The following is a 50766-nucleotide window of genomic DNA, read 5'->3' on the forward strand; positions in this document are numbered from 1 at the left end:
ACGGGTGATCGATGATACTTTCTGTAGAAAAATAAGTATTGGACGCCTCGGCCCGGACCCGGACCATCCTAGCGTAAGTCATTCTTTAACTTTTCCTATGGGACCAAATTGAAAGTAGCTACGTAGTAACTAAGTAGTTGTTAAAGTCTTATTTAAATTCAAATTTACTTAAACGCCGCTTTCATAGTGTCTATTATTTCTATAAATATATAAGTCATGAAAGAGAAATCCCGCAACTTATATTAAACGTCTAAAGTCATCTTATTGCTTTTCGAGATTGAAAAGCCCCCAATAAATAACAAAATATAATTTTCCACTTCTCTGATATTTAATAGTGGAAGCAGAAATATATTTTATCACGATTCAAGTGGAAATTCGTTTCTCATTCAGCGTCTGTAATTCGAACTCGCATTGTTGTATTTTCAATATTTATTGGTATTACAATTGACTGCTCAATAAAGTGAAGTGTTGCTAATGAATTATTTTTTATTTTGTGTGGTAAATGCTTAAATTTATTTTAATTTATATTCAACAGAACCTGTTGGTTACACGGATACTCGATTAATTTATAAATTGCCTTAACAATGTTTTATGAAATACAGGTTATTTTTGTTTGTATTTTTATACCAAATTCAAAAACAAATACATTATCCTATGAGACTGAAGCATTTTATATTGTACCTAATGAACATCTCCATCAATAACTAGTTTCTTTATAAATTAGAAGTCCAAAGTCACAATTATGTGTTTATAAGCAGAGTTAATGAGTTTCTGCATAATTTGTGCACCAGTGCACAGTGAAGATTTTTAATAATTTTAGTAATGATTGCTTTTCACACAGCAGTTGTCTTATATATTTTTTGAAATATTCAGCATGTAGGTATACTTTTCCCTCGCCGTAATATTCACCTAACCTTTCAAGACCACTTACCGTTAAAATAACTTACCGTTTTCTTTGTTCAAGCATCCAGATCAGGAAAGTTTCCATCCCAAGCCGAACTAATTTTGAAGTCAATACCGCGAATTAAACGACCATCGGTCGCCAATGAATAATTCACAGGATCACTTTGATGATGTGTTTGTGTTGTGTTTTAGTTTCCCAATGACAGTATAATATTATAAAGCCATTAAATGTGAAATAATTTTAACTTTTAGGCGGGTTTTACTGTGTTTGTATTTTTATAATCTACGAGCATGAAATTGAGTATAAGTAAATTCAACCTGCAATAAAATATATTTCCCTACTTTTATAATCATAATATTGAATCAGAAATACTCGCGTATTCATTATAAATTAGAAATTATAAAATATTATAAACAAAAAAAAGCACAATTTCAAGAGGTATTTCACTATGTCTGATATGACATGTTTTTTAGTTGTAAGTTTTATTTTCTGGCTTAATTAGGTCTAAATAACATGTATGGAGACCAATTTATGAAAGGGAAATACTCTCATTTAAGAGCAAAATGTAACAGTACACCAAATCATTGATGAAACTCGAAAATTCAACAATCCATAGATATTTGCGTTGACTTTCCCTAAGCATTAGACTTTATTAAATGGCCTACGATATTGTCAATGGTAGAAAACAATGGCAATCTCAAACACTTAATTGACAATTTAAAAATTCTATTTAATAACAAAGCTGTTTTGGTACCGATTAACGATATGTTGTCGGCTAATTTTTAATTAATTGCAAGCATTCTCAAGGGTGCAATCTATAACCGCTCATGTTTAATGTGAATATAATTATGATGTAGAAATTATAACTAAAATTCGGAGCGAAATTGTTGTAAGCAGCGGATATTGGACCATACAATTATAATTAGGACATAATTATAGGTACCATTGACCGGGATGACTTTCAATTGCATTGGGGGCGACTTTAAAATTCTAGTTTTTAAGCCATAATATATATTTATGCGAGATTTTTTACAGTACGTGAATATGAATATATAGTAGGTAATCTAACTAGTTACTGGAACATTTTCAGTAAATAATGAATAATGGTAATTCTATGGCCGTTTTAAATCTATCAAAGTAACCCCAAATTTTCCAAAGTCACCCCGGTCTACGGTACTATATATTTTGTATTAATAGAGGTAATATGAAAATACTTGGTATAGAGATTATAAATTTATAATTAACGTTGTACCGATGACAAGGTAATAATTGAAACTAAAAAAAAAGGATTTCAATGTGGAAGAAAGGTCCGTTAGGCAAAAAACAAACACATTAAATTTTATTATACCTTTTATTTGCTGCTTTACAACGTTAAAATACTACATTATTTACCTGTTATAGCTAGGTTTTCGGTTAAATAACCATCGATTATAAAACGACCACTTACAAATATGTAATTATTACTACCAATATGTACGGTTGTGAATAACCTTGTAATAAAGTCTTAGAGGAATTTAATTTGTGCCAGGTTGATATAACATTGAATCCAGACTTGTCTTCTGCGTGCCATTTTTTTATCTTCATTTTGTATAAAAATAAGATAAAGAAAACAATATTATTCAATAATAAAGTACTTATTGAAATACTGTATTAGCTGTCTACTGCTGAAAAATTTGTCAATTGGTTTTTCAAAAATGTACGTAATGAAAAATAATAATGGAATATTAATAACGTTTTCTCTGAACAAAATTCATGATTATTTTACTGCGCAGTACCTATACTCGTTCATTTGTTGTGTCACAAGATGCATTTTTGCTTTAAAATTTATAACAAGCAGATACACAACTCAGGTATAGGCATAAAATTCTCTAGAAGTGAAATATGAAACACTTTATCAAGTACCAGAAAAAGGAATAGTTAATACTTAATAGACCCTTATTCTATTAAATTCAGTAAGATTGTAAGCGATCCTACGAACATTAAATCTAACACAGCCATATTATGGAATAAATACGCTTATTTTATAACCGATGTAACGAAAACATATGAAAAAGATTTCATAGTACATAGATACTATTCATTAACACAATTAAGCCACTCCACAGAGTCTGAATTTCAAGTTAAAAACAAAAGTAAATTATTCGAACTATTCGTAATTAACGTCCCAAATAGGTAAAGTTATAGACAAGTAAGACGTCATCATCAACCTTAATACATCGATAATATTAAATAACAGAATCATTGAGAAGACAGTTCAGTAAGAGTAATCTATCTTATTTGTTAATAAAAATCTACTTAGTCAGCTGTTGTTCTGCCTACTTAGGCAGGCAGTGCGTATTTATTTTGTGTTTACAGCACAGATTTCAGAAAATTTGATCAAAATTGCCCTTAATATATCTCAATAACGATTGAAATCCAACTTAAAATACTTACATTGATAAATGCGTGTTATACCTACGTACTAAAAACTATCTTCCTAAGTCTAGCCGTCTATGCGTTGAGCTACAACTTTACCAACCTCCACAATTTCAAACGGAGTATATTATCCTAGCATTTGCTTCTGTAATTTCTTTATCAACATGAATTGTATTTAGCAACATATTCCATCCAAAGAACCATTTCAAAACGCTTAAAAGTCTTAAAACTTATATTGACTTGAACATGTTAGCTACATTTTAAATAACAAGTCACAGCCTGGAGAACTTTGGCTTTAATTAACACTAACACTACACATGCACATTATCCTAACATTATTTGTCGAACATTTGAATACATAAGTAATTCATTTTTGACACAAAGTTATCCTTTGAGCTAATAAACATCATGAGCCTTATCAAAATCATTATTTATTAATGCAAATTAGCTTTACACCTCCTCACATGTTGTTTTAATACAGTGTTCATACAATAGATACTTTGCTACTGTATATAATTTGCTAGCAAAATATCCTGTTCTAATTGCCTTGTATTTTTTTGATGCGATGCAATATATTTTTCACGCCACTGTTCGGAAATGTGGCAATAGATGGTCTAAAACTAAGCTGGAAAGTAGGCATTAGCTGTAGCACCTGACCACCACTACTACAATGTTTTATTGTTATCATCATCTGTCATTGGTGATGGTTCGCTACAGCAATGAGTATCATTTAAAACATAAAAATCAATAAAAGGTCTTTTTTGGCGCAACTTTTTCCTTCAAAAATAAAATTAGATTATTGATTATAGGACCAATTTCTTGTTTAAAAAAAAAGAAATGTCAAAACCATTCTGTTTATTTTTTTTAAACAATTAATCCATTCAGTTCATTTTTTTTACAGTTATGGCCTGGATGCGAGTCCTCTAAGCCGTCATTCAGTTCACGCTTAAGGCGTTTTTTACTTTTGTAGCTGTTTGTGGTTTTTTAGCAAAAACGCTTCTAAGTTTAGAGTCGGTTTGAAGCAAATAACAGAAAAACGCCTCTTAAAAGTGATAAAAAAAGTAAAAAAGGCGGGATCGGAAAATAAGTACTTACTGAATTGGATAAGAAGAAATCGCGGGTTAGTACTTATATTTATGCAAATGTTTTCTTATTTCCTCGCAGTAGTCGTGAAAAGCACTATGTAATGCCTCGGCCGGAAACGCTAAAGATGGACTCGTATTATTTGAGGGCCTCCACTAACGTGTCGGCCCTCAAACTCACTCGTCCATCTTTTAGCGGTTTTCCGTCCTCTCCTACAATGTACTATTATTTGGTTTCTAAACAATTGAAAGCTACTGTTTGCTTGTATAGGGTGCTCAATTACTCACGGTCCGTACGCGTACGGAAATGTATAATAAAAATTGAAATAACATTTTCACTATGAAAAAATTGGATAATTACTTGGCCAGAGCGAAGATTTGAAACCACGGCGTTTTTATTGGGGCCAATCTTTCTCATTGTCTGAGATTTTGGGCTTCATTGATTTGCCAATGAATCTTTCAACAAGAAAATAAGTATATTCTCACTGTAATAATTTTATGGTTTTACTCAAGTAATTTTAATCGCTATGAATGATATATTATGTTTCTAAAAGCTTAGGTTCTAATTTTCAATCGCTTAATGTGCTGAGACACATGAGCACACACAAGACTACAGCCGGGCTCGCTCGCGACGAGATAGACTACCCGTCCCTCTTTTGTTAAATAGTTAGAAAAAGACGGTTACTCTATCTCGCCGCGAGATACTGTCGCGCCAATCATGTGCTTGGCCTACAGCATTGACAATAGAGACCTAGGCTCTCCGAAAATCTGTAACAAACTAACGTGAGTAAAACTGTGTTATTATTAGATTGAGTCACAGAAGGATTTACTTATGATGTCATCTGAAATATCGTGTTTAAGAATCACCACTATCCACCGGCAAGAACTGCTGCTGAGCGACCGACGAAAGAATCATGTCGATGGGTTTGGTGTCGTCGTAGAGCGACGGGGCCTCGCAGAGGATGGCGAAGGTGCCGACGATGGAGGCGATGGTGAAGATCCAGAGGAACAGACGGTCGAGGACCATGGCCACGAAGCCCCAGTCCTGGTCTTCCTGTAGGCGAAAGATTACATGAACAATGTTGAACTAAGATACCTATAAGATACTTTAATACTATACAAATACAAATACAAATACAAATGCGTTTTTTGTATTTTGTAGCTTGCGTATTTTGTATTTGTATTTTTTTTGTATTTTAATACTATTTTAGAAATTCACTGTTCAATTCCTTCCACGTTTGATCTTCGTGTTGTCTAGACTTGATGCACATTTGGAACATGCATGAAAATAAAAGCAGTATATACATTTTCTACCAATCAACAAAAATGTCAGATATACTAAAGAGAATACAGATAGAAAATACTGCAAATATATTAGAACTAAACTAAATTATACTAAAGAACCTCAGCAGCTTGAATATTCTCAGAAATTATTGGTAGTCGAACAACACAGAACCTTGAAAAAAGTTTAAGTTTAGATTATTAAAAAAACCTTGTTATGTGAAGATCTTTTCTTAGTAAAAACAGTTGACGGAGGGGAGGGGCGTTGAACACCTTAGAATTTGGTCCTCGTAATGCATAGGGTTTAGTAAACTACAATAAACTAACCGCATTGAACTCATCCTGCCGCTGCATGTGGTGCTGAATGAACATGACGTTGTGTATGGCCTTCTCGAGTTCGAACGGGTACTTCTTGCGCGGGGCCACGTCGCTCAGCGAGTCGTCGAGGCCAGACATCACGGAGGGGAGGCCGTTGTAGCCGGCGCCGAGGCTGCCGAGAGCACCGACGAGGCCGCTGAATCTAAAGAAGTAGTAATGTTTAGTGGGCTGGTTTGGTTAACTTTGGTTAACTTTACTAAGGTCGCTGAACCTAATCTTAGTGATGCAGATCGGCATTTTGCCATAGACTGACTAGGTAAACCTGGAGTAATAAATAACGGCCACGTGCTTAAATTCAAAGTTTTAGTTTTAGTATTTTAAGTGATTTTTATGGAAAACAATTAAAAGAATTATATTTAACAATTACAAGGTTCGTTGTTCTTATTTGTGACGACCGGTCTGGCCTAGTGTGTAGTGAGTGTAGTGACCCTGCCTGTGAAGCCGATGGTCCTGGGTTCGAATCCCAGTAAGGGCATTTATTTGTGTGATGACACAGATATTTGTTCCTGAGTCATGGTTGTTTTCTATGTATTTAAGTATTTATTTATTATATATATCGTTGTCTGAGTACCCACAACACAAGCCTTCTTGAGCTTACTGTGGGCCTTGGTCAATCTGTGTAAGAATGTCCTATAATATTTATTTATTTATTTGTTGAAATGACAACAATGAAATGGGCTATGAATAAAACTGATAACAAATGAATATCTTATTATTTTATTTACTTGTGATATTTTGTTTTGTTACAATTCTGACTTGTTCCACCAATTACGACAATCACAATTTAGTTACCTTCCTATTACATTAGTTACCTGTTAGTAGCAGTAGTCGAGTGCAGTCCATTACATCCTCCAGGCATATGATGTCTCAACGAATCCGGGCTTGAAGCATTCGAGTTCGTCTGCTCCGCCGCCGCCAACGCATCCTTAAACTTATTCTTCTTCAAGCTCCTTCCTGCTATCTTCTGCGCAGCCAAATCCCTCAACAAATCCTTAGGTACACGCATTAAAAGTAACCTTGGTAACTTCGTTATGAAGAACTTCCGCACCCAAGGCGCCATTTTGTGAGTACTAGGCTTCCGATAATGCACATTCAGTATAACTATAGTTATAACAACTGACAATCCTACCAGCAACATGGTAAACAGCAAGTATTTACCAAGTAAAGGCAAAGCTAAGGATGTCGACGGGATGATTTCAGATATCAGTAAAAAGAACATGGTTTGCGAGAGCAGGATGGAGATGCTGAGAGCTATCTTCTCTCCGGAGTCGGCGGGGAGGTAGAAGACAAGGACGGAGAGATATGAAATGCCGACGCATGGGACGATGAGGTTGACGGTGTAGAATAAGGTCTTGCGGCGGAGCGTGATGTTGAAGAAGATGTCTGGAACAAAATAAGACTTAAATTAAGATTCTTGAGTTACAGCTGTACCTACCTAGGATAAGATATACCTAATGTGTTGGAGCACATAGCACTTGATAATTTTCTTTTACATTATATTACTAAATGGGGATGGTTTTTCTGTTCTAAGATTTATATGCGGATGAATTTGTCGGCAGAGGTTAGTTGTGAGTCATTCTCTGTTTTCAATATTTTTAAATAACTTGACCGATAACGAAATAAATAAATATGTAATTTGACACCTTTATATTTTTATGACTTTAAAAAACAAGCATGCTTACAGCCTACCTGTATGTGGTCACCGTAGCTTAAGGACACATGCGAGTCACCGGTCCCTTAAAACATGTATACCGTATACCTATTCCTTGAAGATCCTCATGCTGTAGCCCCTTGAGATAAATGATCGCAGTCCAAGTTTCGTTGATCGTGATTAAAGACATGCCTTTGCGGACAAATTGTCCTTCGCCGAGGTATTTACGTGTGTACACATGTGTAGTGCCACAGATAACATCATGTAGATTCCACATTATGAAGAACTGACTATTGCTCGCTACTTTGTTGGAATGTTAATCGAACTCCGTTGAGCTACAAGAAAAGCTTACATCTGTGAATAACTTATAGATAGTAAAGTAGGTAACTAGGTAGGTAGTCATTTGAGTCATTATGGTAGTTGGTAGAGGTATATTAATAAACATTGTATGATTTACAACACAAACAGAAATCAGTCGCATATCACTTCTGTTGAAACATGGAAATTACAGGGGTTCCCGCACTAGGCTTGTATTGCGGCGCGCGGGAGACCAGTAATTTGTATTTTATAAACCATCTCTCTGTTTTACAACCTTATTCACAACATTAATGTGTTGTGTTTCTGCCGGCGGTGAGTAAGGTTGCCAGAGCTCAACGAGGGTGCGGTGTGTTAGGGTCAGCAACGCGCATGTAACACTTCTAGAGTTACAGGCGTCCATAGGCTACGGTGACTACTTACCACCAATGGTAATTATTTTTCATAACCTGTTGTTTTACAAAGGTTTAGCAATCTTATAAAGCTTGGTAAAATGGTGAAAATAATTGCGTCATCTGGCATGAGGCGATCTGGTGGTAGCCGCTATTAGGGCCGCTATCACACGGCGCCGAACGCGCGCGTGTAATTTATGGCGTTCCCTAATCTCGCTTTATATGTTTTGTACTACACGTTTAAGTGCCTGAGGCTACAATTTACGTTAATGTCATTTGAAATTATGCGGCTTGCTTACATTGGTCTTTTTGTAAGTATTTATTTAGTATTTAATGTTCAAGTTTAATACTTTTTAGGGTTCCGTACCCAAAGGGTAAAACGGGACCCTATTACTAAGACTTCGCTGTCCGTCCGTCCGTCCGTCCGTCCATCCGTCCGTCCGTCCGTTTGTCCGTCCGTCCGTCCGTTTGTCCGTCCGTCCGTCCGTTTGTCCGTCCGTCCGTCCGTCCGTCCGTCCGTCTGTCACCAGGCTGTATCTCACGAACCGTGATAGCTAGACAGTTGAAATTTTCACAGATGATGTATTTCTGTTGCCGCTATAACAACAAATACTAAAAACAGAATAAAATAAAGATTAAAATGGGGCTCCCATACAACAAACGTGATTTTTGACCAAAGTTAAGCAACGTCGGGAGTGGTCAGTACTTGGATGGGTGACCGTTTTTTTTTGCTTTTTTTTTTTTATATGGTACGGAACCCTTCGTGCGCGAGTCCGACTCGCACTTGCCCGATTTTTTGTGCTACATATATTGATTCCACCATTTCAGGCTAGCTTGATCCTTAAAGGTACCTTTCAAATTGAGACTGCGTCAGCGTTATTGCTGCACTATCACTGCATTTTGCAGTGCTGCCATAAATATCAAGATTAATATTGATGCCCGGATTTTTGACATTTGGTACATTTTCCAAAAATGTTGTTAGTAATCTTGAGGCCTATATCTGGTAACTATTCTTCATCGAACCCTGAATTCTTGACTTTTGCTAGAAAGAAAAAAAAATCACGAACATAGGTCTAAAACGCAGCATAAAAATTAGTACTTAACAGTTTTTGCACAAAGTAGATAAATGAAAATGGCTTCTAAAAATGCGCAATTTTATTTTTGATCGAACTTATTGTTTTTTTTTTGTCAACTAACAAAAACAAAACCTACAAAAAAAATATAGACTGCTATTGTTATTGGCCAGAAACAAGCCAATTAAAGCATGTTAATTGGCCTGAATATCGCTGCAAGAGTCGCAGAGTGTAAAGTGCCTTACAGTGTGAGACGTCCCTTAAGATTACATAACACCGTGTGACATGCGGCCTCGAGATCACATATAAATCGTGGCTCGAGCTGCCGCTCTCGACTCGAGCGCAATTTGACTTGGAAGCCGATTCTGTACAATTGGGAATGTCATAAAAATATATGTAAAATGTCGCAGCATCGACGCTGCGACGACGCCTGCGACGCCATCGCGCCATCACGAGCACGGACTTCTGGCCGAAGGGTGTGATATTTCGGCGATTCCGTGGGAATCTGCCGAATCCTACACCAGAGCAAGTGACGCCGCAACAGAAATCTGCGTCACGAAAATGATTTATTTAGTATTTAAGTTTTTTTATTATTGTATATATATGTTAGTTTGTAAGGTATGTATCTATGGGCCTTAGTAGCCTGAAAATAAATGCTTTGATTGATTGATTGATTGATTGAAATAACGCGACGCAACGTAACGCACTAGTGGGGCTGGGCCTTACCGTGAGCACTAATAAGCGTTAGCGGCTCACGCTGATTGGTACTAACGAAAATAAAGTAGGACTCGTCTCATACAGGCATTTCGCTCGCACCTACTGGTGCACTGATGATAGCACGACTCAATATCATATCGAAAGGCGATAGAAAAACCATACCAAATTCGTAAAAGAGAATCGGCCTCTGTAGCCTCGCCTAATGCGACGATATGCGTAATTGATACTTAAATGCGAATTACGTTTATCTGCGTATACGTGGCGGAGCGCGGTATGTTCTAAAACGAATTTGGAAACGTTGAAATTGCAATTGTGGTTGATTATGTTTGTCGAAGGAAGATTTATTTCGCACGCTCTATGTGGGTCAATCAATAGGTAATTTATTGAGTTTTTTTTATTTAATTAATGTTGAAATTGGATAAAATTGTTGTTATTTGTTTCTATACTTCGTGTTTTTACCTAGAATATATATCTATTATGATGTACGCTCTTTTCTTGAAGGTTTGCAGGTTGCAGGTCGTATCGGTCCGGAAGTGCCCGTGTGCTGTGTAATAAAGTAAATGCTATCTTGTTCAAGCATTAGCCACGTTTGTACTGACGCTCGCGCCAACTATAGGTACCCTCCTTTTTATCACGCGAAGCACGGAATAAGCAAATGGATGTTTGATCAAGGGCAGGGTTCCCGGGCTAACGTTTGTACGTCAGAGTAAGTTTTCATAGAGTAGTCTATCTTCAAGATTCAGATTAATTAATTTCATAATATAACTTTTTTTTAAATATATCATTCGTGGTGGCTGCGTTACTGCCTTAAATGTTTAAAATCCTTGCATCAACATCGATTTTGACATTTGCGGCTGTAATGCATTCGGAAGCAATACGGCAATACTGCAGCAGTAACGCCAGTGCAGTCTGAATCCAAACGGTACCTTTACGCATAACTAAGCATCGATACTCATTCGGCTCTAAAAGTCAAACACTAATTAGAGGAAGTTGTTGCGGCAAGCAAGAAGTTTACCCAATGTCACGGTAGATGGCGCCAAAAAGAACACATCACGCAAGAGGAGTTTTCCCAGTGACAGCGATAGTATAAGCGGCCGCAGTTGTCAAGCTTTTTATATTTGTAATATCTTTTATCGAGTTAACATAAGGTAAGTAAGTATTAACGAGGGGGTTAAGCAACTTTTACAAAGACAGCCAAAAATGAAGCATAAGTCGGCTCTGTATGAACAAAGACATATTTTTTATGATAGTTTGTACATCGAAATTTATATTTTATTCGTTTTTGGACTTGTTTTGGCCAGTTATATAGAAAATAATAATTATTAAACCTAAAACGTCGAAATCGCCTATTACCGTGGTAATTGATCATTGCTACCCAAATACCGCGGATAAGGGTTCCTTTTTACGAGGGTAGATAAACCCATCGCATTTTTAGTTCCTTCTTTATATACCTACTTATATTTATTTGACAATAGTAGTTAAATAAATAGTAGGTATTATATTTAATCAGATTTCCAATCATAAGATTCTATTCATATTTTTATTAGGTTTTTCTATAAAAACATAATTATGGAAGTGAATACCTTTGAGTCTACTTACACCTACTAACTACACTTAGATAATTAATATATTATGTGGTCGTATCAAAAATACATGTTGTATACAAGTATCTACATAAAACAACATAAAATAAATAAATATAAGGGGACATCTTACACAGATCGACATAGCCCCAAACTATGCAGAGCTTCTACTATGGATACTAGGCGACGATATACATACTTATATAGATAAAATAAAATAATAATTCAGCCTATATACGTCCCACTGCTGGGCATACTTATATATCTACATAGAAAACACCCATGACTTAGGAACAAATATCTGTGTTCATCACACAAATAAATGCCCATCAACATCAAATTGATCCAATACAAAATATGTGAAATCAAACATTAAAATAAATTAATATTGGATGCAATGTACTGCATCTTTTACACAACACATAATCCGGACACAATTTTACATTAATTAAAAACTAAACTTAAATATAAATATAAACTAAATATGTATAAAATAAAAAATCTACTGAAACCCGTCCCGGGCTGCCCCCGACGCAAAGGTGCCCATCACGCTCGCTGCGTTGCCACGTTGGATTACGATTGTATGTTGGTGTATTATATGTTCAAATTATTTTGATTAGAACATATAATACACCAACATATTGTGTATTATATGTTCAAATTATTTTAATTAGAACATAATTATAATACACCAACATAAGTAATACAATAGGTTTTATAATAATTATAATTATTATGAACCTATTTATTTCCTAGGGTCGGTATTGGGTTCCCATACATCTTATTACCGAGTGATGTGTTTTGTAACCATCGGTAAACGGTTTAATTCACATTATTGTAAAACTGATTACGAGTAATAAAAATAAATAAAGATCGCGTACATTTTGAACACAATCAAAATGGAAGATACTAAATATTACGAAACATTGTATAAAACAGACTTGACAGCCATGCTTTTGTTTTTATATCAATATTTAAACAAGATTCTCATAAAATGGTTTCTAAGGAAACCTCCAGTTAAGTGCTTAAAACTGTAGTCAAAATTAAGAGTTCTTGAATAGATTTCACACCACGTTAATAGCTCTTTAGCTTTATAGATGGTTAAATATTTGAATAACATCAAGAGTTAAGGAAATATGTATTTACATATGAATATATAACCCTTCGAACTTAAACTACCGTTTCCGCTATTACCGAGGTATACCTCGAAATTAGGAACCACACCAAAAAATGGAACCCAACACCGAGGTTTTTAATTTCCTGTTTTTTACTATTGGCAAGCAAATATTTACAAATTGGGGATTTGGGAACTCACTAAATAAAATACGCGTTTGCTTACTTGAGGTGTTGCGAGTAGTATGGAGCATTCAAATCCTGCGCCCCCGATGAGTTAGTTTACGCTTTTCGAATTGTTTACTTTGTGTTTCTTTACTAGTGCTATACTTATTCGACAGTCAATAGAGAATTGTGTGTACTTCAATTTTAAAAAAGTCGATAGGCTTTCTTATAAAACGCCTTTTTGTACATACCGCGGTAATCAGTGCCGATTTTAATGGGCTCGTTAATAGGGGTACTTACCTTAATATCATTGAGTACCTACATATGCTGTACCGCCTAGCCAAAGCGAGAGAAAGAAGTTCCCGGGATATGTCTCATATCAAATGTGTGAAAGATGATGCAGGTAAGGTGATTACGAAAGACGAAGCGATAAAAGAACGTTGGAAAGCCTACTTCGAAAGGTTGATGAATGAGGAAATGAATGGAACAGGGTACTACAGCACAGGATGATAAATATGGGTGCAGTGAAAGAAATATGTATGGACGAAGTAAGAACGGCTGTGAGAAGTATGAAAAATGGGAAATCTGTCGGACCAGATGATATACCAGGAGAGGTATGGAAGTTACTGCGTGAGGATGGATGTAAGTGGCTGACTGTTCTTCAATAAGTTGTTGCATGAAGAAACCATTCCCGACGAATGGTGCAACAGTTTGCTGGTGCCCATTTTTAAAAACAAAGGGGATGTTCCTGTACATCAGCAACTAGCAACTATAGAGGAATAAAGCTCATGTCACATAGCATGAAAATATGGGAAAAAGTGATAGAGAGACGCCTGAGAGATGAGAGTGATATAACACAAAACCAGTTCGGGTTTATGCCGGGGAGAGGTACAACAGACGCCATTTTTGCACTTCGCCATCTGTGCAAAAATACAGACATGACAAAAAGAACCTGCATATGGTGTTTGTTGACCTCGAAAAAGCATATGACCGAGTACCCCGAGAGGTTTTTTGGTGGGCTCTGAAAGAGAAATGCGTGCCTGGGAAGTATGTAGAGCTAATCCGGTCAATGTACAACCGATGTTGTACACGCGTCCGGTCAGCTGCTGGCACCACCGACAAGTTCAGTGTCACGGTAGGCTTGCACCAGGGATCGGCTTTAAGCCCTTACCTCTTCCTGCTTGTTATGGACGCTCTGTCGCCGGACATACAGGAGGAGGCACCCTGGTGTATGCTGTTTGCCGATGACATTGTGCTTGTTGGTGAAAACGAACTCGAGGTGCAGAGCAGACTTGAGAAATGGCGGCAAAAAATGGAGAATGTTGGCCTGAAGATCAGCAGATCTAAAACAGAACATACGTTCTGCGATTTTGGCGGTCTCGCCAGTTTTGCTGCCATAGAACTCGACGGCGTTACATTGCCGGTCTGCTCCGGCTTTTTGCTCGGTTCGCTCGTACAGTGCGATGGCGATATTGACCGTGACGTGAAAAACCGGATTAGCACAGGATGAATGAAATAGCGACAGGTCACGGGAACTATTTGCGACGCCCGAATGCCTCTTCGGTTGAAGGGTAAAATCTATAAATCAGTCATAAGACCTGTCGTCATGTATGGATCAGAGTGTTGGGCCCTAAAGGTGACGGATGAAAAAAGATTGCATGTAGCGGAGATGAGAATGTTAAGATGGATGTGTGGCGTGACGAGAATGGATAGGATAAGGAATGAGTATATAAGAGGAAGCCTGAAAGTTGCACCCATAACAGAAAAAGTAAGGGCAAATCGCCTAGCGTGGTACGGGCATGTGATGCGGAGGGATGAAAGTCATGTGACGAGAAAGGTATTACGAATGAATGTGGAGGGAAGTACGAGGAAAGGAAAACCGAGGAAAAGGTGGATGGACTGTGTGAAAGATGATATGAAACGAACGCAAATGAATGATGAAATGACGGGCGACAGAGAGGTGTGGAAGAGAAAGACATGCTGCGCCGACCCCAAGTGAATGGGACAAGGGCAAGAGAATAATGATGACCTACATATGTTGCATTAATTGCGTCATCAGTTTTAATTTCACATAATAGAAGTTAGAAGAGTGTACAGGATAGGAGGTATGCTACTATCATAGTCCCTGTACTGTGCTTTCGCCTTTTATTTGTTTGTCTCATCTCAAGTACGAGCAGAATACACTTTGAGCGCTCGAGCGACATATCGCTGGCCCAATAATACACGGTTCTATGTTACATTTTCAATATAGTTGAAATTCGACCTAACGTCACTATGATAATGTTCAAATTTCAGTTCGATAAAAGTGAAACAGAACTCTGTAATATTGGGCCTGCGATATCTCGATGATAGGAGGTATGCTACTATCATAGTCCCTGTACTGTGCTTTCGCCTTTTATTTGTTTGTCTCATCTCAAGTACGAGCAGAATACACTTTGAGCGCTCGAGCGACATATCGCTAGCCCAATAATACACGGTTCTATGTTACATTTTCAATATAGTTGAAATTCGACCTAACGTTACTATGATAATGTTCAAATTTCAGTTCGATAAAAGTGAAACATAGAACTCTGTAATATTGGGCCTGCGATATCTCCATTATAATTAACCTAACTTCTACCGAACCGTACAGTCGAGGTCACAAACATCTTTACAAGCCAGCGTTCCAAAAGTATATTAAGACGCCTCTAAGACACTGACAATAAGGTCGTGTAAATATATTTGAAACGTAACGTACCCCCATTTCATTACGATATGACTTTAAAACTGACAAACGCTTCCGTCAAATGTGTTTGTCTTGGTCGGGGATGCATGTTCGTGTGTAATTAAACTTATTTTATTAAGATTTGCTTTTGGTTTGTTGGATGAGGTGAGAATTGTGAAATTAAGTTGCTGGAATTGCTTCTGTATGGTTATTTAGGTTGTCGTTTTGGTGATTCAAATAGCAATTAAATGCTACATTTCGATTTCCATTTGTTTCATCCCTTGGTAGTTTTAAAACCGTATTCGAACAATGAGATACGTCAAATACAGCTAAATACGTTTCTTCAAAAAAAAAATCACTTTTTACACTTGTTTGACACTGACATATCCAATCCATATCGTTTCAATATCTAGTATTTGACGTATCTCATTGTTCGAATACGGCTGTTATTCTCTATCTGTCTGTCTTAGAGAAAACAAAATGCAAATTCTATTCGATTCGGAAACCATATTGGAAACTGTCACCACAACCATAGGGAAATAAGCTAGTTTAAGCCGGATTCACATTTTGTCCGATGTGTCGTGTTGTGTTGTGTTGTGACGCGTCCGAACGGTAATCGGTTTCATACATTTAATATGGTTTCGTTCACATTTCTATGACTCACTGTTTGTCTAACTGTAACTTTCCCGACTTAGGGCCGGAACCACAATTAACAGACTGATCAACGTCAAGCAGCAGATAACTATGAATCTTTCCATTTTACAATAAAATTTAGCGAACGCTAAAACGGTGAAAGACGGTTTGGTGCAACCGACCCTAAATGTATGGATTTGACAATGACGTTGACGTCAGTTTTGTGACGAAAGCTAATCGGCCGTCAATGGTACACAGTTAAGTCAAAACGCCCGTAGACGAGTTTAACTTCCAAACTACCCCTTACCTTAGCGTTCGAGTATTCTGAAAGCGACACGAACCCGCCTAATCTAGCCCTAAACCGTTTGTAATTACCCGTGTAATACAATTGAACCTTATTCTCTAACTGAGAGAGACCAAATTGCCTAGTAATTTAACGCTGTGTTGGACGGTAAGCGGAATTAGAATTGTCCTTCGGCGGGAAATGGCGATGTTATTGGGATATGGATCGGTGTTAGTGAAGTTCAGGAATTCGTATTGCGGGTAAATGTACTTCAGGAAGGGGGGCTGAAAGTCATTGTGTGATGGTAAAAGGGTTACAATAGAAATCGGTACGTAATCAAGAGGGTTGTGTTCTATTCAATCTAATGAAAATAATTATATATTAAGGTAGACTCTTAAACTGATACCTACGTATGTATGTCATATTTTCGAATATTTTTTTTAATGATATTATAGTAGAGAAACCAGAGAATCGCCTGATGGTAAGCAATGACCGACGCCCATGGACACCTAAAACACCAGAAGAGGGATTGCAAATGCTTTGCCGGCTCAACTAATTTTCGTTTTTTTTTGTCCATAAAAAAATCTACTACTTGCCTATTAATATAATTTCAACGGCATCTAAACTTAACTGGTATATCAAATAATAATTAATAACGAGTTATATATAAAAGTGAAAAAAAAAACAAAATAATTAAATAACTTACAAGCTGCCTGCCGCCTGGCAACCGTCGTTCTTCCGAAAGCCTAATTTAATAAACAACATAATTTACGCGCACGTTAACACATTTTGCGATCCTAATGACTGTTTTTATTCAGCGCCCATTCACTGTTACGGCCCTCGTGGGCGTTCAACTTTTCGGCGCACCTGGCCGTATTACCATCGCGACCCAACACCAATTCTAAAACGGACCAATAAACGGAAATTGTAAAAAAAAATCTGCCATCTATGACGACCCCGAAAATGATTAATGCTAGACTTCAAGTAATATAGATCTAGTACAAATATATTTTATAAAGATTTGAAATACGCGTGCGCCCGTGAGGGACAGAACATACGCAATGCGACAAAATTATAAACATGTTTTAAGATTCCTGACAACATACCAATCATAATATCTTACATGATTTCGTCGGGTTATTTGTTACCCACTGTAAATCATACTAAATATATGGTGGGGAATAAAAAAATGTGAGACTGTGACAAAGACAAAAAATAATAACGCTTTCTCTGCTGCTCCTACTGAAACATATATGAGACTATCCTGTTCGGTCATTTCCCCCCACCGCTCATGACAGATCCAGTTATACTACACTGTTAAAAATTATGTAATTTTAAATTAAATTATGTAATTTTACATGCAAAAAAATTACATAATCCTGTAAAATTCCCGAAAAATCTGGGAAATTTACGGAAAAATATGACATTTTACGTAATTCTCGTAAATTTTTACGAGAATTACGTAAAATGTCATATTTTTCCGTAAATTTCCCAGATTTTTCGGGAATTTTACAGGATTATGTAATTTTTTTGCATGTAAAATTACATAATTTTTAACAGTGTAGATTCATGCCTCAAGTAGTTCACCTATTTAATGTCTCTCTCGTACAACCTCACTCTGCAATATGGGTTTAGCAACTGTTAAAAGTTTTTATAAATGGCGCCAGCGTAAGTTATTATTTGACTTAAAGGGCATCCGGGTCATAAAATTCCAAAGAATTCGTAGGATTTTCAGGTGAAATCTATGCTGGCGCCAGCTGCAAAACACTTCGTCGAGCCAACCCCATTGGAATGTCACCTTTAACGTCAACACTTCTCACTGTACATCGGTGGACCTTATCACAAAAGGCGTAAGGTCCACCGATGTACAGTTAACAGTGCGGGCGATGGTACATAAACTAAAGCGACGTAACTGATGCACATTTTCCACTCAAACACCCTTTTAATTCAACAGAGCAGAGTTCTGTTAACATTGTCGACACTGTTGACTGACAGTTCGTGGATCTTATTGCGGTCACACAAGGCCTACAATTGGTTAGTGTGTTGCTGATGATTATGACTGTGTTGGGTGTCTGTTGATCAATATTAAATGACTCGGGAGTTTCGTTGCTTTTGCGACACCGACACATGACATGTTGATACTTTAAATATGTGTTTGGACCAACATTCTGTTTTGATGATGCAAAAAGAGGAATCCTTTTAACTTCAAATTGTTTTTATGGCGGATAAAATACTTGTTGCAACATTGTAGCTCCAGCTAAAATAATTTCTGCCTTCTGCTCTGTGGTGGTACTTGCTTATATTATTATGTTGTCACAGAAAAACTGACCTCCAGTGCCCAGGACTGGGATCGAATTAGCGTCCTCTGCAATCACGGTTGACGCAATCCCTTTGGCCAAATCTTAAAGTATCTCCTATCCCAGGGGTTGGAAAACCGTGGCTCGCGAGCCGCCTGCGGCTTTTGGAGGTACAATTGCGGATCTTTTCGTCACCACAATATTTGCGGCTGTTTAAAAAGCTTCCTTAAACTGGTAACTTCTACTGAATTGGATCTTCTTCTCGAAAGTTTCCCGACCCCTGTCCTATCCGAATCAACTCAGGTGATTCCGGGATAGCTAGAAAGATGGCGCTGCCAACAGTATTACTAGAAAACAAATGACATTATTAATTGTATTATTTCAAGTAGAAAAACTACTAATAAACCACTACGCTACGGGTATCCCTACATACTAGTCAGCAGCAGAAGTTGTTAAGCGGGCGAGGTATTCAAAATTACCTTGACACGTTCTTATTCTCGTAACAATAAAGTCGCGTCAAGATCATTTTGAACACCTCGGCCGCTTAGCATCTTCTGCTGCTGACTGTACCTAAGTAGGTAGGTTTTGTAAAATGCGGTAAGTACTCGGTCTTGCCGGCGGGCTTATCCGACAGTAAATTTCTTGGCGTCGTCCGTTATCTATGCTAAGCTGCCTGTCGCTGTAAGCAGCGCACACTGGAACCCGCCCATACATTGCAGTGCTCAAAACTCAACTTTGCAATTGTGGGTATTTTGTACTCAAATTGAAATATATGCATAAACAGGGAGATATTGCACCTCACTGCAGAAAAATACCTTCATTATCAGTTGTCATTACATAGTTGCATTATGTCAAAGGTCTAGGATTTTATATGTCACATCTCAGTGGTAATTTGTATTGATTAACAAAATAGTTATTTCAAGTAATTGTAGTTGGTATGAATAACTCAAAATCCGCAATGACTTATCTTGAGCAAGGTATGTAGATTATGTTTTACGTATTTTATGTTCTAAAACAATTTTGGGTTTGTGGTATTCCGACAAATAGTAACATATATTGTAATTTAATAAAAATGGTCATATTTCCGATAATGGACAACATCTTTTGATAATTTTTAGGCATGATAGCTAAAAAAGTTGTCGTTATTAAGATTCTTTATTCGAAAGTAAAAGATGTTGTCCAGTTTTCGAAATGGGCCAAATTTTTTGCTCCGACTATTTGATCAGGCGTTTTTACTTTAGCGAAAATATAACTTTTTCTCACTAAAACAATGTTTTAGTGCGTAATATTTTACCTTAAGGTTATTTCTATGCATTTCGACTGTTTCAGATGAAAAAAGTGATACAATTTTACTTAATAATAACTTAATAACTTCCTTAATAATAGATCAACCAAAACCAGGTTTTGGCAATATTAATAACGGTAATGTGGCTCGAAAATTTTTCCAAAACTACGAAATATCAGCCGAAATTACTAAAATAGATGAAGAACTCATACGTCGCTTTTACATAATTTTACAAACAATTTCCAGTGGCTACAAGATCGATACGTGTAAATTCAAAAAATACTGTCTAGAGACAGCAAAGTTATATGTAAAACTGTACCGGTGGTGTCGCATGACACCTACTGTTCATAAAATCCTTATTCAAGGAGTCGCAATAATATCTGAGCACCTGATCCCAATAGGCAATTTAAGTGAAGAGGCCCAGGAAGCGAGGAATAAGGATTTTAAAAACTATCGAGAGAGATTTAGTCGTAAAACTTGTAGATTCGACAACATGACAGATGTTTTTAATAGGCTCTTGGTTTCTTCTGATCCCATCATCACCTGCACACGACCTCTGCCAATTATTAATTCAAAAATATTTCACCCGGAAGCTGTCAACATGTTTATCGGTGAATATGTAACGTCATCATAGGAATATTTTATTTTTTAATATAAATATAATGTAAATAATTATTATTATAAGCACTACTTGACATTACGAATGTAGAATAGTATTTTTTTTGCTTAATTTTACTTATTGTAGTTTTGAGCACAGCAATGTATGGGCGGGTTCCAGTGTGCAGCGTTTTACTCGTACATACCAGACGCAAGTAAAATGTACCTACATACTTTGATTGTTGTTATTTTTTGCATGTATTTCTTGATAAGTTTGGAGACTGATTTGAATATAATGACATTTAAGTATAAAGCAATTTTGTTTATTATTATTTAAAAATATTATAATATAAAGGCAAAATAATCATAATAATACAAATTACAACTAACACTTACAAATAAAAATTAAAACTATAAATTTAAAAAAAACAAACCGCTCCCTGCCGTTCCCGGTGCAAAGGTGCCCATGATGCTCGCAGCATTTCCACGCTGGATCACCACGGACGGCCTTTGCACAAGGAACGACTCGGAGCGGGGGCCCTATTTTGTTTTAAATAATTAATAGAATCAGTCTAGTCATCTACTCAAAACTACCCCGCATTCGAAGTTATATCCACCTTACATTATGCTTTAACAGAAAATTATTGAGAACACCTTCTTTTCACATCTACATTTATAAAATGGTACCTATAACTGTAAGAAAATCTTGAAGTTAATCTATTATTCGATGGTCGTCGCATTACTTTGCATTGGTTTGCAGCTTTGCATTTTTACTGGCACTTGATTTAAACCCGAGAATGCGCGATACTGCTTTTATGGCGTTCATCGCTACAGACCATTTACTACTAGATGAAGCACGCCGTTACTAGTTTACTACTCATTTTTATTATTACACCATAACTATTTAGTATGACATGATATTTTTTTATTTTGTGTGTAGTTTGTGATAAATTAATTTTATTGGATTTAGACACTAACATTGTGTAAATTTATCAATTTCCGCTACCGTTAGATTGTCTGGAAGATATCGCTTTTAACCGATAGGATCGCATGCTATTTACCACTATAACACTTTAAACTCTCGCGTTTTGTACACATATTTAATTACACAAACGGGTCTACCGCGATATAATTTCATTGTTTTTACCTTTAATTCCGACGTTTCAGCTGAGTTGCACCAGCTGTGGTCACGGAAAGACTGACGTCCCACCAATGTCAACAGATATATTAATAAAACACCACTAAACTACCCGAAATTAGTTTATAAAAATGTTTGGGGTAGACAAAGAAATTGCAGCTACCCGTTAAAGTTTAATGTTTATTGTCCACGGCACGACACACAACACTCACAGTATCCGTACACTGGTCCGAAGATATATCCGCTGGTTGAAATGTTGAAACGTCGGAATTAAAGGTAAAAACAATGAAATTATATCGCGGTAGACCCGTTTGTGTAGCTAAATATATTTACCACTACTTCGGTTGCTGTTTTCTGTGTGTTTTGTTTTTATAATTGAGATGTGCAATAAAGAGTATTTGTATGACAGCGCAATCGGTATTTTCTGTACGCTCACATTTACGTCGTGTAAGGTCAAGGAATTAACTTCGCATTCCTTGCCACTTCGTACCTTGTCTTGATAATAAAAATAGGAGATCCCTAGCGGCTTTCATATTGATCGTCATTGTGAAAAGGTACCTACGAAGTGTCACAAAAATCAATTTTATAGAATTTATTTTAAAACAAATTGGTGAAATGCAAAAAAGAGCTTTGTTAAAAAATCTATCAGTTTCGTAACTAGCCTGATATAATTTCTCAGGCTATTATTATTGAATGTATAAAATATTACCAAAATATCAAATAATATAATACAGTGTTATAATAAAAAATGCCGTTAGAATGCAACAGAGTGATATGGCTCATAAAGTATCGATACTTCACTTGTGTTTTATGTTTGGTGACGAGGAGTATACGTACACTATTTAAAATGCGTAGTCTATTAAAGTAATCTATAGTTACTGCAGACACTTAATGTCGATCGTAAAAATTGCATTTGGAAACCATTTCTGTTAATCTCTTGAATAGATTGAGTGCATTATAAACATGCACCGAAATCCCTGCAGAGTGCAACGAAATAATTAAACTAGGATTGTGCGCGAACATTTTGATTGCGATTATTCGTTTTATACTGTAAACAATGCAGAATAAATAGTGTAGAGCTACCTATTGGAACGTAAAGCCTTGTATTAATTCAGTAAGGTCACATGGGGTTTCTTTTGCACAAGATATACAACAGTAGGAGTATTCCCGACAAGTATTACTCTTGCATTACAGTTTCTCTTTTCATTATTCCGACTGAACGTCTAGCGATACCAAGGAGGAGTTTAGGCCGAAGGTTGCCCCGGCTCCGCGGCCGGCACTGCTGACACTGCGGGGTTGCGAAATGCATCACAATTCAATTCTGAGGTCGATTTCCACTTCTATAGTGTCGCCGGTCGGTCTCTTGTGGTTAATGTCTTTCAGATTTATGATCTTAATTTTTCTCCCAGATAGGACTAGGTGAATAAAAACAACACTCACCTGGATGAGGTTCTTGGCAGCACGGGTCTCGTACCTCTCAGCTGGCACCCCCAGGATATCCCACTCCACGCAGAGATATTACTCTCTGAGGTCAATTCCCACCTTTATAGTGTCGCCTGTCTATTTTTTTGATTGACGTGTTTCAAATGTATGATCTTAATTTTTCTCCCAGATAGAGCTAGATAAATAAAACCAACGAAAACAACACTTACCAGGATAAGGTTCCTGGCAGCATGGGTAATACCTCTCGTGCCTCTCAGCTGGCACCCCCAGGATGTCCCACTCTACGGAGGGATAGTACTCTCTCAGGTCGATGCCCACTTCTATAGTGTCGCCGGTCTGTCTCTTCTGGTTGATGTGCTTCAGATCAATCTGTGTGACAAAAAATATGAAGGGTGTTTAAATACAAAGAATGCATAATGTTTTATGATTTTATTTTAAATTTTCGCCCCGTGCGGCGCGCAGTCACGAGGCGGCAAGTAAAATATTAAATGCCGGCCATTTTGAGGCATCTTGCCGCACGAGGGGATATGGGGCAAACGAGTAGACGAATCGCCTAATGGCAGCAATTACCGTATAATAATATATTATGTATTTTACCTGATCTCCATCATAGCTCCAGCTCCCAAACTTGAGGAAGCAGGTCTGCTGGTCGAAGGGGAAGTAGCGGACGTCGATCTCGCAGGAGGACTTAAAGATGGCCGGCGGCGTCCACAGCACCTTGCCCGTGTAGCTGAGGACCGCCTTCGTCATCGTTGTCACCACGTACTCGCCGTCGGCGCTGGGAAATACTTTAAATTAGTAAGCGAGTTGAAATATACGAAATAGACAGAATTTATCATAATAAATTGGACTCAAAAAATCATGACGTGAAAAATCAGTGACGTCACGATTGATGCTAACTGTACCTAAGCGAGTTGTTAATTCTAAATATTTTCTTCGCATAACATATACCTACACACAAGTTTTAAAATATCTATTACTTTGGAAATATGCACTCCTGCTTCACCAAGAATTGTTCATTACCATACAAATATACATAAAGTTGCTTCTCGTTAACTCATTCATAGTTGTTTTGGAGATCTATTTATAGTACCGATATCCATAAACAATTAAATTTAAAACCATGATAAGATAAGATAAAAAAGATAAGATAAAAAAAAATTGTTTATTCAAGTAGGCATATTACAATGCGCTTATGAACGTCAAATAAACCTTTACCGGCTCCAACCGTACACCTCAGCCCCGAGAAGATTTAAATCCCCTCTCAATTGGAGGAGGGTATCCCAATATGGGACCGGCAACAAACTCGGCGGGACACATCTTTTCAAAACATTATTACATCTTATAATTAACATGCATTACGAGTAATTAAGAAAAATACAATTTAAATTACTACAGAATTCATGCAATTATACTCAGTGAGTACATAACTTTATACAAATACGTAGCTCTTTCAGAAAGCATATCAAATTCTTACAAAAGGAAAAGAAAATAAAAACAATAAAAGAAATGAGAATACATATTATATGAATCTGACTGATTGTTATGAGATGCTTTCATACAATTTGATGTGCTTTCTTACCTGAGCTGAGTCACCTTTAACTCTACACATAATACAATGCTTTTAATTGCTACTTGTCGTTATTACAGTTTCTGGTTTGGACCATGCATGTTTGTCTGTCAAGTAGTCCTCGACTCTGTAATAAGCCTTCAACATCAATGACAACATGAACTCCTTTAAGCGTAGCAATATATTATGTATTATGTCCTTAAGTTCTAATATTATACAGCTCACATCGTCAACACGTCTGCTAATTGATAGCATCGACAAGAAACGGAATGATACATCAGGCCGTCAAAACAGGCGCGTGGCCATTAATCATCCGAGAGCTACGCACGTGCGCTAATCTTACGGGTGACTGGCCAAGGGATGGGGGGCAGCGGCATTCAATATACACATGTAATAGACGACAGATCACGTACTGTTAAAAGCATGTAATAGTAGGTTATTAACATATATTGAGTGCCGGGGACCCGTGCGGTTAGGCTCTCTGTTAATAGTCGCTTTCCTCTTAGAGTAAATGAGAAAACGCTATGATCAGCTACGAGCGTATAGGGCTACGAAAACGTTGCCAGTGAATGCGATAATCATCAATCTTCGTGGTAGTCATTTTGTAGATTTTCCGAAGTGTTTATGTTTAATCCTAAATAACAATGTTTTGTTTATTTATATATTTTATACTTAATTGCACAAAAGCAGGGAAACAAGTGACTTTTAATTTATCGACTTTGACAACTACTGGGCCAAACAGAAATTTATACCACTAGACAGTGTTTAGCAGGTGCTTGTAGAACATTCGTTTAAAAGTAACTAAGCTCGCTTAGGGCTTATTTATTCCCCACATCTCCGCTCCGGTCTGCCTCAGTGGCCAGGCAGCCTTATAAGACCTGTCAGAAAAAAGTTGATAACAACAGCGGTTTTGCTAAAAACTGTCAGGATGGTAATCGTTTTTAAGGTTCACAGATACCTATGGAGATATCAAAAACTATGTCAATTTATGGTTACAAATTGGGGATCACGTGGTGTATGGCGCCATACTACTACCTACTGTTTCCTATGGTTTATGCCACTCAACCGTCCGTATGTCCGACCTATACAAGTGAGTTAGCCCCTGACGGGTTTATGGGACCTGTCACTAACGACGGAAGACCGCCGCGGCCAGCGAAATGATTCATTTTTCATGAAATATTAACTTGATTCATCTCCGGACCTGAGCTGAATTGAAGGATTACTTAATTAAGCTGTTATTGGATCATACACATTTTGTTGTATGGTTAACTTATTAGCGTTTTACCTGTAGACATCATAAAGTTAAGAGAATCAAAAGCAAATTTTTACGCTGCACCCTTACAGGCGGGATACATCTTTTCGTTACTTGAAACTAATAAGAAAAACGTAATATATATGGTCCCGAAATGCGTTCAAGAAAGCAAATGAGGTGTGTTTTTTAAACTTTGAATGATGTGCGTTGCAATACTTGCAATATATGGAATCAAAATAATTTAATTATATATATATATATATAATGCAAATTTTATCTCTAACATAGAAAACGCTTTTAAAAAGGCTCAATGACTTTAACTAAGTATATCTACACAGTAAGAAAAATGGTGCTATAAACAGTTACATGTCCAAGGAGGATACTTCACGTACACTTCTAGCAATAAAATCCTTACAAAGTCATTCTCCTTACGACATGAAAGACAGTACGTTACCATCGCTATTACATATCCCACCAGCACTCTCCACTTTACGATATCAATTTGTACAGATCAACTTTCTATCCTAAGGGAAAAGGCGAAGTGCAACTCTGCAAATTGTAGTAAATAAATTCGTTGACCATTCAATTTCCGTTCTGCGCATAGATTGTTTACTACCAGAAGATTTATTCGTCGTTCGCCTCATGCGTAAGAAATTCCATATGTCATGGGCCCGTGACAGTCGGTAACTCTTGAGAAAACCTTCTTCTTCCCATAGGATTAGAGTACATTCTTGTTTAACGGTCTGTGTAGACTGAGAAGCACCCGGTCTGATTGATGATTTCAGCAAGGTCCTATTACAGTCGAACTTGTAGTTTGAATTTTAACTTTAATCAGATGCAGTAAGGCTCAATTTTTATTGCCACGATCATGAGCTTGTGGTATTCGGCTACATAATTTACTATTACGATGCTATGTGTCCTTTCCAGGGATACTCTCTTAGCCGGAACGTACGTACTTTTATTTCTGTAATAAACTTCCTGATGAGTTTCTTACGTAACTTTGTCACGACACTAATCATGTTCCGAGCCTACTCTAGACTAGTCCCTTAATAAGAATCGTGTGTTGAGTTGATGGAATAATTTGGGTTTCTTGAAGGCCGTTACTTAGAAAATGAAATTAATAAAAGGAAAATCTTTCGTGGCTTTAGAATCGTGTATTTATTCGTTGTTACATATGAGTTTATAAGAGCAATACATAAAAAAAATATCTTGTTTGTTTGGTTAGTAGTGCCTGTTCTTAGGATTCGGTGGCCAAGCGGACCTCAGGCTCTTAAGTGAGCCGTGGCAAAATCTGGGACAACACTAGGAAAATGATGATGATCAGTACCATTGCGTCCAGATCTTAAATTTTGACATTAAAATGTTATCTAAATTGTGTAATTTTGTTCTCATTCGTCCGTGAGTCTCGCTTGTGCTAATACATGTACCTACACGACTCGGACAACTACGAGCAAAATGCACCCGCAAATGATTACTAAATGACATCATTTGGATATAATTTTGATGTCAAAGTGTACGTTCAATTGGCCTCCAGAAGTGCTAAGATGGCCGGCTCTTTATCATTTGTCACCATGCCTGTCACGTTCTAACAAATATGTAAGTGCGAAAGTGACGCATGGCATGACAGATGATAAAATGCGACCATGTACTTGCTTCAGGATAAATACATCATTGTAGTGTTCGTCATCTGCCTAAAAATATAAATAAATAAACTACAAAATAGAACTTACTTCCATTATAATTAAAATAGGTACTTTTTGAAACTTCCATATAATTTTTGTGCATACATGTGTTTTGTTAAACGTGATATAATTCTCCGGTCTCCGGTCCCCCCGTCACGGTACACATCATACCGAGTGTTCCGTTCTCGGGTCCATAATGCCCGACATATAAAATATTATGCCGTTTTGACTCTTTGTCTCGTAATATGGTTGTCGTTTTTTGGTAATTTTATTGCGATTTAAAGGGTCGGAGCTTAAATGGGCAACAATAATATTTGAGTGTGTTTTTGCGAGAGAAAGGAACAAAGGGTTTTGGATAGGTAGTTGACTTTTCTTTTGATCTCGATTAAGTTTCACGTTTTTAGGCGAGTGTGAAATGCTTACGTACATATAAGTACTGAATTCACTAACTTAGCATATAGCACACTAACAAGGAAAGGTCCAACTGTCCGGCTCCGATTTGATTTATTTTTTATATGTTATAGAGTAGTCCAAAATAACAGACACATATATTTTTTAGCTGCCCAAACTCAACCTATTGGGAGAAATTGCCCTCCAAAGTACTGGTGATGACCAAACCCTCTAGCTTCTGTAGAGAGTTTCGTTCAAGCAAAGTGCTAGTTAGTAAGCTTACTTGTTGTAAAGCACGATATCAGGTAGCCAGATGTGTTCAGAGGGCACGTACAGCTCCTTCTGTCCGCCGTACTCGTTCGGGTCCCATTTGAACTTGTGGTCTTCCCACTCCTGCAAACACAGTGTTAGTTACAGATACAACATAGTGTTTTCATTTTGCTATGTAGCATAATTCGACCCTTAGCTCATATGTCACCGTAAAATTGTAATCACTAGGAAACAATCTCGCTAGTTAAATTATAAACTGACGGCATGAAGATTACAACTAACCTAACCTAACTTACGTTAGACTGTAAACTAGACGGGTGCACAATCTTATAGCCATCACGCGTTTGATTTAGCGTAAGCCCACTAGCGGATGCGACGGTACAGTACAGACCATCCTAAATCCTAAATCCTAAAGCCGCCGTGCAGTGAACTAATATAATCTTTAAAAGAATTTACGAGGGTAATTGCGAAAATGGCTAAGTGCAGAATGTGGTTGATTGTAAATATGGAGGTTAAAAAAAAGTGATTTGCAAGATTTGGCAAAGACAATAAATGGATTAACAAAACTCACTAGAAACCATGGCCAATAATGTTTGTCTTTATCTATATCCCTACACCAAACATACCAAAATTCATTAAATAACACAGGAAGCAGAATTTATATCCACGCTGTACGCGCGGAAAACAATTTGAGCTGAAATTGCTCGGTTGCATGTCGCAAGGCAATATTTAGCTGCATTCGGGGCGCTACATTCTGGGTCTGAGTTCCTTAAATGTTCGTGAAATATAAGTGTTGCTACAGCAATAATGCAATGGTTCTACAAAGGAATGTTGTGTTTTAATAACTATATGAACAACACTGAAACTATTTAGAATCAAATAGATCGTAAAGCGATTATTTCCAATAGTATTTTCTCTTCTTAATGCGACTCCAGCATGGATACGGTCGATCTTGTCTACGTGACAGCGTGATAAAACGGTGTCCGTCACTTTCAATCCCACGGTGGTAAAAAGTGACGGTTATTTATCACGTGGATAAAACCACCCATAATACGCAGTCTGATTTAAACGGTCACGATTTTCACACATTATTTTTTAGTTTAACTGGACTTGCTCGTTTCAAGGACAATGCCGATTGTCCCCGTGGTCTCGGAAAAATATCGGCTAAAGTAAACATCATCATCTTCTAGCTGCGCGAGATTTCCTAACTACCCGCACTTGGTCTTTTTAGGGTTCCGTACCCAAAGGGTAAAAAACGGGACCCTATTACTAAGACTTCGCTGTCCGTCCGTCCGTCCGTCCGTCCGTCCGTCCGTCCGTCCGTCCGTCCGTCCGTCCGTCCGTCCGTCTGTCACCAGGCTGTATCTCACGAACCGTGATAGCTAGACAGTTGAAATTTTCACAGATGATGTATTTCTGTTGCCGCTATAACAACAAATACTAAAAACAGAATAAAATAAAGATTTAAATGGGGCTCCCATACAACAAACGTGATTTTTGACCAAAGTTAAGCAACGTCGGGAGTGGTCAGTACTTGGATGGGTGACCGTTTTTTTTGCTTTTTTTTTTTGTTTTTTTTTTGCATTATGGTACGGAACCCTTCGTGCGCGAGTCCGACTCGCACTTGCCCGGTTTTTTTTACAAACTTTAACGTTATGCACACTAGGTATATGTTTACTCGGTTGACACACAACATTAACGATTTTCGGTTTCACAACCGGCGATTCCACTTTAAAATTTATTCCATTTATGTAATTACGTTTTAGGAGCTTATGCCTCTGGGTTATGTTTCCTTAATTATACTCACATGTTCGAGCCATACGTTGGTGGTCAAGATTTGATCCTTCAAGTTCTGAAACAAAAGAGAGAAAAAATATTATTTTTTAACATTTTCACTGCCCCCGACGCACATGTGCATCCACCGTCATACAAGTTTGTTTCTAGGCCACGCCCCTGGCAGTGAATGCGTTAATCAAAAAGTCAAAGTGACATTAAACTTCGGGCTTGGTTTGAGTGCAACTGGATAATACTCAAATCTTGAAAGAAAAGCAAACTAAATTTGCTACATTTTGCATTTGAAAGTTATAAATTGTATGAAGATGGCAGTTGTCACCGCACCCAAGCTACCTATTTGAAAAATGCTATAGTCGCGGCAATTGTGACCTCCTTTATATAAGTTTAATCAAGATAATTATTAAGGTAAATGAAGGTTGCACAGATGTGACGGTTATATAATGAAAGGCATTAAAATACGAGTTTGGGTTTATGAAACGAGATGAAAGCGAGTTATAGTACCTATTTATGTACAGTAACATACACTGCTTTATCAACACACATATTATAAGCTCTCTATATTTGATCACACTGTTTGCAAATTTAATTTCGATTAAAACGCCATCTCGACTGACACATGAAATGAGGTCAAAGCAAATTCCTTTGTTATTCAGAGATATTTGAAATTTGAATGTCATTATTAAATCGACATCGACGTTATTATTAATTTGTTACGTTTGTTCTAACAAGACAGTATATCTTAATGGTGACTGTAAATTGCGATTTTTGAACGCATCATAGAGGATTTATCTTTGTGTAGATGTCGCAATCAGCCGCACTGAACGTTCAAAACCTACGGCCCAATTCTAATAATGCTTACAGATGTCACAGCGTTATCAACACAAGACAACAAGTTGACAAGTGGTATCGTATCGCTGTGACAGCTTATGAGTGTTGTTCGAATTGGGCCGTCATACATATACATGAACATTCAATAACTTCATTAAGCGGGTCCTGAGGAAAACCATTACGTTGAATGGAATGTACATTAGCAGGGACTCTATTAGAAAATTAATAATAGGATATTAGGGCTAAAAGGTCTACCTACCATATTTCGTATCTAGTCACAGTGACAATCAATATGAAAGTATGAGGTCTCTCATACCATTGTCACCGTGACAAAGTGCAAAATGGGTACCTAGGAAATTAAATTCTTTGACTGTATTTGTAGCTGTGGAAGATATTTATTTTAGTTTGTATGGTTACATTTTATTCATCATTTTTGCTCAACCTAACAGAAGGGAATGTTTGGGTCAAAAATATTCTGGAAAACCGACGTTTTTCTGTGCTTGCTAGGCCACCAGCGCTTATTTCCCTAGCTTAATAATAAATATCTCTTATTGTTAATTGTAAAGATACGCTCGAAAATTCCTTGCCGGAAACAAACGACTCCACCAATACATCACTGCTAGATCAACGCTAACTAATTAAACAGGATAAACTGCACTTTTACAACACCCATAAATTATGCAGGCCCCTTGCATTGCGGGTTCGCATTGGTTACGCGAGTGCGAGCGAGAATTATTTATTAATTTATTTATTCATCATTTTAAATCAGGCAACAAGGCCCATATTACAAATACCTTATAGACTAACATAACATATATGCATTTTTATAAATTTAAAAAACTAAAACACTATTTAGGTGACAAAACGGCGTGGCTCCGTTGAATCGTCTGGTCTTGGTTATAAAGCGGATCAGTTTTAATTTAAGAGTCCGCAGTAAGCTCGGTTCTTCATTCAGTTAAAATAACACTTGCACAGTCTGGGCTACCATTGTCGCTGCCAACTTAGCTTGGTCTAACTCTACGCATATAACCACAAACAAAAATCGGACCGACAGCTGGCAAAATACATATACAAATAATTTATTTATAACACCAAGTTACAGGTCAGGCTTAGGTCTAGGAAATACATTAGGTAGTATTTCATAAACATAAATTATTAATCATAATGTACAATAGGTGACGTGGGCTCGACATGTCTGACATTATCTGACATGCTAATAGTTTTTAAGTTTTTAGGTTACAGTTTTTCTTTTTAATATTTTGAAATTTGATCTATATTTTATAATTCAGTGTGGTTTTTTTTATATGTTATTAGTATGTTTTCTTTTTTTGTTGTTGTTCAGTATGTATAAATTTTAGTGTCTCTCTTTTTTATGTCTGTTTTTTGTGTGTCGCTGGCGTAAGTGTTGTCGTCTCATAGTTTTAAGGTCCAATGTTTTTTTATGTCTGTATGTCTTTGTTTTCTATATGTAATATGTTGTGGCGCTAAATAAATGTATTTCCTTTCTTTCTTTTTAATCCAATATCGGATTCCGCCTTTTTGGGAAAGAGCAATAAAATGTACTAAAAATACAGAAAAACACGTACCTAGTTATTTTCATTTTACTTGCTTGCGATATCAGATCGGACAATGTGAAACCGTTCATACTGGTTTCTATAAACTCGCTCCTATTTCTCAAGCGATTGCAATAGCTGAGCGCCATGGGGTTGCGACTATTCGTTTACATTGTGACGTCCTTTTCCTATTACATTTGAAAGAGTGGGACGAAAACTGGCTTTGATATAGCTAGGGTTATCAAACTTCACTTTATTAATAAAATGAAAAATAAAAAAGTCTGTAGTAAATTTTTTATGAGACAAAGTGTAAACTTTCTATTTATTTTTCATCAAGGGCACGTTTTAAAGGTAATGAATAGTTCCTAAAATTGGAAGTTTGGAACTTATATAAAACATAATTGTAAGTATGACAATTTCTCGCAAATAAAACAACTCGTACCAGACATAAATATACTCATGGACAAATTTAGAGGCACGTATAAAGTGGTTTAATTACTGGATTATATAGCACATAAAGGTATTTCAATATTAGTAATTAGAGTTATTTTTGCGTTCCTTTAAATTCTTAATCTAAGTAGCGTGTTTAGATATACCCACGTTGTGCATAATTATATAGAGCGGCACAAAATGTTAATGTTAATGGAATGTTTTGTTTTATCGTTCACTTTGTAATGATTTAGTTTTAAGTTATGTAAGTTTCTCATATAAGCTTGTGAATTGTAAAAATTCTTTTGAGAAATAAAGATCTTTGAACCGAAATTTGTCCATGAGTGTATTATAAATTATAAACCTCAACACCAGCACCAAAAGATACGCAACCGTGTTTGATATATTCACGGCCCGATTCGAACTTAAAGATACGTCAATTAATAGATCTAGAAACGACATTGATTAGATATGTCAGTGTCAAATGTGACGTTTCTTCAAACAAAAACGTCACTTTTGACACTGACACATCTATTTATTGACGTATCGTAAAGTTCGAATCGGGCAGTATGTTAGATAAATGTTCATGTTATTTCAGAGTGTTGTTTTAAAATAAGAGCGTATAACTTCCAGTCGGCTGCGTTCGTGAGGTTCTTAGCCAATTTTAAATTAGCTCCCAGTAAGAGGTAACTTAGATACTTATACAGGATAGTCGAGCCCAGTTCGGTTCTCGGGTCGATAGTTGGCTGGTTGCCAACTGTCGTCAAATCACCATGCGTAATGTTCGTCTATTTTGGTCGCCTTTTGACAAGATATCTACTGCCCCCCTATGTATAACAACGGTACTTAACGTTGGGAATGGTACATGCTAAGCTAAGAATATAAATACAGATGTGATTGTCAGATCTTTCTGTCAGACATGTCAGGCGGACAAATAAGGTAAACAGACAGACAAACCATTTATACGTTTGCCACAAAATAAAGAAATGAAGATTTAAGTGGGGCTCCCATCCAAGTACTGACCCCGCCCGACGTTGCTTAACTTCGGTCAAAAATCACCTTAAATCTTTATTTTATTCTGGTTTTAATATTTGTTGTTATAGCGGCAATAGAAATACATCATCTGTGAAAATTTCAGCTGTTTAGCTATCACAGATCACGAGATACAGCCTGGTGACAGACGGACGGACGGACAGCGGAGTCTTAGTAATAGGGTCCCGTTTTACCCTTTGGGTACGGAACCCTAAAAACAACAACAAGGGCATCACTAAAACACTAAATAAAAACAAAAAAAGCATCAAAAAAGGTAGGTAGTGCTCTGTGCGTTGCAGCAAAACAAAAGGGTTCAGGCTTAGTAATACGCTCCACTCTTTTGGGTGATGTACTATAAATTTTGCTAGAACCCAGATCACCTATAAGGTCCAAATGTATCTGCGGACAGATTTCTGGCAGGCATAATCTATGCCTAATTCCACCAGAAACGTGACGTTTGGATGTCAATTGCAGCTGCATTACTGTTGCGGCGTCGTTGTTGCCGCCGCTGTACCTATCTGCACAGAATAAATAATAGTACTAGGTACAGAAGCCTCACTCTCTAACAAAACGCGTCTGTTACGATCAGCACAGATATGGCCGCTAGGTGGCGACAGCGCCACGCGCGGATTATGGCTTTCCCCAAAATTGGTGTGGAACGGATGTACTTTTAGCTACCTGTAGCAAAGCGAAATCGCGGAGTGAGCCAAGCCTGCTATCTGTCAATCTTCTTAAGAAAATGAGTAGACATTTGCCGCCGCATTACTGCCAGGATTATGACGCTCATCCCGTCACCGCTTAGTTGACTGTCCACCGGAGACATCTCATATAGAAATTTGACTGACATATCTGTACGTGATTTTATTTGCTAATACCTATTATACCTGCGATATTTATCATAGTTAGGCCTAAAACTGCTCTGAATCAGAACGCGATAACCTTCTGCATGACTTTACTAGATGTTAATTATACCTAGTGTGAAGCTTTTGTGCTTACCAAGCGTTCGCTGGGATTCTTTGGCTGACTGTGAGGCCAATTCGAACGCACATTTGTCATCATTTGTTATTATTCACGCTTGCATTTCGCTGGTACTTCTCCGTACACCAACAGGAACGTTGGTGCGGTCAAGACGCACAGGCGTATGATAACAAAAATATATCATTTGGATAGCATTTTGATGTCAAAATGTAATTTCGAATTGGCCTACGTGTGCTTGTCGAACGCACGCTTAACACGTAAATCGAAATGTATCTATATCTGTCTCTATTGCCCTAATAATGCTAAAGAGATATAGATGGAGATAACGAAACTATAATTTTCAATGTTTGAAGAAAGCCTTTAAAGCCCTACACTAACATTATAAATTGTGCTTATTCGTGGTTCCGAAGTCAGATTTTCCAGTGAGAGATGAAATAAATTAAAAGTGGAAAATTCACTGTCTCAGGCGGGGCTCGAACCTGCAACACTGGAACACTTAAATAGTCCATCCAGTACTTAGTCAGCGAATTTTTCCACTTTTAATTTATTTCAAAACTTAATAGGATGGTTTGCAGACGTTTCTGCTTAATTCAAAAATAATTGAGACATGAAATGTCAAAATATACCAAATTAACTTCAGATTCAAACTTCGAATCGGCCTCTAGGTAACAAGCCGTAGCATTTGTCGTTGAATTTGGGAGCATTTCGCGTGTATCCGACCTGATTTGTGCTGGAGGCTTTGTGGACTGGCGATGTGGACTCACCAATTATCGGCATATTTAGTATACAAGATATTTCCCAATACTGGTATCGAAAACTATTAGCTAATACTAAATTTAATAGCTAAAGAGCAAGTTTCTCTTGTAGTTCTATTTTTAGTCATATTAGTCTACCTCCTATTATAAACTGAAATAGATGTCATAGTTATATTCATAAAGAAAAAAAATATGAAGCCCTCCTGTGGTGAAGGCAGGATTTTAAATTCAAAACGGCGTCTTTAGCTATCTGGGCTAACGCCTTGAACCCCTAGTCTACCTCACCACGGCGGAACCGCCTACTGTTATTTTTGTATAAGTATAAGACAATATAGTAAGCGCTCGGTATTCCGGCGCTCGCCAATCTGGAACGCCCAGTAATCCGATAATTAGTGACTCAGGTGACCCGCTCTATAATCAGGTAGTTTACACAGCCGAACGCCGTGTTACAGAGCGAGTGCATGTGTACCTAATTTTTTTCTATACCTATTAAACTTTTTTATCTACACACATGTCATTAGTGCTCTATAATGCGTTCAGAAACCGTAGGAAATGACAAGCTTTATTACAACCAATTTTACTATGAGAACTTTCTTTTCTGTGGTAGTAGGAAAATTTGTACTTTAATGTACATAACGTTATAGATTTTTGTAGGTTATGAGTTTAAATTTGGAACAGCAGTCAAAACTCAAGTAGGTCTCTATTCTAGTATCCATAGATATTAAAACAGTTATCGATACGAAACGTCAATTTAGTATGTTTTTTAAATATAAACCGCACGATACTTGATCTCGAGTGACATGAGAATAGGGACTTCATTCTTTTGTCTAGGAATTAAAAAAACTACGGATGTGTGATATGCGTGAAAAAAGTTTACATTCACCGCCATTTGACGTACAGTTTATCTTTTAGTTAGTTTTAAGTATGTGTTTAGATAAAGTAGTGTATGTAACTGTACATAATTAGGCATTAAAAGATTGATGCAAGAGAGAAGAACACTCGTGTGATCCTATTAAGAAACTCACTAACGTTCGTTTCTTAAACCCACACTCGTATTTTAATGCCTCTCTTTATGTAGCAGTCACATAAACTACTAATATGTCATACGAATTAAATCAAAATAAAAATTACAAAAAGTTACTAGCTTAATACTGTCTCTACTAGTGATCATTAGTAGGTACTATGTATGACTGATTTAAAGTAAATAATTTATCCTGTTCTTCTTTTCCCTGATGCCGTCGGGGTCGGCACAACATGTTTTTCTCTTCCATTCTTCTCTGTCTTTCGTCACCTCAGCACTAATTCCTTTCTTTCTCATATCCTCTCACACACAATCCATCCATCGTTTTTTGGGTCTACTATCTGCTTTTCGTCCATGAACATTCATCCTTAACATTCTTCTGCCTATGTGGCATTCATCCCTCGTCATTACATGCCCTATTATCCTGTTGTCACTAAACAAATAATAAATCGTTTTTTCCAAGTAACTGTTTAAAGATGCGGTGTAAAAGCGCGGTGCTTAGCGCTAGGGCATCTAAATGACGAGTGATTTGCCGCGATGGCGCTTTTGACGACATGTACGAACAAGCCTCGCTTGTTTGTGAATAAACGAGTTTTATAACACCTGCCACACTGGCCAGAAGGGATACAGTAAGTACACCAAATATTTTTTGTAATAGGCCAATTTAAACGTGCACCTAACATTAAACCGATACGAGTATTTGAATCATATCAGTTGGCTGTCCATATGAGTACAGTCAAGTCAGAGGGAAATGTCAATACAGCATGCAATAACAGCTAACTGAAATGAGTATACGGTGCGCTTAAAGGATGACCCACATTAGAACGGTCCGGGTCCGATCCGAGGCTTCCGTCACTTCGTTTTCTATGACTGGTGATCGATTATAACGGTGATCACGTGACGCTTTCGATAGAAAACAGATATTTCGGATTTCATGGCCCGGACTCGGCCCGTTCTAACGTGAATTTAACTGCAGAAGAAATGGTTAGGGTTTAGTAGACTTTTCCTTTTAGTATTTAATGGAATAATAAATAACTCATAGATTGACGTTTAAGATAAACAATTTTATTCATTATTTAGATCTACTCGCAGATTTTAATATTAACAGGGATAAAGGCGCAGATCATCGCTTTACTACTGTTCCGAAACGTCCCCTGTGTCACAGTCCCACCGAGCTGTTACGTTTTTACTGCCGTCATTTCTTTAAAACGTGGTCTGTGTACAGTCGGCAGCCAAATTGGCTCGCAGCGTGCGTTCGCTTACACAAACACGTCGCACAAGGTGCACAAACACCGCTGCAACACAGATCAATGTGTGGGTAGATGAATAAAGATTGACGTCCGGTCTCACCTAGTGGGTAGTGACCCTGCCTATGAATAATAATTTTATTTTTTTATAGCTAGGGATTATGATTTTATTCAGTCTAACAACCAGACTATGCGTGTTATATTTCATTTCTTCGTTTCTATTATTTCACATTTCAATAAAAGCATCATTCATTCATTCAACATGGCGCAGTCGGTAGGTTTTAACAAGATAAATCAAATTATTTTATTAATTATTCACGAAATTTCAACTAGAAAGGTGAAAATCCGGTGGCCGAGTGGTTATGGCGTTTGCCGCAAATATATATGAGGCGCTGGTTTGATCCAGCCTTAGACAAAGAGCACTGAAGCCTTATAGGGTTAAGTTCGCCTTTGTACCTCTATTTCTGTAAATTTTATTTAAACCTGTGGTGCGTACAATGAAGTGATTACTACTACTACTACTACTGAAGGCCTTGATTACCTTTTTCGTATATGACATCAACGAGAGTTTCTGTTTATAATAATATACAGTGTGGAAAGATAAGCCCCCTGGCCCTGGAGTGAAACTACCTTAAATCCTTAAGCTGGCTCATTTTACTTAAGGGGAAACATTCCTTTATTTTTAAAAAGAAACAAAACTGCTTTCAAAGATTTTCTAAAACTCGCTTGCCTCGCCCGGGACTCGACCCGACTAAAAATTCCTAAAAATAAACACTCGCAATTTTATTCTACTAGTCGATACAGTTAATGTTAATGATAATATTTCTCCAAAAAACATTAGGTCTTACACTCGTCTGTCGTATAAAATATCCATAAAATCTAATATTTAGTACTCAAGATTTTTTTAGACAAGCCAAATTGAAGAAAAAAAGAAAATCTTAATATGCAGTTTTGTTTCTTTTTAAAAATAAAGGAATGTCTCCTTTAAGTAAAATGAGCCAGCTTAATAGTTAGGGAGGCGAGGTAGCTAAATGGCGTAATTCAACGGCGCCGTCGAGACCTATCAAAATCGAAAGATAAAATAATTTCGAAAAGAAAAGCTCGTATGGTAAAAACCATTTTAGCGGTGGGTTTGGCGTGTACGGTTTTTCAAAAATGTTAAAAAAAACAGTTACTTGGGCATTCTCGAGCGCGTCAGATATTCATACTACGTATGCCCCGAGTGCCTCTGATAACAACGGTATACTAATCTGCCGGTTTGCGTGGTGGGGGTAGGCATATAAAGTAGTCAAAAATGCAAAAAAAAAAAATTTACTCGAGCGCGTCAGATTTTCGGAAGGGGTGTTAAGTAGGCCCCAAGGAAGCTTCCTTTAAAAAAACTGACGATTTCGGCGTGACGATAAGTTACGATGAATTTTTGAAAATGCAAAAAAAAAAGTTTCTTTGAAATACTCGAGCGCGTCAGATTTTCATAGGGGAGGTTTATCTCGGTATCCTGAAAGCATATTTTTTTAATCTGACAAAAATGTTGGTGGGTTCTCTTAATCTGACCGAAAAAGGTTTTTTGGTTTCGTTTTTTTCCTTTCTTTCTCCTTGATAAAACGGGGAATTTAAGAATGACAATAAAATTACCTTTTTTGTTTATTTAAACTTTTTTATTGTAAAATGTATCGTTCGCGACTTATATGCCGCAACGCGTTCTTAGGAATACGAAATGGCTCCTCCACACTTCCGGTCATGCGGAAACCGGCAGATTTTGTATTTTTAGTAAGTTTTAGATTATAGTCTTCAAAATAAAAAATAAAAAAATCGCGCTCGAGAATGCCGGATTAACGTTTTTTTTTTACAAGTTCGCGACCCTATAACTCGGCGGCGTCAAGGACTTATCGTCAGATTAGTTAAATTTAGTCTTTAAACACTAAAATCAACCCCCAATATCTTAATCTGAGGCGCTCGAGTATTTCAGACTATCCATTTTTTTTTACTAATCTGATCGTCTATCCTAGGCGCGCGTCACTACATATAGAGCTAAATACTTTACAAGGTTGTTCTATTAGGTCTAAGGTATCTCTCATATCTTAAACTGCCACGCTCGAGTATTGCCGAAAATTCCCCTATTCGCCTCCCTAACTATAAGGATTTAAGGTAGTTTCCCTCCAGGGCCCGACTTATCTTTCCACACTGTATAAATATCAACTCAATAGATAGATGTGTCCCTAGCTATAATTTGGAAATATTTTTTACATCAAAAATCAACAAATTTACATCAAACTGAAGTTTTAGAGAGATAACATTTAATATTAAGTTTTATTATTTAAAACGTGAAATAATTCATTGTTAAATTTTAACTGGCTAACCATTTAAACGCTCCAACTCAGTATCTGAACGAGCCACAATTAATACCAATCAGTATTTTAACTTAACTAGAGACATAAAATGAACACCAATAACAATTCAAGTCCTATAATCGTTTCTTACTGCCGAGCTGTTGTCATAAAAATGCCTCAATTTTTCCGCTCTCGAGTTCGCATAACCGCCATGTAACGAGCTAGTAAAGGATCTTAATTGAAATGGAAGAGACGTTTACAGACCTCGGGGTAATTGCTATGCATTCTGCTACGTTAAGGTTTTTGTGCTTTTTGTGTTTCATTGCGTCTTGATTTCGTTTTACCCATTTACCAGTACCCCTAGGCGGGACATGTATGCATCCTGAAAGGTGGGCCAAAATGGTTACCGAGTGGGACCCACGGAACACCATAGATGGCGCTGGCGTGGGTGCAGGCAGACCAAAACGAAGATGGCGGGACGACTTGGACGCATTTAATCGGATTGGCGGGAACGTACAAACAATAGGGTCGAGTGGAGGAAAGGAAGGGAGGCCTTTGCTTAGCAGTGGGACACTAAACTAGGCTGACAAATAAAAACCAGTACCCCAAGTGTAAATTTCATTCGATAGCGCGACGCGACGTACACGTTTGCGTTAAGTGTCATTATTTGTATGAGATTTTGAGGTTCCAAAACGTCCCGCTTAGTGTGCTGTTCAGGTACAGAATTCATAAATCAGAACGGAAAAGAGTTATTCCTGAACCTTGGAATGCCTATTTTGTACATTACCGTAAACATATTTTTTAACATTTGGGTATTTTGGGACTTGGATGATATTCATTATGACATTCGACCATTTTAAGAAGGAAACTATTTGGCATTTTAGCATTTTGGAACAAAATTGTTTTGAAATTTAGGACTTATAAAGAAAATAGCATTATATTAGTATGTATTTAGGTGCAATTAAACCAAAGTGCGTCTGTAAGGCTGAATATTACAAAGTGACATAGACCCAACCTAGTCCCACAGAAACTGGTGTAAAGAGGAGTTTAATAGAAAGGGCATTATTAAATAATATTACTTCTTATCTACAGGCGCTACCACCCACAACATAACGTAATAACTATTATATTATTATTATAAAATTTTAAATAACCGACGCTTATCATTAGATTTTAAACCATTTTAAAAATACCATGTAGGTACATAATTTTGGAAAAGAACTAATAAATACTCATCAAACACCTGGATCCATTTTAACAAACATAGCGAAGAAGGAAACTCGCCTTCACGTAAAAAAACCGCATCAAAATCGGTCCATCGGTTTGAGAGCTACGATTCCACACATATACATTAGGCTCATACGTATAACAGCCCTCTTTTTGCATCGGGGGTTAAAAATCCGTTACATAAGCTGTACTAGATATATACCAGATTGGCGATAATGTCGTTAGAATATAAAATGGCAATTTTCCTTCGCCCGGGGTATTGTTTATTTTCAATTATAAACTTCATTATAGTGGCGAATGGAGCCCTCTTCATTATGAATAAAAAATACCCATGCATTATGAGCGTAAGATAGTCCGAGAGCCATTGAAATCTTGCTAAGGTTGCGGGAGACGTTTTATTTTCTAGGGATTTTTCTTGGAAAATTTCTTGAGTAGTTTGAAACACGGAAAAAAGAAGTGAACTTTTAGTAGAATAGTTATAGGGAAGTGTAGGTCTCTGGATTAACCCAATTAGCATTTCTTCCCATGTAAGGATTTTTTGTGTAATTCTGAAATATTCTTAGAATTGGCGATTTTAAAAACTAAACTAATAAAAAATATTTTTGTTCTGAAAAAATCGATGTAAGTTAAATGTTTTATTCCAGTTTGTGAAAAGTTGGCAGCGATTGTTTTAGCCCAGACTGTGCAAGTGTTATTTTGAACGTCACAATTTCATAGCCTTTGCACAGTCTGGGCTATCAAAATGCTGCCAACTTAGTTTGGTCTAACTCTAGAAGTAAATAAAATACATTTAGGTATAGGTATACCGAAATAGATGTCATATACGAATCAAAAACGACCAAATCTATCTATCTATTTCGGTTTATAGTTTAAATAGTAGTATGTCTAATTGAAAAAAAAAAAACCGGACAAATGCGAGTCGGACTCGCCCACCGAGGGTTCCGTACTTTTTAGTATTTGTTGTTATAGCGGCAACAGAAATACATCATCTGTGAAAATTTCAACTGCCTAGCTATCACGGTTCGTGAGATACAGCCTGGTGACAGACGGACGGACAGCGGAGTCTTAGTAATAGGGTCCCGTTTTACCCTTTGCGTACGGGACCCTAAAACACAAATTAAAATATTTTCATAGAAAGTAATTTAATTTGCTCTTGGAGTAGGTGTAAGTATTTTTATAAATCTGGGCTGATGAATATTTTATCTCAGATAATTCATTCATCCGCAAAAAAATGCTTCTGATCGCCGCCGGTTAGGTATAGCTTAAACCAGGGAGCTTTGTCGACTTATTATCTGGTTCTATATAAAATATAATCTTTATTTCGTTACAGTATTAAACGAGAAATCTTAAAGAGGAATATCATGCTCGACATTGGTGCTTATTAATAGGTATATAACATACTTATAATGTTTAGTATTTTTTATTCCCAACATTGCATGTTTTAAATTATATAATAAAATTATATAATTCTGCTTAGAGAAAATGGTTTTGTTATCTTTTATTGCAAACAAGCAGACGAGTCGCCTGATGGGAATCTGTAACCATCGCCCAAGGACATAAGCAACACCGGAGGAGCCACTTATGCGTATATAACCATGTAAACCGTTTGTTTCTTGAAGAACTTCTGTCTTAGCACAAATGAAATAGGTACCTTATTCCACATTTTGCACTTTCTGGAAAGTGAGCGATATGCCTGCTTATTCTTCTTGTACCATGTATCTAAGAAGCAGGAATGAGCTTTGCTCCTTTGGCAGGCAAATGTATGCTGACTTTGCCCCCATAAATTGACACTGTTCCATTAATAAACCATTATGATAGCGTAATGGCACAACCCTGTTAAAAAACGCTTACCTGCAAAATAAAGGCTCATTTAAATTAACTAAAACTTGTAGGGCAGATGCCTCGCGCGCCTCCGCGGGCACGCCTCCGCGGGCGCGCCGGGAATCCCAACTATGTCACAAAGAGCTAGTGTGTTAGACTTTGCTACGAACAGAATTTCACATGAAAACTGCCGTGTATTTACTGTAGCTTCTTGGGCTTTATGTTTGGTGAATTGGAAACCGCTTTGTCGTTATAATACTTAGGTATAAGAGTGGAACTACATTTTTTAGCTTGTAATAATGGCGATTATAAAATTATATTTAACGAGAATTGATCTCAGTTTAATCTCATTTTAACAACAATCGAATGCACCCCATATCAATCACAAAAGCGGCGTTCGAGACGTCACTCGAATGCCGCTTCTGCATCGCTCCGCGGAAGATCTATTTCGAAGTTTAAGACGATAAAACTAACTTATTAGAGAAACAATGAAGTATTTATGAATATGCTGGGAAGAGGCGAAATGCCATAAAAGTTTGGTGAACTGAGTGTGGATAAACATAATTGTGGACCGTAAAATTGTCATCTTAAAAGCTAATTGTAGCACGATTTAACCAATTTCATTGTAAATTGTCTTCAAATCTTTGGTAAACCATTACCTAGACATCTCGTTTGTACCATAAAGGGCAATCGAGATGCCTAATCATCTGTGTATTTTGCGCGTAATAATGAAAATTTCAAAATTAGAATACCATTCGATGAGCAGTATTTAGTTAGATTTAAATTGTTGTTTAAGTTTTAGTACTCTCATGATCCGACCGCTTCTTCATACTAACGTACTTAGTCCGCATTTTTCTCTCTGGATATTAACATTATATTATTATTAAACATTTTACGCAATTTGATACTAATACGTTTGTATATGGGGAAGCGGTCGTCCACTATCGTCTTTAACGACATTATCTCATGCGCATAAATAAATGCGAGTGCAATGTCTTTTACATAATATCATAACAGTAACAGATTTTGAAATCTAAATACCGCTCCAAACCGGGATAATTTCATGACCTCGCGTGCCAATACCGTTCGAGTGTGTGCCAATTTAGTGAAACTAATCAGAAGACGCAACTTTAGCGGGATTACGGACTATGTTGTAACTTGCTTCAATTAATTGGATTTAATGGAATTTGAGGTAGATTTTGCATGTAACTGGGACGTTGGGTTTTAGTATTTGTGTTTTAGGTACGTATTAGTTCTTAGATTTAGCTATTGATAAGGGTTATGTTACATGGCGGAATGTCCTCTTTAATGAAAAGTAACTATTTACTTAAATCGTAGCATTAATAATGACTTTTAATTAACACTTAAATGACTTGAGCACCTTTGGAAGTCCATAGTCATAGTGATGAGACTGAAACTTTAAAAGGTGATTTGAGAGTCAATAGACATTGTCACTTATTGCAAAAGTGGTCATAGTGCTTTGGTTCCATTGCGTGATTATTTGTAACTTTCAAAACACTTCCCAGTCCCAAAATGCCTAAATAGGTATCAAAGGTATTCTTATTAAAATTGTCGAATGTCATAATGACTCTCATACATGTCGTCGGAGTCCCAAAACACCCAAAAGTTAAAAAGTAAGTTTCGCGAGGCATTCCCGATGGGATTTCTGTTTGAATACGTCTTACTTTATTGGATTAACATTTATTATTACCTAAACGGTATGCTGATGCTGGCATTATTACTAACAGACTATGTGAGTGTTTCTTTTATTTTTTGCCATTTTTATATATTGTGATTTTTTTTGCCACTTTGGTGTTATTTCTACTCAGAATCACGACGAGCTCTTTCGATCCTAATGGGATAAAAAAATGTCCCAGAGTTTTTTCCTATTGTGTTACCATTTCCCCATATACTTTGTATGGCGTTAACAAAAAGGAAAGTTTGAAAAATGTATGGAAATTTTAGGACACTTTTTTTCTCCTGGATGAAAAGAGCTCGTGATCCTGACTAGAAAAAACACAAAAGTGGCAAAAAAAGGTCACAATATATAAAAATGGCAAAAAATAAAAGAAACGCTCATGTGATCAGATCATTTCGAACACGTCTGGAAGTTGTTGATAGTCAAAATGCTCCTCACTATACTTATGCTGTCGCTCGAAGTGCGCCAATCAGGCGCTACTTTAACAATCCTCGAAGCCAATTTGTCATGTTCACCATTAACCTGCATGTCGGTGACGCGGCTGTGTTTGAAGCGCAATTAATTTCGGTTATTAATGAAATGTGTACAAACGCGGTTGCGTGTCTTTTGTTGTGTTGAGGTTTATACACTCATGGCCAAATTTAGAGGAAAGCGAAAGAAAAGCTTAATTACTAATTTTTTAATTACCTACTTTAGGTGCTGTAATGCAGTAATTAAACCTTTTTTTTTTTAATTCCTCTAAATTTTTCCATTAGTATAGTTGCCTAATTTCATGGTATAGTTAGTTAGTTTGTTATACTGGGCATTTTCCGCAAGTCCACAACCATTGTGCCTATTTTGTGTGAATTTATATTATTATTGCGTAATTTCATGGTATACCTATGGCGCTGTTTTTCTATAGCCCTTGTCCCATTCACTTGGGGTCAGCGCAGCATGTCTTTCTCTTCCACACCTTTTCTATAGCCCTGTATTAGGTTAAATATCATTTTTGCGGCAGATACCAACCACTCGGCCACCCGAGTCACGGCGCTATGGGTCGAATTTTCTTAAGTATATGCAATCTCTTAAAGGCTTATGGCGCCCTTTGCCCTACTACAATTGCTTTTAAAATATTAGCATTTTAACCACCCTATCTCTGCCCGATCTACGATCCTCTACGACCATTTAAACTTGAAAACCCGCGGAATTGTGTCAAACCCTTAGGTAAGCCCTTCTAAAATATTATAAGGAGCTCTCTAGTGGCTCATTTAAGTCCAGGGGCTCAAGCCAAGAGTCCTTCTCAAACCCGATGTTATACGTATCTGGTGGGCAAATCTGCTAAATCCCGATATGTATATGAGAGACTCTCATTGAGAATGCGTTTTGGAGGCAAAAATCGAAGAGCAGCGAAAAGTATTAGTTTTAAGAGGGGGTTCTAATTCAAAATTTTAGTTTTTATTGAAAATTTACATTTATTATTGAAATCAAGGACAAATATCATGGGAAAATTCACATGGAAACTAGATATTCGCAAGGGCATACTTACTTCAAAGAAAACTTAAAAAAAAGAAGAAAAAATCGTGACTATCAAAGGCAGTGCACGTGTCTACCGTTTGAATTACACGGGTTAGTGAAGCTCTACTGTAACACGATAAAAAGTTATTTTGATATTGGGCTTTTTGGAGTATAAAAGTACGGACGGAACCCTCTATCGTGCATAGTCCGATGTGCTTTGGGCCTGTTATATACTAAAAATATTACTGTTTAACTTAAAACAAAAGATCCAGATTTATGGAGATTTGGTTTTGGTGGCGGTTTGTTTATTTGTGTAAGTATTTATTTACGCACACGGTGGGAACATTAATCAAATACGCAAATAAGTGTAACGGGTTAGCACTGATTATTTAGCACGTTATTATTTCGTGGATTAGCAAAGTAATGTATTTTTTAATTTCGACGTGCTTTGGGCGTGTTTATTACTAAAAATAATACAACGAAACTTACCAAGTCAATCAGTTGAGACAGTCGCAGGCCGAGTTTCACCAAAACAGTATTATTGTTCTTATCAACAGGTCGGATCAGCCTGTTATAATTACTAAGCAAATCATCGTAAAGTCTCTTAGCATCCGGATTGGCCCACACAACAAAAACAAAAGAAAACAATATGAAAACTATACTGAATCGCGTTGAAAACATTTTCACTCACTTTGAGGTTATGTTTCAAAATCGATAGCACTGACAAAACGCAGTTCCTTTTTCAAAATCATACGCGTTAAAAGCGTATTATAGAGTATCTTTTAAGTCTGAGAATTGTTTAAAAAGCGATTTTATAGTATATTTGACAGCTAGACCCGAGAGCGCTCAGTCTGTGGCGCCATTGCGGCCGAAACGTCAAATCGCTACTGCGCAGACTCGCTTTCTGTTTATTACCATGACCAATGAAAAACTCCAGTTGTAGCTACAAGTGACGAATAAAATCTGGTTAATGTTTACTTACTGTATTAAACTTAGATTATCATTCAAATATGTCTTATTTTGTAATTTATCTGGGTAGTTTTTTTTAAGTTTAAAGGGTTGGGTATGGTTATGTTCAGCCGAAATATGCGTATTTTTCGGCTCCGAATACATTATTTACGTGTAAGTAACCGATCGATGCGCAGTACGCACGCGCGTTACCCATTCATGGTTGTCGCCGCATCGCAATAATAGATGGCGTTGGTTGTAGGCAATTAATTTCAGTTGTTATATTTACGAAGGGATCTCACGCCGGCGGGAATGCTCGGCTTATCTCCCGGTACTAAACGGGTTGAAACTTATCTTGTACGCTATACCTCACGCTATTAAGGAGCAGTGTTTGTACATGTCATAGACGTTACAGGCCTACGATTATGATTTGTATAGTTTGTTATAGCGAGTTGGAGACGAGCTGTTATGACACACACGAACCGAACCACCGCCACACTGAAATAATGAGATACCTATTTGTTATGAACATTCAAGTTACAATATAGTATATGTCTGATATGTACTATTTCGTTGCTAGAATTTATTAATAACAATGTTTAGCGACGAAAAGTGTTACTTAAAAGTTCATGCCAATTTTCATGTCATTATAAGCATATCGTCAAATGAGAGCTTGACTTCGATTGTATGGGAGCGATGGGTCCGTGAGACTCAGATTAAGCTATAATTACTCCGGATTGAAATGTAGTTCGATAACAGAAGTAACAAACACGTAAACTTTCACATTTATAATATTACGGATAACCAAGAACTTGGTAAGATTTAGGTATTCCCAGATTTCATAAAATTTATAGTAACAGTATAATCCCAAAGTGTAAAACTTGAGACGTTCGCGTTGTGCAACTAAGGGCCCGATTCGGATTTTGTAATAGACATCTATTAGATATCTTTTAGACATCGCCAAGATACGATAACGATATGTTTAGGATCTAACCTGTCAAATTTACATTTCCGCGATTCTGGAGATACTCTTGAACGATTTCCACAAGATATTACTTAGAGATCTAATTCACATCTAATAGATATCTAACACGATCTATCTTAAAAGTGACATTGGTTGCCCGAATTGCGCTGCAAAAGAGAACTAGTTGAAATCTAAACTATAACGTATCTAGAATGGATCTAGTACCTGTCGTCTCTTGTGAATATCTTGAAGTTCGAATACGGCAGTAAATCGAAGGACCAAAAAGGTTGAGCAGTAATGTGTTCATAAAAGCGGGCCCGGGTAACAGTGAAAAACTTTTCGCATCTTTCAAATTTGGAAATGTCGAGTTCTTTTGTTTTGAGCGTTCGGATTTAACGGACAACCGTTTAATGGGACGGCATTCGGTAGTTTCATAAAGTGTGTTTTGTCCGAAATAGAACTCTATTTTTTATGGTGTTAGAGTACGGGATGTTTAGTTTGTAACGCCTAGAGACAAGGGTCTTGTAGACATAATACACTAATTTTGGTCTCTTTCTAATGATAAATATGCATGAGTATACAATATAAAAGAAATAAATATTTATTATGGGACAATGTTAATGAAGTCGACCTAGCCCCACACAGTTTAGCTTCTTAAGGCTTTTGTTGTAGGTATTAGACGATTATATATTTACTCCGCGGCCACACATAATATATCCTAATTGACTTACTATTAAAATATAGCTGCCAGACATTTGATTTAGTAATAGAGCGCTATAAGTATAGCTGAAAGTAATTTTATAGGTAGAACACGATATTTAAATAAAACAAATTTACTTTATACAAAATATTAACTGGACCAACTTTAAGACGTTACAATTTCAAAGTTTTCACAAAGGTTAATGTATAATTCAGTGCTTTGTGCTGCCAGAGACACGTTCACTTTTATTATTATACCTAAGTGTTGTTGTTTCCTTTCCTAGTCAGGTGGCCGTTGCAAACTACCACTACACTCTGGGAAGTGTAAGTATTACAGTGTTTTGTTAAGAGTCACATGAACCTACCGTTAAAAAGCCGCTTCCATACAAAGTTATGCCTTCATTATAAAACGACATGCTTCAATATCGTGAAACTTGACATAACATAACTGTCGAGCGTAGTTACTGTGGGGCTCGCAGATTCCGAAGTCAGGAACTCGTACACGACGGCTGGAACGCGCTGGCTGGCTGCTGCAGATTACCTCCAGATTACCGCACCATTACCGGGGCTGTGTAGGGTGTTTAATGAAAACACATTTGTTGATTTATAAGAAAACTTTGGAGAGTGTTGGGAGGCTGGTGCCTCTGTGGCTATTGATGAGTGAGTGACAAGCATCCAGGGTGGGCGCGTATATATAGGCGCGCTCGGCGCGATCCCCACCGTGGGTACTCTAGGCCACGCCTACTCAAGGCGTGGGTGTTACGTGCAGAGTAAGTATTTTATTTATCGAACCAATCACAGTAGCGTATTACAAATGTTTACAAAATTAGGGAAAAAAGGTAATATTTAATTTGGGGAACAATAAAGACTTATATCTAGACACGTGACATAATAAAATGGTAAAAAATAAGACACAAGTTACATGGTAAAATAAGACACAAGTTACAAGGTAAAAAATAGACACAAAAATAGATTAACATAAAAGAACGATTAAAACTAAACATGTATGATTAAAAACTAGCTATACACGACAATCTCCCCCACGTGTGTCAACACCGTCTGATTGCGAGGAGTATATAGGTATAAGCCGGGAAACTGGGCGGCGGACGTCACCTGCGCGGGTGCGAACAATGGCTACTCTTACGTGGCCATCAGGGCCGGGAAAGAGTTGTGCGATTACGCCTCTAGGCCATGTTCCTCGTGGCATGGAGCTGTCCGCTACGATGACTACGTCGCCTACATGTAGTTTCTTCACGTTCTGATGAGCACCGGGCCGAGGGAGGAGGCTGGGTCGGTATTCTCGCTGCCAGCGCCTCCAAAAATGGTCGGCTAAGGTC

General features: G+C 37.1%; 1 protein-coding gene across 1 annotated transcript; it reads right to left on the minus strand.

The window, feature by feature from the left end:
* Positions 1-5230: 5230 nt before the first annotated feature.
* Positions 5231-47587, minus strand: LOC134798606 (acetylcholine receptor subunit alpha-like 2). Its single transcript, XM_063770969.1, has 8 exons — positions 47308-47587; positions 30421-30465; positions 28627-28736; positions 24047-24227; positions 23659-23818; positions 6873-7443; positions 6010-6202; positions 5231-5455 (listed from the first exon to the last, which is right to left on the minus strand). Exons 1-8 carry the CDS (start codon positions 47497-47499, stop codon positions 5258-5260), a joined length of 1650 nt encoding a protein of 549 aa, XP_063627039.1. The 5' UTR covers positions 47500-47587; the 3' UTR covers positions 5231-5257.
* Between the last annotated feature and the right edge of the window lie 3179 nt (positions 47588-50766).

Source organism: Cydia splendana, chromosome 17 (genome assembly GCF_910591565.1).
Source record: "Cydia splendana chromosome 17, ilCydSple1.2, whole genome shotgun sequence".
Classification (NCBI taxonomy): Eukaryota; Metazoa; Arthropoda; class Insecta; order Lepidoptera; family Tortricidae; genus Cydia; species Cydia splendana.

Bases quoted from the DNA above. Each gene is read 5' to 3' on its own strand.
- LOC134798606 (XM_063770969.1), bottom strand. From the start codon at position 47,499: ATGTTTTCAACGCGATTCAGTATAGTTTTCATATTGTTTTCTTTTGTT. The intron at 24,228-28,626 runs GTAAGCTTACTA...AGTATTTCCCAG, and splicing joins GATATCGTGCTTTACAACAA to CGCCGACGGCGAGTACGTGG. The intron at 5,456-6,009 runs GTTAGTTTATTG...TTTCGCCTACAG, and splicing joins GGCAGGATGAGTTCAATGCG to GAAGACCAGGACTGGGGCTT.